Source organism: Cyprinodon tularosa, unplaced genomic scaffold, assembly GCF_016077235.1.
Source record: "Cyprinodon tularosa strain WSP-4 unplaced genomic scaffold, ASM1607723v1 ctg12, whole genome shotgun sequence".
Classification (NCBI taxonomy): Eukaryota; Metazoa; Chordata; class Actinopteri; order Cyprinodontiformes; family Cyprinodontidae; genus Cyprinodon; species Cyprinodon tularosa.
Window position 1 is genome coordinate 4,048,182 of NW_024038003.1, and position 72,089 is coordinate 4,120,270.

A 72,089-nucleotide genomic window follows, 5' to 3' on the forward strand; every position below is an offset into this window, starting at 1 on the left:
AATTATCCATGTCCACATGTCAGTTCAGTTAACCATTTGTGTCATCATGCACTGTTGATGACACATGAATTTTAACAAGCCTATAAATCTGTCACCAAATCTCACTACTATTACCTTTGAACATTTCCAAAATAGAAGCTTTCCTATCATGGCTCTTTTTCTAATAGGCTAGATTACTATTATAGGCTTGACTAATCTTTATTAGAATTAATCAGGTATTTATCATAGAGTTGACCATGAACCTTGACCTTCCTATCAATGGCTATTGCTTAGATTAAACATCAAATCTCTCTTCTTCTCTAAAGAAGAAGCTGGTGTCCATGTTGTAGCTGTCTAAAAGAACAAGCTTTACATATAGATTAATAATAGAAATTATGATTTCCTCCTAAACACCATAATTCCATGTAAAGTTCCATAAACAAATCAAAGAATCCACCTTTGGTAAGGGGAAGACTCAAAAACATTGTATAATGCTTTTCTTAAAGAGGTCAGAAAATTGATGTTTCTAACAGCACTTATATTTATTAAATATTATCCAGAAATAGTACTGTTGGAAAACTACAGTAAAGGCTTTTAACTAAAGACACGAAACCTTTTGAAATATAATGCTTAGCCACCCTATAGTACTTCTAAGTTATATACTTTTTAACTAGTAGGTTTCAGATATTGGCTTTTTAAAAGAAAGAAGCTATTTTTATTCTAATATTTGATGTTATATACGGTACTTTTGTCTTTAAACTCATACGGAGTCAACATCATTCAATCAGCAAGAGTATGAAGGCTGGTCAGACTTGATTGAAAGATAGATGTTAAAAGGAAATCCTGGCAGAAATGCTGTGTGAGATTGCAACATGTTCAGGATTAGGAAAAAGGTTTAATTTGTAACAGCACAGAGAACCTGAACATAAATCACAGTAAAACTAATGGAATGGTTTAAAAAAACAACAACAACAACAAAAAAACAACTCTTATACTACAGACATACCTTAACAAATCCAGAGATTTGAAAGCAAAGATTGTTTTCTATATCTAAAAAGATATGTTTGGATTTTTTTTTTTTTTTATATAACCTGGTGGGTGAATTCAAATGCACACCACACTTTTCAGATTTTTTATCCGTGATAAAGAACTAAAGCCTATCACATGTGTATGATTGACTACAGCAATGTATACCAGTAAATTACAATGATATTTGTGGTTTGCAATGTCAAAAACAGTGAAACATTTTAAATTTGTGAACAAACATTAAAGGCTATCATCCTGTCTAAAATTTAAGCGAGTGCTGAATATTTATCACAGCAGGATGTTTATGTAAAAAATAATAACTGGTCTGCTACAGTGAATGCAGTTTCTGTTAACTGTCCCTAACATCAGGGCATTCTAAAAATATATTTAAATTTTTCTATAATATAATTTTACATGCCAAATGCAGGAAAGGGAATTTTTCTGCAGCATTTTATTTTGTTGTTTAAGTTCAGAACTTGCAGACTGCAGCAGCCTAAAATGTTTTATTGTTTATTCATTCCATTCCTTGTCAGCTCTAGATTTTTTTTTTTATGCAAAATATTATACATTTTAAATTCTTGTAGAAATTTTAGTTTGTAACAACATACACATGGTCTACATTGGACATGGGACTTGATAAGTTTTGATGTGCTAATATGTTCAGCTTAGTTTAGAAGGTATTTGTTATGCTTTTTCTGTTTGAGGTCAAAAACACACTGTGCCCCTCAGCCAAACTCCTACATTTCATCTCAAAGGGCAAGTTTTAGAGGCGCTGAGGTGTTGGGTTTCATAAAAGCACAGATAAGATCCAATGGATTCTCGACCTTGCCTCTTGCCAGTCCATGCATGAGATGATCTTAAAGAATGTTTTATTTCTTATATTTTTAAATCAGTTTCCTTAGTTGGTAATCATCTTTGCTTCTTAAAAAAAAGTAGTCATCAATGAAAGAGGAAAATGTTGTCATGCAATTATTTAAAGTTTTCTTAAGCTTTGGGAAATGCAGCAATGCAGGTCACTAAAAGTAAATCTGATTATTTTCAAAACAACTTTCTGTTCTATACAAAGTTTCTTGCTTATTTATTGTTTAACCTAATTTATTTACAGACTATAATCCCTCTCAATTTATTTAAGAGTTTTATATAAGGAATGCTTAAAGTTTAAAAGGATATGTCTGATTTATCTGTGCTTTAAATCACACAATAACTACGGTAAGTATAAATGTTCAGGTTGTTTTCTGATGAGATTCAGATGGTGTGGATGTCTAAATAAATAGAATCGAGCTGCAAAAATGAGACCTGTGCAGTTTTATGAGGTCCCTGATGGCTGCAGAGGAAAAGATGAAACATGCTGATAAAAGTTAAACTGAGCACATGAAGTTATACGTCTCTCATAGGAGAAGATTTTAAAGATTAACTACATTTTAGTGTGTTTTGAGGCGCTGGGAGTATTTTACTTAAAAGGAAACAAAGAAGCAACTAAAAACATTATGTGCATTTAACATTTCCTCAATTATTGAAACAAAAAATTCTCTTTCAGACCTGACTAGTGGGCACCAAACTGCCATTCTGGGACAGTCATAAGGTTTAAATTTTTATTACATAAAGATATAATTTGAATAACTGAAGAATATCTTTAAGTATCACAGAAATACATAAACTTGATCCCCCAACTGTTTTTTCTGCTATTTTTTTTATTAGAAAATGGGAAGTAACTATGCTTCCTGAAAAATAAAACATATGTGATCAATGTAAATAATGCTTCAGTAGACAGCAGGAAATAAGTGGCGTTTAACGGCAAACCAAAAATATTAATCACTCTATAATGGTTTGTAGCCTAAATGCAAATTAGGTACAAATTAATCTGAGTTTTTCCATTTCTCATTTAGATAGTAGAAGAGGTTTTACACAGGATACTTTGCATTTGTTTCTTTCTGGAAAATCCCCCATAAACTTAAACATGTCTCAATCTACACCTGAAGTAAACCCAAACATTACTGTAAGTAAAGCATGAGGTGTTTCAACACATTCTGTTTAAAAAACTAGATCAAACTTCTGCATTCAGTGTGTTTGGAGGTTAGATTGGAGGCTATGGCACAAACACAAACTGATATTGGCTGGTTATAACAAAAGATAAAATCATGGATAAAAAAATACATACATAAATGTTTATTTTTTTTTTTCCATTAGGCTCTCAGGTCCTTGAACCCATTCCTAAATCTAGGAAACCAACCCCTTATTAAATTCTGCTTAGCTTTCTATTTTAAGTAACATTTAAACTACTATTGCAAAAAAAAAAAGAAAAAAAAAATAGAATATCAATTTATAGAAAACCTAGATTTCTATTAGGATGATGGACCAAGCATCACGTTTAGCCATGCAGACTGTTAATGTGTAACTGATGGTCCAGGGAGGGCCCTGGCCCCCACAGTGGGAGGTGCACTGAGGGAATTTAATGCCAAGGCAAAACAAAGCTTTGCTCTTGCTGAAACGTAGGTAGAAGCTTTTAGAGGTGGGAATCTGGTGGCAATACTTTAACAACCATCATTTTGGGCAGATAAACTTCTGTCAAGGTCTGGAGAACACCGGCTGTGTGACGGCTGTCTCTGCCAGCCAGGTAGGTACATGGGACAATTATGGAGGGAATTTATATAATTGTATTAAGTGTCAATTGTCTGAAATTTATATATATATATATATATATATATATATATATATATATATATATATATATAGATATATATATATATCTTAAAGGGATAGCTATTGTGCGCAAAATAAGAATGTTTTATTTTCACGTGAATCGGGCGTCCAAATATTTATCCTAAAAAATAATTATTAATATGACCTAAAGTACTCGCTATGCAGGCATGTCGGTAATGAATTCAAAATATATGAACGTAAAAACAAAGTAATTATCAAACATAAAGGCTATTCAATAACTTAAAAATATTTTGGTATTGAAAATGACGGGACAGACCTTGTGAAATTTAGGGGCCACAGTTCATTTAAATGTCTCAATGCCATTTGTATCGAGTTGTGAGATTTAGGAAAAACATTTTTATGCGTTTTAAATGTAAAAAAAATTTGTAAAATTGTAATATTGATAATGATACGAACAAACAAGCATATAAGAAAGAGGAGAGTCAGAAACGACAGGCCGTCTTTGAGGTGAAATCTCACCAGGTGATGAACACACCTGATAAAGACTTTAATCTCAGGCACGTGCAGGGTTGAGCGCAATCAGTGACGATGACACTCAGCTGCGCGTGAAGCGGTGGTTTGCAAATCCGTTTTTTTTATTTTTATTTTTTTATTCACCCGTTCTTTATAAATTATAATCTCTAGCAATTAAAAAAATATATATTTTTCATATTTTACAGTGACCTCCAATGTGAGCGACCAGGCCGTGAAGGAAATATAAGGAGGACATAGGCTAATCTCCTTCCATTCTTATCGAGGCTGGGACGTCGCTGAGGCGGACACCATGTCAGAGGGGAAAACGCTCACTGCGGAGGCAATTTTCTCTCAGCTGCAGCAGGAGCAAGCCTTTTACGACACAGTAGGTGTTTTCAATATCAAATTAACTTTTCCTCCACTATATATTAGGAGAGAGCGAGACAGGCCGATAGTTGTAAAAACAAGGACGAACTCTCACAAGCAGGACTAGTGCTCCTGAAAAAATATTTATTTGGCTGTTTGCATAACAAAAAAAATTTTTTTTAAAGGAGGAAACGAAAAACTAACAAATACATGTTGAGTTTACATGCTGAAAGTAATTTTGGCTCTTAAACATTTCAAAACCTGTAACAAATCATTGGAAAATGAAAACCATTTCCACAAATAAAAGCAATAATCTATTAATTTGATTTTTGTTTATGAATGACTAAATTAAACCACAAAAAAACACCTAGCCATATACTAAATTTCCCAAACAGTTCTTATTTAAAAACTTAACTTGTTCAGTTAGCCATGTTTACTCTCAACTCCTTTGTTACTGAAAATAATACATTAACATTAACTGACCTGATTTCTCCATCTTTGGAAATATTTGGTATATTGCTTTGTAATACACAAGAAAACAAACCAACTTATTAACAACATATTGTCATGCACTGGGCCTTTCAGTTTTTTTTTTTTATTAATTTAATTAGTCAAACTTAGATTAATTTTATCTTTAAAACAATGATTTATCCCAATCGGTTATATGCTACAAAGCTCACCACACAAACATTTTCAGCTAATATCTTAATAATCCAGCAGACATGTACAATATCTGCACTTTTACCTAAATGAGATAACATGAATTCTTAAATGACTTAATTCTAAATATTTTTTTTATGGAAATTCAAAGCCTACAAAGTCAAATGGATTAATATTTCAACAAATTTTTTTATGATAATAATGATAACTGAACTTTATTGATCTCACATTGGCGAAATTTTCCTCTGCATTTAACCCATCCCCTTGGGGAGCAGTGGGCTGTCCTTGTGCGGCGCTCAGGGAGCAGTGTGTGGTTAAGGGTCTTTGCTCAGAGACATAAGAGTGCTGGCTGTGGGGATCAAACAGAGTACTTGTAACCTTCTCAGGGCACAAGCGGACTGCTCTTAACATTCTGTGCCTTCAAGTGTGTATTTAGTTTAGTGTTGTTTTTAATTATCTTATTGTAAACAGTTTTTAAAAAGTATTATTTATCAAGAAAGCCAGTAAATCTATATGCCAATTGCTTATTTACTATGGTTTCATTTCCTAAGAGTCTTGTTTTTTATTTTTCTAAACTATATGTATAAAAAAAGGAGTGCAATACGAGTAATACATTGCATTTAGTAAGGGTACAGAAACTGAAACAACCACAAAATAAAGTAAACATGGCAAATTCAGCTTCTTTTCTGAAATTCAAATTTTCTAATCACTGGGTAAAAATGGCTTGAATAAGTTGCTTATCTGTACTTTGACTATTAAAGATATTATGAAGTATGTTTACTTGTCACCAACAGGGTTCTTCAGGAGCTGATGATATCTTTGAAGAAGACTCCTACTCTCCATCCTCCCTCTCCTCATCCTCCTTGTCCTCTGTCCCTCCAGTTTCCTCCCAGCAGGTGAAGATCCTGTGCACCTCCTGTGGTCAGGAAATTGTGGACAGATACCTTCTCAAGGTCCGAATCATTCCTCTACTGCTGTAGATAATGATGATGCTGGTAATTGTGGCAGTCTTACAAAAAAAAAGTGTTTAACTACAGTGTTAAGGAATATAAACAAATTCTAATACTTTTAAATGTAGTCTCTTATCTTTTAGAAGTGAATTGCATTGCTTCTTTTTAATCCAAAATGCCTCCAATGTCCCCTCTGTACAGGTGAACAACTTGTGCTGGCATGTGCGCTGTCTAGCATGCAGTGTATGTCAGACATCACTGGGTCGACATGTGAGCTGTTATGTGAAAGATAAACAAGTCTTTTGCAAGCTTGATTACTTCAGGTATGTTAATATTGTTTGAATATTAAGAAAAAGAAGTTTAAACTTATTTGGTTGATCTATAGGGAGCAATCAAACAAACACAGGAAATGGTCTATTTAGATTAAATATTTTATAGCCTTCTAAAAAATGTCCATTGAATAAAATGTTGGGATCTAATTGTGTTCTTCTATTATTCTATAGCTAAAAGCAATATTATATTTTTTGTTTTCTCTTATTTAGGAGGTATGGCACTCGATGTGCACGTTGTGGCCGCAACATCCATTCTACTGACTGGGTGCGCCGTGCAAAGGGAAGCACCTTCCACTTGCCATGTTTCTCCTGCTCCTCTTGCAAAAGGCAGCTATCTACTGGAGAGGAATGTGGACTGCTTGAAAACAGGGTCTATTGTCGAGCTCACTATGACATGATGATGGAGAATCTGAAACGTGCTAAGGAGAATGGTGAGCATGATGGGCTAATGCTTGATTGCAAAGTTAAACACTTTTAGGGCCTAAACCGTCTGCTAAGTATTTTATAATAAGTCATTAAGAGCAACACAGCCTACAAATGAGCATCCATAAACCAGCAAGCATCCTAAGCATTACTAAGGGTTTCTGGAGTTACCTGCTATTTATCATTTGTGCAATGTCTTGATTTGAAGAGCAACCAAGCCAAGATGACCAAGCCAACCAAGATGATCCAAGCATTACTCCCCGACCTGCCAAGAGAGCCAGGACCAGCTTTACTGCTGACCAGTTGCAGGTACTTGGACTTGGTGGTTGTATTTCACTAAGCCCTTTTCTCCATCACCAATCCGACGACAAAGCTTTACTCATCATTAAAGATAAAATATTTATCTTGCACATCTAAAAAAACATAATATATACATATCAAAATATTTTACATTGAGTGGATGGGGTGGCGTGGTAGTGCCCTCTATTAACCAGGCACCACTGCAGAGACCCTTATTTCATTACTGCAGAAATTAAAGGCTCCAGAGAAGCACTTATCTTGTTCATAGCTGACACTGAAGATCATTTTAAAGAAAGACTGATGAAAAGTTTAATAGGTTCTACGAACTACGACAGACTGGCGACCTGTCCAGGGTTTTCTCTGCCTCTCGTTCTTAGACTGCAAGAGATGGTGACCACTATGGAATAAACGGGAGAAGATGGTTGATTCTAACAAGTGTTTACCACTGTAAAACTCTGTCTCTCCATATCTGTAGGTGATGCAAACTCAGTTTGCTAAAGATAATAACCCAGATGCCCAGACACTGCAGAAGCTGGCAGAGAGAACTGGTCTCAGCCGCAGGGTCATTCAGGTAATTTTTATAAAACGTGATTAGAAGTAATGTGATAAGACTTTTATTTTTTTCCCCTTTGTACACACTCATTCTGGGTATATAAGCAGTCATTCCTTTCATTAAACAAGGCAATAAAGATAAAGCAATGGTAAAGTACAATGAGTCATGCTGCTTTATATTAAATACACTTGCAACAAAATTAGTATCATATAAACGTTACACATGTTTTCAAAATACATCGCACTTAGAAGTCATGAAGGTTATGTATGCCTTTTAGTTGGTCCTCATTTTCTTTTGGCCATCAGGCTGACTGTACCACTGGAAGAGAGGAATTCACTAACTTCTGAGTAATTTAAGCTGCTGTTACCGAAAGTGAAATAAGAGATAAATATTGAAATAAACGATTACCCCTCGGGACATGATATGATTGGAAGTGAATTACTGAAAGCTATTTACCTGGAAATCTTTAAGTCTTTATATTTTTAAGCTCTCCCTAGACCAAGGGGTTGTGCCCATAGAGTTGAAAATGGCAAAAATTAACTGTCTATAAAAAAGATTTCTCTACCACTACTTTTAACAATTAAAGATCAATTTCTGTGTTAGCAGCCCTGTCCAAGGTTCTTTTAAAAACTTCTTTGGCAAGTGGAATTCAATATTTAGATAAATTATATTTTATAAGCACATCAGTATGGTTTTAGGAAACCTCTCTACTTATTGATTACGCAGTCATTATAGAATCTCTCCTGAGTCACTTTAGGGCAAAAACAAATCAGATTTGGTCCACATTTCTCTGCAGTGTGGATGTAACCAATGAAATTAATTGTGGCTTCTTAGCTTTTCCATATGGATTTATACTCTACATGCAATAACATTTTTTTTTTTAAAGAAATGCATTTCTTTTATATATTAATACATGCATGCTTTTAAATTAATCTAATTGTGTCTATGGGTGTTGCCACTTACCAAGCGCCTTTTTGCAACTGTCCATCAAATTGGTTTTGTGTGAAATGTGTAACAGTTTTTATGATGCTTATTTGTTGTGAAAATGATTAAAATAAAAACAGGTAACAGGTGTATAATGTATGTTTGTAGGCAGATGATCTTAACCTATTATCTTCACAATCACTGTTTTCAGGTTGTTAATGAGACTGATGTGACCTGGATGATTGCCTCTTTTGTTAAATAACTTTTTTTAATGTATGCAAGAAAAAAAAACATTTAAAAAAATGTTAATCTCCTTGTTTGGGGAGTCACGCTACCTTACAGGTATATGAATCAGATATGCATGTTTCAAAACAAAAATAGAATATTTATACCAACCAAACTCCCTATCAGTATTGAGACGTCATACATGTAATCTACCCATTCTCAGGTCTGGTTTCAGAACTGCCGAGCTCGTCAAAAGAAACACATCAGTCCAATGCAAGGCTCCTCTAACATGGTGACATCATTTGGTCCTGGTCAGCTGACTCCACCCTTGATTGAGGATCTACAGTATACTACCTATCTTTCTCCTGACACGCCCCTTCTCACTACTCTGACTTATATGGATGGTAAGCTATACAAACCCGCATCACTGTACTTAACTCCTGCTGCTAGAATCAGCCAAACAGATATTTCACCCAAATCTCATGATGTATTCATTTGGCTTTAGGAATCCATTTCTGAAATTGACAATATTGTTTCTAAAATTCACATCAGATAATTTTCAAGACCAAAAACAATGAAATTATTTTGTTCACCAATTCCTAAGTTAATCCTGATTAATTCAGATTTCTTTGTTTCATGTTTATCTTTCTCTTAGTTCCACTCCAAGCTCCTGATCAACTTTTGCTTCAGCCGGTCATATCAACTTCCATGATGCAGCTTCCAATCAGCCATGCTTGAGTTCTAGCACATCTCTTGGAAAAAAAAAAAAAAGCTTAAAATGTTTATATAGAACCTGAAATGGAAATGATCTGCTTATTAGTCTTGTCGAATGTATAGGAGGCTATGGATTACTATCCTGTAGGATAAGAGCACTGATCTGCCCGTATTAACTGAGGTGTTGGCATAATAGAAGATAAACTTGTAAAATTGATTAATTTAACTATATGGATCCACATAAGATGTTAAAATATAAATGTTTTCAAGATGAAACTTCTTTCTATATTTATGTTATGAACTTATATTTATTTGTCCAAATGAATGAGATGAGGCACTTTGTTTATGAATATAAAGTTATGTGATTTTCTTTTTGTTAAACACGTAAAAGAGACTGTTCACATTTACATAGGGGAAATTAAGATGTTTTTTTTCTAATGAATTTTTGTGGTAAGTTACTGGACTAGGTCACATAAATTAATAAAACCACCAGAGATTCACATGAATAGAAAAATGTCGTTTTCTCTGTTCACCTCAACAGTAGAGTGTGCAATTCAGTAAAAATACAGACTGCCTTCCTGCTGGTAGGCACAGATAACAGATTTGATATTTCTATGGAATGAAAGGACAATATGAGGACCAATATTTTTGCTTGATTCTATTTCTTTGCTATTAGTGTTGACATCGTTTCAAAAAAGGAAGTATTCTTGGTCTATCCAAGATCATTTACTATTTATTTTATGATATATGGTAAGCTGTTTAGCATCCTTTTTTATCTAGTTTATTTTTTATTTTTTTACGATTAACGTTAAGATTTAAGTAAGATTTGTTCCAAAACTACATTTTTTCCAACAAAAAGCTACTTTTTAAACTTGAGTAGGCCTACTCATAATAAAATTGCTCTTGTATCAGCCTTATTAGGTTTTGAAAAAGAAAGCTATAGGTCTTTAAATACAAGTTTAGAATTATGTCTAGAATAAAGTGTTAGTTTGAACTAGAAATAACTTGATATACTACTAATATTCCAAGATAACATCCTTAAACTTTTAGTGAGGTTATGTAAAATGACAGACTGCCGTTGTGAATGAACATCAACATTGAAACCCGAGAGTCTGAAATTTTTTTTAACATGATCCTACACTGCAGAATGCAGAAGTTTCACAGTAGTAAGTGGTAGTATAGTAGTAAGTTCTTACAGTAGTAACGGGTCACATCATTCAAATGTCATAACTACAAGTATGGGATTTTTAAAAAATATGATTCCATCAGTTAATGCGTACAATTTTTATGCCCAAAAGAAACTGTTTTAAAAAGAAGTTGTCTGCTGCCTGTTTCAAATTTATTCTTACTTTCAAACATGAGCACCTAATAGTCTTGGATTTATTTATTTATTTTTTTTAGATAAAGTCTCATTAAATCACTTCACTGACCTGATTACTACTAGCAAGGTAGCAAAAAGCTCATGGCACAGATATGCAATTGCAAGACAAAAAAATAAAAAATTAAATTATGGAAGTTTTTTTTTTTTTTTTTTTTTTTATCTGTTTGACTTTATGTTACATCAGTATTTTTAATCACCATAAATAGAAATAAAGTAGACTCTTGGGCAGTAAGAGCCTTGGATGTTTTTATTCATGTAATTGCTTGACACAAGTTTCGCATATTTGTTAAATGGGGTTATTCCCTTTTAATCATTTACCTCTAATAGAATCCCTAGTTGCACAGTTGCTCCTAGAAATGACCTAATTAAATTTATTAATTAATTTATATATACAGATATAATCTGTATATCACTGTATCCAAAGTGATATATATTCATAAAATAGGTACTAGACGAGAAAATCCTTAAGCCATCATCCAAAAACAAAATGAGACTACTCACTCACAGTCCTACCATAACACGGCCGTCCAGCTACACTGACGAGCAAGGAATAGGTTCAATATGACCACGGTGTTGGAGGAGCTTGAGAGACAAGCTCAGGAGAAAGAATCTGTTTAAAGTTAAACTATTAGTTGTGCAATTAGAGAGATGAAAGTGCTTTAGGAACGATACCAAAACAGAGGACAGTTTAAAATGTGCTCCAACCCATGCATAGGATATAAAATAAATAAATTAGAAGAGAATGCTTTGCTCTGATATAAAAATAAACTTCTGTCCTACATGCAAAACTGTAAAAACAGTAAGGAAGGAAACAAGCACTGCCCATCATGAGGCTTGAACACATCATCCTCATGATGAAGCATGCTGATATAGTGCTGCGTTCCGATGCTTTCTGTTAATAGACATCTGTAAGAGTTAGGAGATGGTGCCAAGTTCAGGGCAAAACAAAGAAAATCTAGCTGCTGTTAGGAATATCATTATTAATGATGTATGAGTCTTTTTATCCCTAATATTACCTGCCTGTTACATGTCAGAACTAATGTTTTCCCAAGTAGTTTATCTAATTAGGACAGCTCCTCTGTCCAGATATACAATTAGCTACAACTTATGTATATAACAGAGATTTGAGAATGAAATGGGGCATGGACAGAGTGGATCATTCTTAACAGTGAGTACTCTGTTTTATCTGCATCACTGTAATATTTTGATAATGCTGGAGCCTTAAAGGTCTCCTTAAGCTGCAAACTTTCTTTGGCTCTGTGGTGGCATCAGCCATCCTCTATGGAGCTGCATGTTGGAGCAGTGGCTTATCTGTAGCTGAGAAAAAGTGGCTGGATAAGTCGATCAAGAGGACCAGCTCTATGATTGGATGCCCTCTGGACTCAGTGCAGGAGGTGGGAAACAAAAAAGAGCATAATTAAAATAACACCTCTGTTGGATAATGTCTCCAACTCTATGCATGAAGCTGTTGCAGAACTGGAGAGCTCCTTCAGTGACCGACTGCTGCACCCTAAATGCACCAGGGAGCGTTATCACAGATCCTTCCTCCCAGCAGCAGTAAGACTTTATAATCATCACTGTTCCCAACAACCACAATAAGCAGTTTCTATCTTGTGCAAAATGATGGCAGCATGTCATTTAACTGACCATCTCTGGTGTTGCTGCCATTTTTACATATCCACTACTGTAAAAAAGATCTGCAGCTGTACATTGATTATTTATTCTTCAGATTACTGCACAGTATTTGATTGATTTATCTCACAGTGGAGAAATTTACTTTTATATTTTCTTTTATATTAGTAAAAAAAACTACACATTACATTATTTTATTTGTTTATTTTTATTTTTGCAACTTTCGCTTATTCTGTAATTTGTATACCCATTTCAATGTTTACATTTGTGTGACCACTTGAACACTGAAAAAATAAAAATAAAAATCTGCAACCCTTTTTTGCATTTATTTGATCCTATTTAGTTACTTTAACATAATTGTTTTATGTCCTATCCTGCTAACATGAAACAATTGTGTTAAAGTAACTACAAATGATAAAGTAAATACCACTAACGGCTGCATTGTGTTTTCATTGTAGGTTTTGGACAAAAAAAATAAAAAATACTCCAAGTTGTTTAAAAAAAGGAAATCAGCACCCTCTAGTGGATAATGAGTAAAAAAACCATGTAAGGAATTCACATCATGAACAAACAAATGCTCTCGAATAACTTTTTCTTAGGCAGATTATCTTTGCTTCATAAATATGTATACTATCGTTTACTATGCTTCTATTTTTTTTTCTCGGTTAAATGAATTTTCTTTATACTGATAAAGAAATTACGTAATCTTATACCTTTATTTTGAAAACGGTCGAGACGTTTAACCGGAAGTGGGGTTTAGCATTTTGGCACGCGCAGCTCACTAAGGAAAAGCTTCGGCGTTTATCAGCGGCAGGGAACTGTAAACACTAGCCTCCCAGGCTACTTCTCTATCAGTCTTATATGGACGGAAATATAAGGTAAACCTCGTTTTAAATATTCCTGCCTCTGTTGCTGTGGATTTTCTGCACTGTAAACCAATAAACAAACGTTATTTTTGCAAAGGTTAGCTAACATTTTACCCAGTCTGTGGTTTGTGTCCTAATCTACACCTAAAGCGCTAACAGCTACATATGTGTGAGAACTTTGAAGCTCGTAAAGGTCTTATTCACATCACACTAACCCATGTTTCTGTAATAAGTTATATTTTGTTCAAAGACGGTATGTACCTGGGGAGTGCTCACAGTGCTAGCTCTCTAGCCTCTCCCAGATACTCACTGGGGAAGTTAACGTCGCTTATTATAGTCTTTAAAATGGATATTTTCTTAGTCTACTAATGGGTTTCTATCTTTTACTGAATATATTCAATATTTTAATACACTAAAATGTTTATTTTATTATTAGCCTCCTTCTTGGCCATTTAAAAAGCCACCAGTTGGCCTTTGTTAGCTTAGCTACTTGTTTATCAGTAAAAAAATGTAGAATAACTTATTATTGAGTATTGTAGAAGTAAATGGCTTTTGTTGGCTTATTTGTCTGGAGCCATAAAGTTTGTGTCATGTGTTTCAAATGGGATATAGTCACTACCAAACTTCGTTTAATAGACCTAGGAGAGGTAATATTACAACAATCATAAGTATTAAACATACATAAAGGGTGCAGTTTATACATTAGTTACGCTTAAAAGTAGAGAAACAAGTTTGCACTTATACACAATTTTAGAAATGTTCCCCAAAAAGTTCACATGCACTGTAATACAGAACTGTAATAATTACTGACTTATGTCTATCCATTCATTAATTCAGAAGGATATGTTTTCTTTAGGTTTTATGGAAAAACAGTATGAAACTAGTCAAATGTTTTGAAAATTACCAAGTTTACTGGAAAGAGAGCAAACTAGCCAATATCAGATTGAAAAGCTTTACATGCTACCAAGTGTTAGAAGTGACCAGAGCGTCTTTTAGAGCACCCCATTAATTGATACCAGAGGTTTTTTTGTATTATATTGCATAAAATGATGTTTACAATACAATATTAGATCCACACTTTAATACCAAAAGTATTTACTCACCTCGCCTTGAATCTGAACATATGCAACACCCTGTCGTCAATCCATTGGGGGAGCTATGACTTGGTCCACCCTTTGCAGTTGCATGGCTTCAACTCCTCTGGGAATGCTGTTTACAATTTTTATCAGTGTCTTTATTGAAGCTTTCTGAAAATTCTTCCAGAAGGATATTTGGGAGGTTATATACTGAAGCTGAATGAGAAGGCCTGGATCTATTGGGCTCTGCAGGACGATCAAGCTCTTCCACACCAAATGTTTTCATCCATGTCTTAATGGATCTTGCTTTGGTTTACTCTTGTGTTGGAAGACAAACAATCTCCAAACTATTCGGAAAAAAAGTTGTTAGCGTGGAATTGTCAAAAATATCCGGGTATGCTGAAGGATTCAGGGTTCCTTCACTAGAACTAAGGGGCCAGACCTGGTTTATGTGAAACAATCCAAAAACACATTTCCCTTTCCACTTTGCACAGGAAGTACTGTTTGCCTGCACTGTAAACACAATCTAGAAACTAGTAAAACATTTCTTAAATTAAGTGTATTTACCCTTAATTTGAGTAGGTAAATGCTATGATTTGCCAATGGAATGAGTATTTTTACTCTTAAAATAAGAAAATTAGATAATATGCACTTGAAATAAGACCGTGCAATTGTGTTTTCTTATTTTAAATGTAAATTGGCTTGTTCTATTGGCAAAGTGTCTCACTTACCTCCTTAATTCAAGAAAAATATACACTTATGTTAAGAAAAAAATTACTTATCTAGATTTAGACTTTTTCCAGTGTGGCATTTACCAAACCCAGGCTCATCCATCAGATTTCCTGACAGAGAAGCACAATTCCTCACTCCAGAGTCCATATAGGCAGCATGCACCACAGCAGTGCACCCTGCATTGCGCCCAGTGATTTTTAGAAACTAATTTGAAGGTCACACATTGTCTTAATGACTGCAGGGATTGACTGCAGAACGTTTGTGGCCTCTGGGCCACAGCACCCCCACCCACCCCGCACGTTCGTTTACAATTTCATGTCTTACCTTCAGTTTTCGCAATTGCTTCTACTTTGTGTGATACCACTGACAGCTGAATATTAAGGATAAAGTAAATTTCACGACTGGGTTTGTTAAACAGGGGGCATCGTATTGCAGTAGCAAGCTAGAATTCACTGCACATTCCTGAAAGAGACTGTCAAATGTTTGCAGAAATAGTCTGCATGGTTAGGTACTTGATTTTTAAACACCTGCAGCCATGGAAGTTTTTGAAACACCTGATTCCAATTATTTGGATGGGTGAGCAAATATTTTGATGATAAATTCTACTTGATAGCTTATTTGTTGCCGATGTTTGATCTTAGTCATAAAACAAAGTTAAAAAATAACATATTACTTTAAAGAAAATTTGTGCAGAAAGTTTAAGATTGATCTAAACAAGGTTTAAAAATGTAAAAAATTGAGATTTGTTGTGATTTGTTATATTGTCTTCACAGGGTGACCTGAACCAGATATTGTTCTTCAGTGCATGGACACAAAGCCAATGCGAAGGTAGGTATAACATCACAGTAGTACTTTGCTCTTTCTGAAAACACTCAGAGCTCTGAGGGCCGTTCAACCATAGTAGTGGAAAACGGTGAAGTGCCACAATCTCCTATATGGTTCCAATGTCGTCCCAACAACAATCTTAACAGCTCTTTCAGACATGAATTCAACATATCAATGATCTATGGGATAACTGGATGAAAATACTGTGTGATGAGAGGAAAAACAAAAATGTCTCCACGTTGATTCAGCTACAAGATGGATAAACAGCAAGGCTTAGTTTTTCATGACAAAACTCTAATTGAATTTAGTTAAAATTGAGATTCTCCACTGAAAGTCTGCAGCTTAGCTATTAGTGGTTTGTGTTGATCTGACCTCTTCTCTGTTTCTCTATCCTTGTCATTTAAACCTCTGGTCATTTTCTCCCTCCTTGGGTTAATGACTGTTAAGGTTTAACAATACTGAAATAAATTATTGCTGAAATTAGGTGCCATGCATCAAGGATCTGTCCATGTGATATATTTAATGTGACTAGTTGTTTGTTTTAGCATCAAAAGATTTTTAAAGTGATAAGCTGAGAAAGATATTCAGAAACTATGAGTGCCTATTTTCCTCCAGCAGCTGTTTGGCAACTCAATTCAGGACTATTTATCTAGGTCAGAGGTCTACAACCTGTGGCTCTTTGGACCTTTTACAATGGCTATTAATAGTGGCTAAAAACGATAATGAGTTGAATAATTGTTTGTTGTTTTTTATGGTAGATTTTCACTACAGAATGACATTAAAGAATCAAAAATATGGATTTTAGATCTATATTTCTTGTCAGTGTGGAAACTTTTACTTTTTTTTTTTATAAAATTTTTTACATAATCCAAGCCACTTTATGAAACTTTTATGTTTTGTCCTTATTTTAAAAACAGCAAATAAACAGTTTGATTTTCAAATGGCCAATATATTATTTTTGTAGATATTTAACAAAAATATAAAGTTTTAGTTAAAGGCCATCTAACATTCGTTGCTCAGTCTGAGTGACCTTTATATAGCTGGGATCGGGGTAAAATGGCTCTTCAGCTTAGACAGGTTGCAGACCCCTGAGCTAGGTCTATCTTTACTATGAACCCAGTGAAAAAGAACACTCTGTTTATTAATTTTGTTTCACACCATATAGTTAAGTCATCAATCACCAAAATAATGCTCAGCTCATGTTAATGTTTTGCGGCCCTAATGACTTGACTGAAGAATAAAGAAGAAACGGAATGTGGCCACACACACCCACATTCTATAAATAAAACTGCTGCCTTCACAATGGCTGAAAGCACCAAACCCTCTGTCTAAAACTAAAGAAAAGGAACATGTTGCATTAGCATGTATACATCGGTTCATGGGGTTGATGAATGAATGAGAGGGGGAGCTGATGTTGAATATCAGTATCATCTGATTAAAGTTGTTTCTGAACATTGATAAGTTGTTGCTGCAGATAAATTTTATTCAGGACAAATAGGTCAAAAGTACAGGTCTTAAGCTATTAATTTCTACTTGTGAAATATTTAGCAAGAAGGTGGAAACATGGTGATGTTAAGCCAACTCGACCCATACCATTGCCTAAACTATGTGTTTTCAAGTGAAGGTGTTGTAATATTTTACTGAATCCTAAATGTGTGAATACTAAATAACTTGGGCTATGTTCACACCGCAGCCTGAAGTGACCCAAATCTGATTTTTTTTTGGCCCATATGTGACCTGTAGCTGATCTTTTCATGGCAGTCTGAACAAAACAGATTCGATTTTTTTTCCAGTGCGACCTAGGCCACTTGGCTATGGGGTCCTGAATCCGATACGAATCTGATCTTTTCAAATGCGACCTCTGTCTGAATGGCCAGGTGGCATTCATCTGACCTGAACGCCATTAATACCCGGCAAAGGTCACTATTCTGAGTCCTGCGGCAAGAAATACAACAATCATGGCAGACGATGACGCGGAGAGCAGTATTTATGTTTAACCATCTTGAAAAGATTGTGTTATTATGGTTGGGAAAGATCGCTAGATGCGCTCCGGCACTACCGCCCATGTTTACTTCCGTAAACACGGAGCACGCTGGCCGCTACTGCACATGCCGGACAGTTGCGTTGTATGACTGCAGTTCACACAGGAGATCATATAGAAGTTGCATATATTTGGAAATGAGAATGGCAACTAAAAGAAAAATCGGATTTCACAAAAAAATCAGAATTGAGCATCAAGGCCTGCAATGTGAACATAGCCTTAGAGGCGCACGTCAATGATGTGACCCATAATGTTCCAACACTTGTAACATGCAAACTCAAACCCTTATACTCGTATACTCAGAACACTTATAATTATCAGTACAGAATAAAAAGAAGTCCTGAAAAGGCCGAAGTAGCCAAACCATTAAAGGTGTTTAGGCATCACTAGGTGGACAGCTGTTTTATAAAGCTAGTCATGGCAGCAAGTGGTTCCCTTATAGCACAGGTGTCAAAGTCGTTCCAGAAAGGGCCATGTGGCTACTGGTTTTCTTTCCACCCAAGCAATAGCACACCAATCATCTCATCAAGGTGAGTCTAGTCTTAACCTGATGACTTGATGGGATGAATGGAGTCTGGTGTGCTACTGATTGGGTGGAAAGAAAACCAGCAGCCACACAGCCCTTTCTGGAACGACTTTGACACCCCTGCCTTATAGCGATATGGGTGCAGTGTTGTGTCGGCCTGCTCAGAGGTGTGGCTGCAAGTTAGCAGGTGAATGCAATCTTAACTGATCAGCAGCACACCTTGACAACCCAAATATTATAAATGAACCTGCCAGTCATTCACTGCTGTCCAAAAGAGCTTTGGGCTGTATAGGTTGTCCAAAAATAAGGGAATTATTCCAAAAATAATGGTAAAAGGGACTTGGAAGAAAATAAGCTACCGGTAAGTTTGCTAGTTGCTCCAGGTGAATTGGGTTCCAAAACCAAATAATGATGGTCGAGTATGATATTTGCTGAAATGGATGTTTAAATGATTTTTGGTTGGTGCTGTGAAAATCTGTCAAGCTCTTCTTCAAAGGGACTGTGTTCTCTGTTTTAAAACGACTGGGGGGGCGGGAACTGGCATCATTTGGTGTGGATACGTTTACACTGACTGCAGCATCTACAGGTCAGCAGCACTACTATATTTGGTTCAGCTGACTTAGAACTAGCTCAGGTCCATGCAGAGGCAATGGACTAGTATCATATGAGTACAGAGGGAGGTTTGTAGTATGAAATGTCCTACTGGTTAGTGTTGTGTTAAAATCTTGATGCATTAAAAGTTTTTCCATTAGTATATAAAGGCTCAGTGTTGTAAAGCTTTGGTTTTGATAAATATGGAAGTTATGTCCCCCTGATTATCATGAAGACCTGCATATTCCATGCAATATGCTAAGCTAAAATGCTACACTACCAAGGCCAGCTATCATCGCTCTTATCCCCTTTCACATGTCCCGGTCATTATCACTTCAGTAGGTTCTTTAACAGTGGTCTAGTTTCTTGTCAGCCCAAAAGCCTTTAAATTTTCATCTAATTAAGGTTTAATTCATGTTGTTTTATTTGTGTTTTTTGTCATCTTCCAAGCTTCCAATCTCTGGGAAAAGATAACTGACTTTTTATATGAGGGTATTTCCCAGCTTTGGATTTTCTTTTGATTTGAATAAGGAACACATTTAAAAAACATAACTTTAATATATAAAGTTGACCATTTATTTGATTCATAGTGCATTTAGTTCAGTGGCTTCTTTTTTTATAAGATAAAATCTAACCTGTTAAAGTCTGTAATTGTGTATAAGCGGTTTGTTTTCTTTCTTGTAAATTTTCCACACACGTTACTTCTGTTACATAATCATGTTCACTTCAATTCTTAAGCTTTGTTACCACAAAGATAAGGAATAAAAGCCTATACTTTCCCTTTAGTTACAAACAAAAATATTTTGGATGCCAAGCTGCATTTTTGTCACGTTTTCCATACTCAAAGTTTTTCTTTTTTTTTTTTTTGCTCTCCTTTTCTAACACAAGGGCCACCAGCGCACGTCAGGACGCCACTGGAATGGACATCACCAGCCGCTGTACCCTGGGGGACCCCAACAAGCTCCCTGAAGGGGTCCCCCAGCCAGCACGCATGCCTTATGTATCAGACAAACACCCACGGCAAACGCTGGAGGTGATTAATCTGTTGAGAAAACACCGGGAGCTGTGCGACGTGGTGCTCGTCGTGGGTGCCAAAAAGATTTATGCCCACCGTGTGATCCTCTCTGCCTGCAGCCCGTATTTTAGGTATGAAAGGACACACTGGCATGTTTTTGTCACATTTAATGTCATTATCTGGGGTGGGTCCTAAGAATCACTCTCAGCAATATTAGAGCTGTGCTTTGATGGTCTCCTCAGGGCGATGTTTACCGGGGAGCTGGCAGAGAGCAGGCAGACCGAAGTGGTTATCCGGGACATTGATGAGAGAGCCATGGAGCTGCTCATTGACTTTGCCTACACCTCACAGGTAATGAGGGGGACGTTTAAGGTACAAAAACAGTTTCAGCAACATTTACACAGTTAGACGCCTAAGACAAAGCTTCAGTTAATGGCAAAGAGGTTAACCTACTTTTGTATTGATCAATTTTAATGGTATACCACCTCTTTGCCAAAATCCTCTGTTTACGCAGGGAGACTTCAAAATGTTTTATTAAAACTCATAACAATCTGGCTTCTTAAGGGTCAGTTTCTTTTGTTTATTATAAATTGATGTTTAAAAAAGCCCCACTTATTAGTAAAACCTGCTTCCTAAGTATTAAGATCTTAAAAATGAGGGTGTTATGGCTCTACAGGCACAATATGTGTGCCTGGGAAAACCCTACCCAGTGTTGGCTTGATTGGAAAGGGGAAAAGCAATCTAGGTGTATCAGAAGTGTCATTTTCTGTGGCCTTCTAGGTGACGGTGGAGGAAGGGAACGTTCAGACGCTGCTTCCTGCTGCCTGCCTTCTCCAGCTGGCTGAGATCCAGGAGGCCTGCTGTGAGTTCCTGAAGAGGCAGCTGGATCCATCCAACTGTCTGGGCATCAGGGCCTTCGCCGACACTCACTCCTGTCGAGAACTGCTGCGAATCGCAGACAAGTTCACACAGCACAATTTTCAAGAGGTGAAAAACAGAATACCGCAGTCTGGGGAAAAAAAGGATTTTTAACTTTTGGATGTTTCACTCCTTCAATTGCATTTATAGGGCACAGGGTGTTACTTTAGTGATTTAGAGTTTTCCATCATGCCATAAAGGCATCACTCCTTGTACTTTAGGACTAGCTCAGGGGTGCTTTAAAGGTTAGGCTTTTAATATCTAATGAATCTCAAAGATAAGAATGTGCAGAAATATGTTCTCTCCTTTTAAATTTTACCATTTCAAGATGGAATCTGTGATATCTAGCTGATCTGTGAAATAAGTTTAACCAGATTTCCTAGCATTATTTAGTGAAGAACATCTCCCTAAAAATAAGCTTTGAAACTTGAGCAACATTCCAGCATTCTTCAAGAATGCAGGATTTCTAACCCCAATGTTAAATGGTGATTTAGTTTTCAGCCAACGTAAATGCAGTGATTCTTTGTGAGACCAGTTTTATTTATTTTTTTTAGGTTAAAAATAAGTGATAGTACAAACGAATAGTGTTTGATTAGTGTGTAGAAAAGAAAAAAATAGAGAAAACTGTTTACTCAAGTATCTGTGTTCTGGTAATTTAGTAACGATACCTAAACAGTTTTATGTCCTTTAAAATCTGACATACAGCTGCCAATATTGTTTGGAGTTGCACAGTAACTGGGTAATGTTGGTCTGACATGGTGACATTAAGTATATTTCAACTCCTAAAAGATTTTAGTAATTTCAGACCTTCCTACTAAAGATCACTAATAACTGAGGCTTGAATTCTCCTCTGTGTAATCGTAGGTAATGGAAAGTGAGGAGTTCATGTTGCTTCCTGCCAACCAGCTGATTGACATCATCTCCAGTGATGAGCTTAATGTGCGGAGTGAGGAGCAGGTGTTTAACGCTGTAATGGCGTGGGTGAAATACAGCATCCAGGAACGCAGACCTCAGCTACCACAGGTTTGTTAGAGGGCAGGAAGTATTGTTACTATTGCAAGGTGTACAATTCCTTAGTCCTTCTGATTGTAAAGTACATTTGTGGATCTTCTGGATCCACAAATGTACTTTGAGATATGAAACTTGTTTTATTGAAATGCTTTTACTTTTATCTGGTTTGTTGTTTTTGAGTTAAGCAATTTTTTTTTTTTTTTTTTTTTTTAGTCCTAATAAGTTTCATAATCTCCTTATCAAAGTTCCTGAGATTCTTGCTGCTCTGACCCTTGTTCTCTGCAGGTCCTGCAGCATGTACGTCTGCCATTACTAAGCCCAAAGTTTTTGGTGGGAACCGTGGGATCAGATCCTCTCATCAAAAGTGACGAAGAGTGCAGGTGAGTGGTTGCTTAGCGGTAGCTTTTTTGTAAAATCTTTCTAAAGCCCTTTATTTCTCCACCCTCTTTCATGAAGCAGTTCCAGAACTGCTTTAGTGACAGACTGCAGCCCCCTAAGTTGATAGAGGAGCAATATCACAGATCCTTCATATAAGCTGCTAATCTTTGTAATCTCCTCTACACCCAACAGGCTCAATGTTTCTATGCCTGTACACTGGAAAAATTATCTAGAAATAAGTAAAAATGCCTTATATTAAGTGTATTTAGCCTTAATTTGAGTAGGTATATGCGATAGTTTGCCAATTGGATGAGTATTTTCACTCCTACAATAAGACAATTGGATAATATGTACTTTAAATAAGACAATGCAATTGTTACTTATTTTAAATGTAAATTGTCTTGTTCCAATGGCAAAATGTCAAATTTTCCTCCTCAATTCAGGAAAAAATGCACTTGTGTAGATTTACATCTTTTGCAGTGTGATATGCAGTTTTTTTTAATTTTTTTTTGTACAAATAAATTGGCTGAAACATTTGGTCTGAGTATGGTATTTTTAGTAACTGGAAAGGGTTTCTCAAATGTATTTCGTTTGCCTTTGAGGTGCAATTTACAAACCTTTAGGTTTGTGTATTTATATATATATGCTTGTGCAGCTCACGCAACAGAAATTCCTCACTGTAAAACAAAAAGAATGTTTCTATTGTAAAATATACAGAAAGATAACAGAAGTTCTCCACCCTTGCAGGGACCTGGTTGATGAGGCCAAAAATTACCTTTTGCTCCCACAAGAGAGGCCGCTAATGCAAGGCCCCAGAACACGCCCTAGAAAACCTATTCGGTGTGGAGAGGTTCTTTTTGCAGGTCAGTGACTTCAGCCACTCGGCTAAATATAGTTTACCTCTGGCAGTATGTCATATGTTATTGTTTTCGTCTCATCTTGTTTTGCAGTTGGTGGCTGGTGCAGTGGAGATGCAATTTCCAGCGTGGAGCGCTACGATCCACAGACTAACGAGTGGCGCATGGTGGCGTCGATGAGTAAACGGCGATGTGGAGTCGGGGTCAGTGTACTCGATGACTTGTTGTATGCTGTGGGTGGTCATGATGGCTCTTCATATCTCAACTCTGTAGAAAGGTGACTGCAACCAGCTTATCTTTTTACAAATTGACGAAAAAGAAAAAATCCCACATTTGCAAAGTGATCAAATTGTCTTCAAAACAAATTTCTATCTACACACATTTCCTGCAGATATGATCCTAAAACCAACCAATGGAGCAGCGACGTGGCTCCAACCAGCACTTGTCGAACCAGTGTGGGTGTTGCCGTGCTCGGTGGATTTTTGTATGCAGTAGGAGGACAAGATGGAGTGTCATGTCTCAACATTGTTGAAAGGTAGCATTTGGTTTCTTTGTTTGTTTTTTTTCCACACTTACCCCAAAAGCCCACATCCTCCATGACTGACCCGCTGCACTTTAGACCTGTGCAAAGCAAAGCCTACAGCCTCCCCTGTTCCTCCTGTCCTGCTCCGCTCAGACTTCCTCGGGGCTCGAGCAGAGCATGCACGATATTATTAAATTCATAGGAGTAAAACATGCGGTAATGAACCTAATATGAAATATAAAAAAGATTCCCATCAGCTTCCAGCATATTTCTTTTTGTTGTGGATTATTGTAACAGGGATAACACAGATCATTCATGGTTTGTATGAACTATGTTTGTTCTCTACTTCCAAACTCGGCGTCTCTTCATACATCCCTGCGATAAGAAGTTTCTTTTAAAGTTGTGAGATGCGCTCAGTTTTTTTGACTCTATTTGATAAAACTTTTAAACCTCTCTGTATGAAATATTTTGATTGAGATGAGGAATCTGCTTCCTGGTGTGTTGAAGTACCAATAAATTTAATCCAATCATTTAATTAAAAAGCCTTCGTTTTTGGGAATATATGAGAATTATGGTGTAATTTGTAGTTACCGATCTATCTTTACTATATCTTTATTTGACAAATTGGATCTTCTCGTCGTTTTTTTTTCCTGTTTGGTGCGATAGCAGTGGGGATCATGACCTGGCCTGAGCGGAGCAAATATAGCTCTGCTCCGTATTTTGACGGTGGAAGATGGGGAAGACATATTGGGGATGTAATGGTGGATGTGGAACAGTTCTCATTTATTAAAATGACAGACAAGTACTCCATACAACATATGTGAGCGGGGCAGTGTATGTGGAATCTGGGGGTTACACTTTATAAAATATGTAATCTTGCCCAGGTGTCCAATTTCCGGCCTGTAAGGAAATGTATATGTGTAATGAAAACTTAAAAGAAAAGGAGATTTTTGCTGTTACTGAAACTTATTTTATCTGTAATTAACTGTTTTCTTACATAACTTTTTTGAGGTATGATCCAAAGGAAAATAAGTGGACTCGTGTTGCCTCAATGAGCACCAGGCGACTTGGTGTAGCTGTTGCTGTGCTGGGAGGATTTCTTTATGCCGTCGGAGGATCTGATGGGACTTCTCCTCTAAATACAGGTGCTTTATCTTGTAGGGGCAATAAGTTGATTGACAGTTTATTGAATGTAACTTTTAATTTGTCATGTTAATCAATAATTTTCTTTTTTTGTCAATCTTTTATCAGTGGAGCGCTATAACCCCCAAGAAAACCGCTGGCACACGGTTTCTCCAATGGGAACCAGAAGAAAACACCTTGGATGCGCGGTCTACCAAGACATGATTTACTCTGTCGGAGGGAGAGACGACACTACGGAGCTGAGCAGTGCAGAGCGATACAACCCCAGGACCAACCAGTGGTCACCTGTTGTAGCCATGACGTCCAGACGTAGTGGGGTGTGAATCTGAACATTTGTTCGTTTAGTCAAAATGCCTTTGTTTGGTCTTTTTGTTTTTTGCCGCCACACTAATCTGTTGTGTCTCTGTAGGTGGGCTTGGCTGTAGTGAACGGTCAGCTGATGGCAGTAGGTGGCTTTGATGGGACAACATATTTAAAAACGATAGAAGTATATGACCCAGATGCTAACACATGGAGGTAAAGCATTTTATGACTTTTTGATTGCGTTTTTTAATTACTAAGCAAATCATAAATCCGTATTTAAAAAAACAAAAACAAATCACTCTTTATCTAGGTATTCAGTTTGCATCTCATCAAAATTATGTTTTAGTTGGGTTCTAAGTGAATCAGCAACTGGTAATGAGTTTATGTGGGATTATTTTGTAGACAGAATGACCCTGTTGGGTTTGTGTTATATCAAAGGAAGACATGGATGTTCTGTAAAACAGATCAACATTTGAAGTGTAGCTTTTTGCCCTACCAAGTATCCGACTAAAGTTAGAGTTTGGCCTCAGGTGTTTTACACCATAAAGAACATGGTGGCTGTACTATGCATTAAAATCATTAAGCAATGTTCTTAAGCTGGAAGTCAGTTGATGTTTCACAAATTGACCCATAGCATTGTATTTTTTAAACTAGTCCACTTTCCAAGCTCTGAACAGCATCTTCACAGCAAGGCACTGCCACCATGTACCACTTTAGGGATGTGTTTATAACATTACTAATTATGTTTAAAGTTACTTCTGCAAAGCATAGCATTTTTTTTTATTTACCTGTCTTCATTTAAATATCACCCATTTTCTCCAACGTATTTAACATGTTTGTTTTGTTGCTTTCTGTCCTCTCCACTTGTCTGTTTACTTTTCTCCAGGTTGTACGGTGGAATGAACTACCGCCGGTTAGGTGGAGGTGTAGGCGTGATTAAAATGACTCACTGTGAATCTCACATATGGTAGTGGCACCTCCCGTCCACGCCTCCTGTCGCACTCCTTCACTTCTCCTGATGTCTTGATGGATATTTGACTCTTGTGCCTCTGAGAGAATGTTACACAGACGGATGAGGACAATAGAGAACAATGGGAGTGGGAGCAAGGAGGAAAAAAATGGGGACAGATTGTGAACTGAAGTTCATCCCTAAACTATACTGAGAAGTCATGACGTTTATACTTGCTGTATTTTCTCTGATCGACCATTCTCATCACTAAGGAGATGCAGCAGGAGAGAAGTTTACAGAACATCATTAGGCTTCCAGTTTAAACGGAGGTGCACTGTGTTTTCATCACCACACCTGACGGTCTGGGATTGAGTTAGCATGTGTGACAGATGGAGCACACAATGAATAATACTGCTACTACTCGGAGGAACACTAGGAGTTGGAGAAAAAAACTTGGCCACCTCAACTCATATTTTTTTTTTTTTTTTTTTACTGAGGAGCCACGAGTCTTCTGAAAACAACAGTTCACACTGACGGCAGTCTTTGCTTCATCTTTCTTTCCTGTGGCTTTGTCCACGTGTCTCAGCTGTGGCTGTTTACCCATTTGGATTTTAAATACAAAATGTCATTTGACTCTACGGTTGGATCTAATTGGCTAGATAGTTTAAATGGGGCCGACTGTTACGTAGAATGTTTTTAGAATTAAGTTAAAACTATATTGAGTGTAATTTTTTGGATGAAAAGAAATCAAAATTGTCAGAATTTCACTGTTATAACTCCACTGTTGAATCTTACAGACAACTGATTAAAACATAGATGTTTTGGCCAACATTGAGTTTGCATCAGTATCTCCTCCACAACTCCTCTGTATCCCAGTTTGGGCTCTAGATGCAAATGTTGGACCAGTTTGAGCTGAACTGTAATAATGAGTAGCCAGCCTTACTGTCAGTCTAAAATGGCTATACCATTCAGTGCTAGGGTCTGTTTTCTAATTTTAAAAAAGTGGATCTTTTTGCCACTGATTAATTTATATTTGATGTAGGACTGAATGAAAACTTTGTTTATGAAGGATTATATCACCTGGTTTATCCATGTGCCAGTTTCTTTTAATTGTTCTGGGTTTTTTTGTGTTGTTTTTTTGGCAAATATGGTTGAACTTAAGTCTAGTTTCAAACCTCACTGAGTTTAGCAATAAGGTAAAATGCACACAGCATAAGAATTCAGCTTAAAATAGAAAATCAATACATCTCATGTAAATTTGGCCCTTTTTCCAGCCTATGTGATCTAGGTGCTATCATAGATGCAGTTTTTACTTTCATGTTCACCATCTTCACTCTTCATTGACATCTGTAATGTTCCCAATCCTATGTCATCTGGCAGTTATCTGCATCAAATTACTTTTAGGTCTGTGCTTGAAACTTCTACTGTAAATGCAGTCTAAAACAGTTTTTTTTCCTGCTGCAAAAGTGACGGATAAAGTAGCACTAATGGTCAGTAATCTGACTACAAGATTTTATGACACAGGCCCATGTTCTGTCCCTTGTTTTCAGGAGAAGGTAGCAGTAGCACACCTTACTGGAGGAATGGTATATTACAGCACAAAGTCGAACCATTACTCGGACCTAAACACTAATCTCAGCTCAGTGTACAGCCAGCATAGATGGTGAAATCAGCTTGGATGTATTTGTTGCTCTAAGATTGTATTTCTGTTTCAGTATTTGTTTCTTAAACTTGATTTATAAAACTTTCTATGGCAACGAGGAGCTATAATAAGTAAAGGTTTAAATAAAACTTGACATTTCAAGCCTTACAGCATTCATTCTATGCCCAGGTGTACTCACCTCTTATTAACCGTATCTAGGATACCCTTTGTGTTAAACTCTCATCTGTTAAATAGAAGACTGAAACTGATACTGGCTTAATTATTTGAAATCATTTTGCAACAAGGACCTAATCTGAATGTATGCATGTGACTATTCAGCATTTTGACTTGTTCAGGGCTTGCCTTTCAATAAGGTGTTCCCTTAACAACAAAAAGAAAAAGTCATTTATGCCTTTTGAATGCCCACTTACATTTTAACTTCTGTATGCTTCCTGGCGACATTGAAAGTGGGCTGTGCAGCATGCAATACGTGTGTATTTGTAGTGATATGCATACTGTGCTGCCAGTTTCTTACACCAAAATGCTGTCTGGATAACAGGTTGGCTCACAAGAAGCTACTGTTAAAAACAACTTAACTGTTTCTGCTTTTGTCCCTGGCAATTAATTTACTGTTCACTTGCTTTATTCTATGATAAATGTTTAACACAGGCTAATAAACTGCTCCATTCTCTCTGTCTGAATTCTTCTCTCACAACTTTTACATTTCTTTAACTTAGAGATATTTTCTTTAACCAATTGCAAACTAATTATTAGTGCAATTGCTTTTCCTTTAGTTAATACTATATCCATGAGTTATTCTGCAAAATCTTAGTCGATGTGAGATACTACAAAGCAGGAGAAATAATTTTATTGGTGTATGTCATATTGATTTGAAAGGTTTTTGGTAACTGGAAACTGTGGCTTACCTGGGTCTGATTATTGAAACTAAAAACCTAACTTGTTCTGGTCTTTTTAGAGAGATTTCAGGAGAGTCAACACCTATAAACCTGGAACAGTAATCATTTTTTTTCCCTGTTGTATTTATTAAAATGCTTACCTATGGAAAAACATTTCTATGTAGTCTAAACCCCCCAAAAACACTGCTAGCCTTGAATCAGACTGAACTCAGAACTAAGGCACGTCTTTTTTACTCTCCTGGTTTTTAATAGAAGAGAATCAATGGAAGTTGAAGCTTTGTGTTAAATGTCTGCTCCTCACAGAAATGTTCTCTCCTGCAAGACATTTGAGTTATTAGTTTTTTTAGAAAACATACTGCAAGTGAAAAAAGATATTTTGATCTTGGAATTTCAACATGGAGATGATCAAAAATCAGTTAAATTTATATCTTGTCCACTTTTACTGGTGAGTGGAGTCATCATGCTATTCTTTGAGGTTTTCCCTTAAAGGTATAGGGGAAGATTCTCCCTAAATTTGGAAAATAACCATCTCTTAAAAAAAAGAATGCACATGCACAACCCTGTACCTGCTCCTGAGAGCGAACACCTATTAAAAGTTGCTGTTTGCATCGCACATTCGAGCTTACTTCCCCAAAGAAGATTTGCAATTATTTTTTTTTTGGCTAGTGCATCCTAAAGACAAAACCCCCAGACCTAAGATGAGTGGGGTGGTGTATGCAGTTAAATGCAGTGAGGAATGCTCTGATCTTTACATTGGAGAAACCAAACATCCTCCCCACAGATGCATTGCTCGTCACAGAAGAGCTACCTCCTACGGACAGGACTCTGCTGTCCACTTGCAGCTTAAGGACAAGGGACACTCATTTGAGGACCATAATAGTTACAGAATGTTTGTTTTTGGAGACAGGTGGTTTGAAGGAAGCCATTTATGTTGAGAAAGAAAAAAAAGAACAGCCTTAAAAACAGAGGGGGTGGACTCAGGTTTCATTTCTCGAAAACCTACAATAGACTTGATTCCTTCCCACTATAATTTCAACCCCCAACTCCCATGCAAGGGACAATACATCTTGCCTGGGCAGCCAAGCCAACAATTGCCCCTAACGACCCCCCTTTCAGAGGCATAGCCCAGTATCAGGTATAGCAGGCCAACAAAGAACCCTAAACGACTCCCCATTTCTAAGGGGCGGACCCTTTCTTCTGGCTCAATTTGCATGTCTTCTTTGCCAAAACAAGTTTTTGGGTTACTATATAAAGCTTCGAACTCAACACTAATTCTGACAATATGAATTGAAAAAGCTTCCTGGATGGGAAGCGAAACGCCTTCAAACTTGGAAACCAATTCCAGTTAAGTTTTTTTAACTGTTTTTAAAATTTTCAACTATTTTCTTTTATGACCCTCAGCCATTTTCAAAGAACCGCGATGAGAAAGGCTAGCTTCAATGACTCGCTGAAACAGTAGCTCACCACCCATATAGGCCCAATCCCAAACTGGCCCCTAAACACTAACCTGAGCACTAACCCTCAGTTTGCCTGTTCCTGCGGAGGGTCCGGCACATTAAGTGACATCCCAAACCACACAGTGGGTAGGGCCAGTGGAACGTTCAGCCCTTAAATAGTGAGTCTGCATCAGCTATATGCTCTCTGGAATTAGGCAGCAGGTGTAACAGCGGCCTGGTGGTGGATGAAACACATTCAAATGTAAATACCGCAAGTTTGCTGCATCTTCGTCACACTGGATACACATATGGAAAAATGTAATTGATTCCAAAATTGAAGGTCCTCTTTCAAATAGTTTTATTTGACCATATACATTTGCTTTAAGAAAGGGGCAAATGTTTAATGTTACGTTAACCTGCGCCACAGACCTACAGCCATGCACATAGGGTGTCACTATGTTGTCATAGCAATGACTGCTTTTTTTTCCAGTGGAGCGAAGAAGCCATCCTTTTCTCATTTATATTTATATAGTATGTTATTATTATTCAGTATTTTGAAGGATTACTGTTTAAAAATGAGTATTATGATCTATAGAGGAAAATATGCTGTAATGTGAATTACAAAGGAGAGTAAAGTTATTATTTGTTTTTGGTTTTTTTGTTAATTTTTATACATTGTCAAAACTTCTTTGTCAAATTGTAGTGAGTGGTTAATTTATGGTGTGTTTAAATAAAGGCTATTTCTACCTTGCTACAAACAAGCTGTGTGTAAAGGAACTGCCTGATTTTAAAAAGAGAGATCATAGAACATTTCTTAGAATGCCCAATGCAGTTTAAAATTGTATCGGCTTAATTCCTTCTTTTTTTTTAATCAAGGCTCACTTTGACCATTTATCAGCAGTCTGGCTCCAAATCTTAAGAAGTGGCCCCTCCATAATTATCATTTCATGATAATCACCACTACTGTCACAGTGAACTTAGTGTTTTTGAACAATACAAAACTGATCTTAAATTATGTAAGATTTGGTTAAAGAATACTTTCAATAAACAATTTCTATTCTTACCCCTATATTTTTGTGTGTGGCAAAGAAAAAAAGCCCACTTGAAAGAATAGAAAAAAATACTAATTAAAAGTCTATCTTGATTGTAAAATCATGTATGGAGGAAGTGATCAATATTTGAGATGAGAAGCTTTGAGCCAAAGTAACCCACATAATTCAAAGGGGGGATTTAAAAGCCCTCTGTAGGTAGCCAAGTCTGCCTGTATTATTCCAAAAATGATTAGATAACTATTTGTGACAAAGGCTGAAATAAAAAGCATAACATTCTGATGTGCTTTAGGTAGATATCCTGCATCCTCTGGTTCTGCACCAGCGTTGTTATTCTAACACCTTGATGTGCATCAGCACTCCTTTTAAAAGCTGTCTAACTAGCCTGTGTAAAATGAGTGTGCTGGATGTTTAAAACATCATGGCAGGGAACAAGGGCGTAGGAATATGTTTACAATTGGGGGGACACATGTCGGAAATCTGAGATTCGTAAATATTCAACAGAAACATATCTTAAGTACGCTACTTTAAAAAAAGGCTATTTAATCTTTTACTTTATTCCTTTATAAATGTGTCTTGCAAAAATAATGCATTTAAAATTTACATAATGTATTTGTTCATAAGATGTGAGCATATCACCAAACAAAATGACTGGAGTCTTTTATTAAGCAAAGGGAGATGTCTTTCAAGGGCTTCAGCCCTTGGCATGTTTAGTGTCCGCATACGCACTAGAAAATCAAATATTTCAGTTGGATTAAAAACAAGTCAGTAGGCCACAGAAGTGCAAAGTTTGATATGTTTTATTTTGTCAAACTTGCAATAATGGTCAAAAATGAATTTATATAGATTGACTGACAGAGGGAGCTGACAGTGTGGTGAAGAATTATGGACAGGGCGCTTTGAAGCATCTGGTTCAAAAACGCATTCTAAATCTTTGGTAGAAATCCATCTATCCTTCCATTTTCTGTACACCCTGTCCCTTAGTGGGGTCAGGAGGTGCTGGTGCGCCAGTCTGTCCCGACCTTTGGTAGAAATGGCGTCTTTAATTCCAATTTGCAGTACAGAACAGAGAAAACTACAGAGTTTTCAATGTTGTGTTAATCTGTTTATAGTCTAAAAAGAGGAGCCAGCAGTTTATTTGAGGAAATAAAGATGCAGAAGTTAATTAGTTGGTTAATTAGTGGTTGTGCAGCAGTTCGCTGCTAAGAATTAAAATTAATTCTCCCTGTGGTTTTAACTAACGATCAGGAGCGCGGCAGGTATAACATCTGTCCATTTCGGCGAATCAAAACCATACAAAAAATAAAAAATCCCAGACCGGGCTAATTTCAACACAAGTTGTGTAAGGTGACTGTTACTCACACTGACGTTTCTCTTTTTTAAAAATCTGAGTAAGTCCTACTGCTGTTTAAGCCTTTTAGTTGGTGGTGGCATTGTACTGAAATGAGATATATAAAAAAAAATAACATTTTGGCTAGCGTGGCAAACATCTAGAGAAAGTTAGCAGTTAAATATTGGATGAGTGATCAGCCCAAGACTACGGAAGAGGATTAGGGCCACTGAAAAAAGTTAAGTGATTTTTAAATTTTATTTCAGTTTAATACAGGAAAAAAGTCAGAATTCTGACTTTTTTCTCAGAATTCTGACTTTTTTTCCACAGAATTCTGACTTTAATCTCATAATTCTGACTTCTTTCTCAGAATTCTGACTTTAATCTCAGAATTTTGGATCTTAATGTAGATGGGCACCATGAAGGTAGAGATGTGGAGCATTCAGCTTCACTGATAAAGATGTGAGTTGTTTGAGATGGCCAGTGACATATTGGTGAAAAATTACAGAATTAGGCAACTTTTGATGTGCCCGAGGGGTCCCCCTTATAAATGGAGGAGCAGAAGGTCATTAAAACAAGAGAGCTAGTCTCTAAAACAGACATGGCTATGGCTTGATGCTAACATGTTTGTTGTTAAACATACTTTTGTTATATTACATTTGTGTTGTGTTTTCCAAATAGTGTAGAAAATTAATGGTGGGTTTATAATGTTTACCTTTTATGAGCAGGACAGGAAGCAGAGAAGTGTAGCATTACCTCCAACTAGTTAAACTCATAATTATGAAGTTATTCAACAAATTCCTCAAGTAAAAAAGTGCAACTTTTATTTTTTATTTATTTATTTTTTACCAGATTTGTTGATTAATTTCAAAATTATGTATTCCTTCCAAATTTCCAAATCTGAAGATTTTTTTAAACCAATATCTACATTATTTAACATTTAGTTTGTTTTAGCAGTACTTCCTGTTATATTTCTTTATACGTATATTTTACATTTTCTTGCACAGCAAGCTCAGCAGATTTGAAATTGTGTGCTTGTGTACAAGTAGTAAATCTTTACTCTAAACATATATTCTGGTTATTTTTTTAGTTAGACATTCTTGTTTTTATATATCTGTATAGTACCCCCCCCCCCCCCCCCCCCCAAAAAAAAAAAAAAAACACTGTAAATTGATTAGAAATATTAATCATCTGTCAGATTTCTGAGAAAAAAGTCAGAATTCTGAGATTAAAGTCAGAATTTTGAGGAAAAAAGTCAGAATTCTGAGATTAAAGTCAGAATTCTGAGATTAAAGTCAGAATTCTGAGAAAAAAGTCAGAAGAAAAAAGTCAGAATTCTGAGATTAAAGTCAGAATTCTTACTTTTTCCCCCATGTCAAACAAAAAAAAAATTTAAAAATCAGTTAACTTTTTTTTTTTCCAGTGGCCCTAATCCTCTTTCGTACAAGACTAAGATGACTAAACCAAAAAGATTCAGTTTCTATATATGAAAGTGAACTGACAACAAAGACGTTTTAAATAGGCAGCATCCCGACAGACCATTTTACCTCTTTCACAAGTTTCTGACTTCTGTATCGCTGTTTCCCTCCCTTCACTCTCACTCAGCAGTTCAGAGAGGGGAGGGGGAGTACAGTGACGTAACGCTATGCTGCGCCTTCAAAATAAAAGCACGCTAGTAAAAAAATGTCAAAATCTAATATTTTGCGGTACAATTTTTGGGGGGGACATATCCACCTGGCTTTTATATTGGGGGGGACATGTCCCCCCCGTCCCCCCCGCTTCCTACGCCGCTGGCAGGGAATACAAGGAGCACAAATTATGAGATTAAATTAGTTAAATAGATCTATTTTGTATATCAGAAGGGATATTTTTTTGCATATGATATCAGTCTTGTGCAAAAACATCTGCATCAAAAACCCTGAAGTAAAAATTGGGGTTTTAAGGGGAAACTGCTTCAGGTGGGCGAGATTTCCATCTCTAAAGATGCTCTTATTGTCAAAAATATGGGTTTTGAAATTGCTTATCTGCTTTGAAAAATGAGTCGGATTGTGATTAATTCATGGCTCATACTTTGAAGAATTTCTAACTCCAGTAAATAATGACATTTTCTGTTTAAACCTGCTGCATTTTAAAAAATCTTATCTGCACACTGTTTTGCAATGAAAAGGTATAAAAGTGAGCAGAGATGTGGTGAGAGAGTAATTCTGCATTTAGATACCCACCCTACATAACAAAACAGGAGGAATAAACATAACCTTTTTCCTTCATATCAGTTCATCTTCTGTTCATGTATTCTCTGAGGGGTTGCTGGTCAGGAACAGGACAGAGTGGGCAGCAGATTATAATTCTGAATCACTGTTTAGGTTAGAACTGCCTGCTAGATGGCGAGAAAGCCCCAGTGACACAACCATATATCTGGAGTTTACACACAGGACCAGCGTCAGGCTCCAGCCGAGGCACAAACCAATATAAAAAGATGTGCCCTGGGCAAAGGTTTCATAACTTGGTGTATATTTTAGAGGGTGGGTGATTCTTCTGAGACGGACACAGTGAGCAGGAGATTGTTCAGTGAAGAATAGCCTGCAGCCTCTGTGTACATTTATGAGACAGTTAAGAGAGAAGGATGGAATGGAGAAATAAGCAGCAGTGAAACAGAAAGAGCCAAGAAGCATGAATGTGGGAGTGTTTGCTTTCCATCAGATGAGTGGGAGCTTGTAGGTGTGCTGGGAGTCTGTTCGCTCAGCCTTCAGGGCATAACATATATATAGATGCCTATTATATTACACTCATCTCTGCTTACTTTTTAACCCATCATATTGGAAATGTAAGGAGTCTGTAAATATATATCTAGTGGAAACAACAAGCTTCAGTGACAATAAAAGTTTAGAGTGAAAATCTAAAAATTACAATCTAGGCATTTACTTTGTGGATTGACAAATTCTTAATTAGTTTGCAGTCAGGAGCAGGTGTTTTGCTGAAATAAAAGCTTCTCATAAAACCATATGTCAAAATCATCCAATCATTTTTTTTTACTTCACTCAGTAGCTTCAAAAAGCCACATCTCATCAGTTTTTGCCTATTACAGTTTACATTTTTCTTTTGATATGGAAAATAGATCTCTTTTTTCAGTTCACCATACTATAAAATAAGTTACAACATGCTTTAATGCACCTTGGAGGTGAACTTGCTCTACCGTTGGTCAGAGATTATGAGATAACCCTGGCTGGATCAACACTCCTAGGAGAGTTGATCCAGTCAGAGTATTAAGACATCAAAGACGCCTCAAAATCTCACAGAACAAGTTTAAATATTTTAACAGTCTTACCTAAGACCACAGCTGTAGAGTAAGAGGGGAAGAAAAGAGCTCTACAGATCTTTGTAGTAAGAATCTATGGGATTGATGAACTGAACGCTGTGTTTGCAGTTACCCAAATAACAGTCAGAGCAAGGCCGCTAATAGATAAGAAGGAATATAGCATGCAGGATCTGCTTCTGCTGCATTTATCTACATCTGTCAGCTAAACTGTCAATCATCAGACCAACTGTGTATCAATGCAGCACCAGTGGAGAAAAATGTTTTTCCCTCTTTTTTTTTTTTGGTCTATCAAGCAACTTTTATACCAGGTATGTGATGCTGGTAAACATCTAAAACAGTTTATTTTTAATGATCAATTTAAGTTTGACAAACAGTTAAGTTGCTGTAATGCAGTTTGTTAATTTGCCACACACGACGGTGTAAAAACAATGTCACACAGTTCTAACTTTGGGAAACATGCTAGATTTTATAGTGTGTCAAGTTCTGTCACATCTTTGAGGTATGCATGTTCACCCAAAATTACTTTAAAATCACCGACAATCGCTGAAAACAACCCAGAAGCATTGCCGGCGCCATTTTTTTTTTTTTTTTTACACATTCTCGCGTGATTTCAAAAAGCTGCGTGATTTTCCGCCAGATGGCGTGATTTTTGTCCGGCGCGAATCAGACAAATTTTTTTCGACTTGGCAGGCTAAAAAACAGTTACACACCCACCACCTATTTTACCCTCCACCCATTTCGCCCACCACCCAGATAACCCTAGATTAAAAATTATTTGTCAGGGATTAGGAAAATTGGCATAATTCTATGCCATGCCCACAGTGTAAATATGGCTATCATATGGCAGTCTTCTGTGCAGTGATGCAGGTCATACATTAAAAAATGTTCTTTTAATTTTTTTCTCTTAGACATTGGAGAGGTGCATTTACGGTAGCTAAACATGTTAAGTTGGTAACCTGTTATGTTATTATTATTGTGTTGTTGCTGCATTTATTTTGTCAGGGAAAACTAATCCTGAGTCAGTTAAAAGTCAGGGAAATCTGAAATTATGTAAGACTGTGGAAACCCTGTATAAAATAACTGTCTAATGTTTCCCTAGAAAAGTCACATTATATTAATAGTATTATCTTGTATAAACATACCGTGACTCTAAAATAAAAGTGATTCATTTGTGACATTGAAATAAAAATCCGTAACGTCAATCCCTGAATATGAATATAACTTTCAGATAAAGGGTTCATTAATACTGGTTCCAGGAAAACTATTCTCTCTTCTGCAACTTTTCACCTTCATTCACTCTTTAATCACAAACCTACAAGTTTTAAGAGAACTGATGTCTAAGTTGCACATCAGGATATATGAAATAACTGTGAGGTAAATAAAAATTGATGCATGGTTTTCAAAATTTGATATAAATCTACAAGGAGATGAATTTATTCATGTTAGACATAAAGCAATAATTCATAAAAACACCTTATGTCTTTCAGTAAACTTCTTTACCAGTTTACTCACCACATACCATGATGTCCATTCTGATTTACCAAACACCTCAAGCTCAGTCAATCAAGTGGAAATCAGTGAGTGAAATCTGAAAAAAAATATTTAAAACTTTTTAAACAGTTTGTGTTTTTAATTTTGCAATATCTTGTATTTCATAATTTTGTTTTCTAATTTAAGTTTGTTGAATTTTTTTCTTTACTTTCTCATTTTCAAACTTGGTTTTATACATTTGATCAATTGCTTTATATGCAAATTGTGCTTCATGGATGAAATTTTCTATATTTCTGGGGGCGGAGCAATGAGGCATTTCTATTGGTCTGCTGGACGTTAGCGACAACACCTTATTGATCAATGTGTGCATTAAGAGCGAGCATTTGTATTCGGCTGAGAGAATGAAATGTTTAAAAACTCAGTCTAAGAAAGACTGAGAAAGTCTAAGAAAGTCTAAGAATTTAAAAATATAAAATATGTAAAAATGATGAAAGATAAAGGTTGAAATTATAAAATTTGTAAAAAAAAAAAAAAAATCTTGTTCTTTTCTTTGCAACAAAAATGGAGCTAAATTCCCTCCATAGCTCTAGGAGTGGATGTTCTGTCAGCGAATGTGTTCTGTAAGTTTTCCTCCCCATATCATTTTTAAGCTGTAGACCAACACACCTGCTCTTTTCTCTGGAAAACAAGGTGATGTTCAAAGTATATAAAAAAGAAACAGGAATGCAAATTCAGAGTTAAATTATAGGGAACCAAATGTTGCAGAGATGTTATCTTATATTAAAGGTATAGTGGAGGATTTTCTTTCTCAAGGTGGATCATCAAAGTTAGTGGTCCTCCTAATTGTTGATCATTCTGGTGATATGTTTAAGTTGGGCCGTCCTGTGTGCTCGACCCCGTTTCCAATTATTTTCAGTGTAACATAGTGGAAAAATTGCAAATCTTTTTTTGGAAAGTCAGCTTGTATGAGGGATGCAAACTTTTAAACACAGCGTGCACGAGGAGAAATGGGCTCGTGCACGCTCTCGCACGCGTTTAATAGTTGTTCCCCCTTGGGTTCAGGGTTGTGCATGTGCATTTTTTTCTTTTAAGTGCAGAGGGCAGGTCTTTTCAAAAATATGCAAAAATCCTCCACTATACCTTTAATGTACTAACATTAGATGTGTTTGAGAAACACAATCAGCTAATTTCCTCTTGTGATTTGATGAATGTTCATTAAATTATAAAATCCAATAAAATGTTATGCTACATTTACTGGAAAAACATGATATGGTTTGACAATAAAATGTTTGCAGTTACCTTGTATGTAAAAAATATGATAATTATGCATTTTTCCTCCAGAAATGGCAAAAACCTAATTCCTTGCTACCAAGTTTTTATTCTATCGAATCTTTGGTGATGCAGGATCAGTGGATCCATGGGAAAGTGTCATTTTTTCTTGTCAAAGTATTTGGTGGTTCATGTTTTATAACGAAAAAGAGGGGTTTTAGATTTCTCTCAGTCTGCACCCTCTTTTAGTGCTTCCTAAATAGATCTGCTATAGAGTGTAAACATTTGTCCAATGAACTCGTTCATAAATGGAAATGCTAAACAAATATCAAAAAGAAATGAAAAGCTAATTTAGAAAAAGTTTTGAGAGTAACTTTGCTGTTTTCAATGATTTTTTATGATTTTTTTTTTCAAAATGTATATTTTCACCCATTTTTTCGAAAAATTTTTTAAACAGATTTCAAATTTTAAAATTTCTCCTTTTCAGCTATAATTTAATCAATTGCATTCTTCTCTAATCACATGTCACAGACCCCATTCATTTCACTTGAAGCCCAATACTACAGCTTTGAGAATTTGGCAGCTACCTGGAATCACAGCTGGGATAACTACCAAATTCTCAAATGTAAACATTTTTAGGATGAACAGCTGGGCACCATGACGATGTTTTTTTTTAAACAGAAATATTTTGTGATTTGACTGCCAGAACTTCATTGTACCTGAGAGCAGATCGCATCTGGATCGATATCTTTGCTATAAATCTTCAGAAAATCTCACCGTGATTGGAGTTTTTTTTGACAGCTGAGGACTTTAAACTCGTTCAGCAACATGGAGACCCCTGCTCTTGTCTCTGGAAAACAAGGTGATGTTCAAAGTATATAAAAAAGAACCAGGAATGCAAATTCAGAGTTAAATTTTAATGAACCAAATGTTGCAGAAATGTTATCTTATATTAAAGGTATAGTGGAGGATTTTCTTTCTCAAGGTGGATCATCAAAGTTAGTGGTCCTCCTAATTGTTGATCATTCTGGTGATATGTTTAAGTTGGGCCGTTCTGCGTGCTCGAACCCATTTCCAATTATTTTTAGTCTAACATAGTGGAAAATTTGCAAATCTTTTTTTGGAAAGTGAGCTTGTATGAGGGATGCAAACTTTTAAACACAGCGTGCACGAGGAGAAATGGGCTCGTGCACGCTCTCGCTTGCATTTAATAGTTGTTCCCCCTTGGCTTCACGGTTGTGCATGTGCATTTTTTTCTTTTAAGTGCAGAGGGCAGGTCTTTTCAAAAATATGCAAAAATCCTCCACTATACCTTTAATGTACTAACATTAGATGTGTTTGAGAAACACAATCAGCTAATTTCCTCTTGTGATTTGATGAATGTTCATTAAATTATAAAATCCAATAAAATGTTATGCTACATTTACTGGAAAAACATGACATGGTTTGACAATAAAATGTTTGCAGTTACCTTGTATGTAAAAAATATGATAATTATGCATTTTTCCTCCAGAAATGGCAAAAACCTAATTCCTTGCTACCAAGTTTTTATTCTATCGAATCTTTGGTGATGCAGGATCAGTGGATCCATGGGAAAGTGTCATTTTTTCTTGTCAAAGTATTTGGTGGTTCATGTTTTATAACGAAAAAGAGGGGTTTTAGATTTCTCTCAGTCTGCACCCTCTTTTAGTGCTTCCTAAATAGATCTGCTATAGAGTGTAAACATTTGTCCAATGAACTCGTTCATAAATGGAAATGCTAAACAAATATCAAAAAGAAATGAAAAGCTAATTTAGAAAAAGTTTTGAGAGTAACTTTGCTGTTTTCAATGATTTTTTATGATTTTTTTTTTCAAAATGTATATTTTCACCCATTTTGTCGAATAATTTTTTAAACAGATTTCAAATTTTAAAATTTCTCCTTTTCAGCTATAATTTAATCAATTGCATTCTTCTCTAATCACATGTCACAGACCCCATTCATTTCACTTCAAGCCCAATACTACAGCTTTGAGAATTTGGCAGCTACCTGGAATCACAGCTGGGATAACTACCAAATTCTCAAATGTAAACATTTTTAGGATGAACAGCTGGGCACCATGACGATGTTTTTTTTTAAACAGAAATATTTTGTGATTTGACTGCCAGAACTTCATTGTACCTGAGAGCAGATCGCATCTGGATCGATATCTTTGCTATAAATCTTCAGAAAATCTCACCGTGATTGGAGTTTTTTTTGACAGCTGAGGACTTTAAACTCGTTCAGCAACATGGAGACCCCTGCTCTTGTCTCTGGAAAACAAGGTGATGTTCAAAGTATATAAAAAAGAACCAGGAATGCAAATTCAGAGTTAAATTTTAATGAACCAAATGTTGCAGAAATGTTATCTTATATTAAAGGTATAGTGGAGGATTTTCTTTCTCAAGGTGGATCATCAAAGTTAGTGGTCCTCCTAATTGTTGATCATTCTGGTGATATGTTTAAGTTGGGCCGTTCTGCGTGCTCGAACCCATTTCCAATTATTTTTAGTCTAACATAGTGGAAAATTTGCAAATCTTTTTTTGGAAAGTGAGCTTGTATGAGGGATGCAAACTTTTAAACACAGCGTGCACGAGGAGAAATGGGCTCGTGCACGCTCTCGCTTGCATTTAATAGTTGTTCCCCCTTGGCTTCACGGTTGTGCATGTGCATTTTTTTCTTTTAAGTGCAGAGGGCAGGTCTTTTCAAAAATTTGCAAAAATCCACCGCTATACCTTTAATGTACTAACATTAGATGTGTTTGAGAAACACAATCAGCTAATTTCCTCTTGTGATTTGATGAATGTTCATTAAATGATAAAATCCAATAAAATGTTATGCTCCATTTAGTGGAAAAACATGATATGGTTTGACAATAAAAGGTTTTCAGTTACCTTGTATGTAAAAAATATAATTATGCATTTTTCCTCCAGAAATTGCAAAAATCTAATTCCTTGCTGCCAAGTTTTTATTTTATCGAATCTTTGGTGATGCAGGATCAGCGGATTCATGGGAAAGTGTCATTTTTTTCTTGTCAAAGTATTTGGTGGTTCATGTTTTATAACTAAAAAGAGGGGTTTTAGATTTCTCTCAGTCTGCACCCTCGTTTAGTGCTTCCTAAATAGATCTGCTATAGAGTGTAAACATTTGTCCAATGAACTCGTTTATAAATGGAAATGCTTAACAAATATCAAAAAGAAATGCAAACCAAGAATAAAACTTTGAAAAGCTAATTTAGAAAAAGTTTTGAGAGTAACTTTGCTGTTTTGTCCGATTTTTTATGATCTATTTTTTCACAGCTGGGATAACTACCACATTCTCAAATGTAAACATTTTTAGGATGAACAGCTGGGCACCATGACGATGGTTTTTTTAAACAGAAATATTTTGTGGTTTGACTGCCAGAACTTCATTGTACCTGAGAGCAGATCGCATCCAGATCGATATTGTTGGTATAAATCTTCAGAAAATCTCACCGTGATTGGTGTTTTTTTTGACAGCTGAGGCCTTTAAACTCGTTCAGCAACATGGAGACCCCTGCTCTTGTCTCTGGAAAACAAGGTGATGTTCAAAGTATATAAAAAAGAAACGAATGCAAATTCAGAGTTGAATTTTATTGAACCAAATGTTGCAGAAATGTTATCTTATATTAAAGGTATAGAGGAGGATTTTATTTTCTCCTGATGCAGGATCAGCGGATTCATGGGAAAGTGTCATTTTTGTCTTGTCAAAGTATTTGGTGGTTCATGTTTTATAACTAAAAAGAGGGATTTTAGATTTCTCTCAGTCTGCACCCTCGTTTAGTGCTTCCTAAATAGATCTGCTATAGAGTGTAAACATTTGTCCAATGAACTCTTTCATAAATGGAAATGCTAAACAAATATCAAAAAGAAGAGCAAACCAAGAATAAAACTTTGAAAAGCTAATTTAGAAAAAGTTTTGAGAGTAACTTTGCTGTTTTCTCCGATTTTTTATGATTTATTTTTTTACAGCTGGGATAACTACCAATTTCTCAAATGCAAACATTTTTAGGATGAACAGCTGGGCACCATGATGATGGTTTTTTAAAACACAAATATTCTGTGGTTTTACTGCAAGAACTTAATTGTACCTGAGTGCAAATCGTTTCTAGATCGACATTGTTGGTATAAATCCCCAGAAAGTCTCACCGTGATTTGAGTTTTTTTGAGAACTGAGGCCTTTAAACTCGGTCAGCAACATGGAGACCCCTGCTCTTGTCTCTGGAAAACAAGGTGATGTTCAAGGTATATGAAAAAGTTAAATTTTAGGGAACCAAACATTGCAGCAGAGTTATCTTATATTAAAGGTATAGTGGAGGATTTTATTTTCCGAGTGGATCATAAGGTAAGTGGTCCTCCTAATTGTTGATCATTCTGGTAAAAAGGTTTAAGTTGGGCCATCCTGCGTGCTCGACCCCGTTTCTAATTATATTCAGTCTAACATTGTGGAAAAATTGCACACCTTCTTTTGGAAAGTGAGCTTGTACATTTAATGGAAAAACATTAAATTTGTTGACAATTAAAGGTTTGTAGTTACCTTTATGTAAAAATTTTATTATTTATTTTGATTATTTTTCCTCCAAAAATTGCAAAATCTAATTCCTTGGTGCCATGCTTTTATTCTATCAAATCTTTGGTGATGCAGGATCAGCGGATTCATGGGAAAGTGTCATTTTTTCTTGTCAAAGTATTTGGTGGGTCATGTTTTATAACTAAAAAGAGGGGTTTTAGAATTCTCTCAGCACCCTCTTCCATTGCTTCCTAAATAGATCTGCTATAGAGTGTAAACATTTGTCCAATGAACTCTTTCAGATAACCAGAGCGTCACTGTTGGACCCAGCAGCCGTCTGGATCAAGATCCCTCTGTGTCCGTAGAGTTTGTGAGAGAGTACCAAAAGGTACCAAAATACAAAATATCAAAATACATATGTGTATATATTTTATCTCTTTTTTATTTTTATCTTTATTATCTTTTGTTGTTGTATGTGTGTATGTATATATATATATATATATATATATATATATATATATATATATATATATATATATATATATATATATATATATATATATATATATATAAAACTGTAACTGGAGCGTGTCACAAAAGTAATTTCCCTCTGGGATTATTAAACTATTTCTGATTCTGAAAAGGGAAAGAGCAATTCTACCGGACGGGCACCAGCCAGCATAACAGTGATAAGCAGCCCCAGTATCAGCCTCAGGGAGCCAGAGGAAGAGCTGGAACCCATTAGGGAGAGAAAGAGAAAGGCCGATGTTCCAGAAGAGTCCTCTAAGAAGAGGCAGAGAGTCTCTGAGCCAGAGCAAGGCACCAGCAGCTCGGTTTCTGACTTGCAAAGAAGCAAATGTGAGCCCAACACTGAAATAAATGCACCTCAGCAACTCCTGAAGTGGGAACACAAACATTCTTCCATTTTCTGCTTAGGCTAAAGACAAATTATTTTACTCCTTCTCAGTTTTAGTGTTAAGAGAGGAAATGTTATAACTTCTATGTTTAAAGGTTTAATTCAAAGCCAGACAGCTTTTAATAGTAAAGCTACAGCTAACAGTAATAACCCCCTTAATCAACCATTTGCAGTGTAAAGCAGGATGGTGGCAGTGTCATGCTGTGGGACTGTTCCTCTTTAGCCGTCACAGGGAAGCTGGTCAGAGGGCGTAGATTTATATCAAATTCTGAAAACCATGCATCAATTTTAATTTACCTGACAGTTACTTGATGTGCAACTCTGACATCAGTTCCCATAAAACTCATTGGTTTGTGATCAGAGAGAGAGTGAAGGTGAAAAGTTACTGAAGAGGGATTAGTTTTCCTTTATCCAGTATTATTGAACCATATATCGGAAAATTATCTTCATATTAATGAAGAACTTCATTCTGAATCATTGACAGCTTCTGGACATTTCTAATGCTCACTATCAGAGAATAATTGCTGCTATAATCAGGTTAAAATAACAGTTCCTGCACAATTGGTTCAAATGGTCAAAGTTAAATTCATCTCAGTTTAAGAACTTGAAAAGTTTTCAATATTTATTAAAGTATTTATAATTTATTCAGGTCCTCAGCATCGATATTAGACCTAATTTTTTCAGAAAATTTAGCTTATTAAAATTTGAAGAAATCATGAGAATAATTTTATTCTGAAGTATAAAAGAAAAATAATTTAACCCCTGACAGGAATGTAAACAGAAGGAACTGCAGACATTTTCTGATCGTGGAAAAACCCAAACAGAAACCAAGAGTTTGGAGGTTCATTCAAAGCAACAGACACAATGTCTGCATCTCTGATTGCTGTTGTTCATCATTAACATCAATAATCTGACAGTATTCACAGCTTTATTATAATCAGGTGATTTCTCTGTTCACTCTTAGCTGAGTTTGAAAGGAAATACAAGCAGCTTGGACTGATTGGCAGAGGGGGCTTCGGGTCTGTCTACGCCGGCCTTCGCCTGGAGGATTCATTACCGGTTGGTATTATATTGTGTTCTTGGCCTTCTGTCTGTCTTTGACTCAAATCTAAGCAGGCACCCTGAAAGCATCACTGCTGATGTCTGCAGAAAGGATAAACACTTGTGCTTGTGTCCAACAGGTGGCCATCAAGCACGTCAAGATCAGGAAAGGTCAAAACGGGCCGAGTAAAGTGAGTGAACTGGTTTAGAAGTAGCCGGCCTCTCAGTCATGTTAGTAGACAGTATTTGTCCTTTGCTGTTAGTTACACAATCAGGTCATTGTGGTTTCTAAGGTGGGCCGTGTTCCCCTGGAGGTGGCCCTTATGCAGAAGGCTGGAGGTGGGCCAGATTCAGTGGGGATGTTTGCTGCCGTCACCCTCCTGGACTGGTACCATGTGGATCAGAAGCTGGTCATCGTGATGGAAAAGCCGCCAGCATCCATGGATCTTGCAGAATACGTGTTCAGCAAAGGAGATCTTCTAAAGGAAGATGAGGCCAGGGTAGGGAGGATGGAGGTTTGGTGTTTTTGCTACGTCTGCATTCGCTGGCAGACTAAGAGCTTTTCTGCTTTTTCCCTTTAACGGCTGCAGCAACAACTTTTAGCTTTGATAAACCATCATTTCTTAAATAACCGTGTAATATAATTAAAAGGACCCACTAATAATAACTAAATAAGATCTTAACAGTTAAGAAATGTGATGGAAAATTATTTCCTAGTTTGACGTGAAGGATCATTTTTTATTCTATTCTAAAAACCTTTTGGATTAGGAAATAAATAATACAATCAGACAAAAGAAACTTGATTAAATACAAAAGGCATTTTCCAAACGACATTAATTGTATTAGAAACAAATAAACAATTCCCACTGGTTTCTGAGTGAAAACATCTATTGTTATTATCTTAATTAGAACCTGTCTGACAACATGAAGCTGACAAAGGCTGGTCTCACGTTTGACCAAAAAGCAAATCGATGATCCCCAAGACTTTTAGCAAAACTATTTATAGGCTGACGAGTTAAAAAAGGGAACTTTTAGGAAGATGTCTGTCAGGACAAAAATGTGCAGCGTTTCTACAGCGTTTTGGAAAAAAACTTCGAGTGAGGAAAATCTGACCGTTTGAGCAAAAAAAGGATGAGCAAAAGCTTATGGAGTTTATGGAGTGAATTTTGTTACATTGTTGCAAGCAAGGAACCTTTTTAGTTAAAGGAAGTGTAAAAAAGGAAGGAAGGAAACAGTTTGAATCAAAAAGTAGTTTTGAGATCAGCTTTGCTGTTTTCTCAAATATATTTATTTAATTTTGTTTTTTTAGCATACTTTTTTTTTTTTTTTTTTAATAGGTCCCTCCTTCAAAGGAAACCCGCCCCCAAATGTGAGCAGAATATGATCTGGGAAATTCAAAATGAAAAGGATGCAATTAAAAAAACTCCATCTGAAAAAAACAAAAAAGTTAATAAATATTTGAAAATACTAAATCTTTTAATAATTAAATAAAACATTTGAAAAAAAATTACATCTGAAATATATAAAAAAAAAAAAACTTAAAACAAGAGTATAAGAAAACAGCTTAGTTTTTTCTCAAAACCTTTTCTTAAAGTTTTTCTGTTTCATCCCTGCATTGCTTTTTTTCTCCCAATTTCATTTAGCAAAAGTACGTTTTTCTACAACAATAATTGAACAACATCCCCTCCATAAAGTTCCTGCCACTGATATAAAAGATTTACGGCCTCTTATCATGAAGGCTTGATGTCAGCCGTCGCCACCAACAGAGACTCAACCAGTCTTTAGGTTTAGGGAAAAATAATCCATCTTGGTTTAATTACCTTCTCTATCTGTCTCTGATCAATGGAAAATGCATTTTGTTTAGAACTCATTTTATCTTTTTCTAATAATACATTTTTCTTAATGATCATTAATGTGTAAAAATAAAAATAGAATAAATTAGTTACAGTTTTATTTAATCTCAACAACTGAAGATGAGATCTTTAATGATAAAGACATTTTTCATTGTTTTATTCCAGATTCTTATGAAACAGATGGTGGACGCTGTCATAGACCTCCAAAACAAGGGGATTTTCCACCGAGACTTAAAGTTCGAAAACACTCTGGTGGAAATGGGATCCCGGGGGCCTCGCATCCGAATTGTTGACTTCGGCTGTGGAAGGTTCCAGAGGAAGAGGGCCTTAAGAAATTTTCATGGTGAGTTTCCACTTTATTAAACATTTAACTGAGATCCTCTTTGAGTCATTTCCTTTAAAAAGCAAATGGAAGAACAAAGCATAAAAGTCTGCTCTGACTATGCCTGTATTCCAGGTACTCTTGCTTACGCCCCCCCAGAATGGTTCAGCTGTGAAAAATACAGACCTTCTCCAACCACGGTTTGGCAGCTGGGAATCATTCTTTTTCACATGCTGCACAAGTATTCATTTGACACCAGACTTTTTACACGGGGCCTCATTAAATTCGACAGCAACCTTTCTCAAGGTGGGAACATAACCAGCTAGCGTCTTACTAGTTACCGCCCGCCTGTGCTTCTGACCATTATCCCCTTGGCTTCTCTTTCCAGAGTGCCTGAATTTTCTTAACTGGTGTTTGGAGGAGAACAGTAAGAGACGTGCCACCCTGGAGGATCTCCATTCTCATTCATGGCTAATGTGACTGAGCCCCGTCCCTCAGGGATCCACTGGGCCTTTGTTTGTTGTAAATATGATAAAACAATATTGAAATTTCTCTCTGACTGTTGTGTGCGTGTTTGTAGACTAGAAGAAAAGCTCAGTCTAGCACCCTGACTACAACATCCTTCAATATTTTCTGGAGCTATAAGTCGACTTTATTGTGTCTGAGGAAATCCCACTTTCATCTTTGACCAAGCTGGATGCATTTTGTTGATCTTTTAACACCAATAAGATTTTGTAAACAAGTTAAGATAAAGCTGGGTATGCAGTTCAAAACCAGGATATTGTTGAGGATCTCAACCTTCCACCAGCCTTCCTGTACATAACCATCATATTATAATCCTAAACTATTTAATGGGAACCATCAAGTTTGATTTCTCTGGATATATTATTGATGATAAACTCAACTGGAAACCTCACATCAGTTTTGTTCAAAGTAAATTGTCTAACAGTATTTCTATACTGCAGAAAACTAAATGTTTTGATTGGATAAAAATGATCTATATGATGGTTAAAGCTATAAGCTGCACCAGCCCTAATGAGAAAACTCTGCCCCCGCATTTCAATAGAACAACATAAGATAATATGTTTTCAAAAAGTCCTGAAAAAAGAAGTGGTTAAGAAGTAAAACTTGTTGGGATCCTGAGGCTTGCCCACCAGAGGGCGCCGAGGATCCTCTTCTGTTTTTATTTGTTTTCTGTTGGGACTGGGGTTACTGTTGAGATCTGGAGATCTATCATCTGTCTCCAGCAGAGAGTGCTGTGGGTCTCCTGGGCTGGAGCTTCCAGCACACCTGAAGCTCATCAGCCCATCAGGAGACCTTCCTTCATAAGCAGCAGTCAGACCTTCCTTCGACGCCGGAGTGTTTGACCAAGTTTGGTTAGCAAACCCAAGCCCCTGTTTATCTGGTGAATTTCAGTAGGCTCTAGAGAGAAACTGAATTCTAACCTGCCTCTGTTTTCTTTGCTCACAGAAAGCCTGACTGAAGTCTGAAGCTCTGGATGATAGTGATGGGTTGATGAGGCGTCATGAAACGTTTCGACACATTACCAAACTGTATTGATACTGTGTCGATACTGTGTCACTGAATACTGACACCTGGTGGACATTAAAAATCCCTACAGGCAACCTAGTTGACAGAGTTACCTGACACTGATTTGATGACCTAATATATACAATAATATGATGCAATTCATTGTATGATGCATTGTATTATTATTAAAACATATTTGATATTTTAGACACAGTCAATGAATAATGAGAACCTGCATCATAATGTAATAATCTCTAAGTAAACATGTAGTAAATGAAGATGCTTGTTCACTGGTATTTTTTTTTTTACAATTTTTTATTCAAAAAAATAAGTTGTTGCAACGTTTTGAAATTCAGTCTGTTGCGCTTTTTTGATATTAGTTCTCCAGCTGTGGAAAACACCCGCTCACACGGCACAGATGAAGCTGGAGTGCACAAAAATTTTAAGGCCAGGCGGAAGAGGTTTGGATAAACCGTCCTTTGGTTTTTCCAATATACAAGAGGATCCTGGGACCTCGCAATATTGCCCTCTGCCATGTATCTCTGCACCTCAAGGATGGCATCAGCTGTGGCACTTTTGGTCTGCCTCCCCACTTCGAGATCAAAATGTTCCCAAAGGTCATCTTAAAAAAAAAAAAAAAGTATTTTAGTACATGATTTACAAACAACAAAGAAATGATGCTCAATATCATGCCTGAAGTGGGGGCAGACAGCTGTTGTGAAGATGTTCCCGGCTGGGGCTCATTTGAGCTTCCAACTATTGAGGCACATTCTGCTGTCCGCAGCCTGCTGTACTTCCATTTTCACCCGTTCCCGTTCCTCCTCGTACTTTTTGGCCAACAGTTGTTTGATGGTCTGAAAACCACACCAAGTCAAACCAGAAGAAAATCAATATATTTAAAATAAATTTGATGAATAAACTACCACTTTAGATAATTTCCACACAAACCTTTCTGGTTGGCAAAACATATGAGGGCTCAAGGAGCTGAACCAGCTCCCTGAACCCTTCATTCTCCACAACAGAGAGGGGCTGGCAGTCCTTTACAATGAAATTAAGCACAGCCTCATCAAGCATCTGCTTCCTGGAAGCTTGATGGTTAAAAATGAGAAAGTGTAAATTATTCAGAATTATCAATAAAACAAAGTCAGTAAGTTGTATACCTGAGTTCATCATGGGTGTATCATGGATTTCACTCTCATGCTTGGCCCTATAATGCCTCAGCATTGAGGAGGTGCTGTTATTTAAATATGCAAGCTCTGTTGAGCAACTGCGACATTTAACCTGTAGAAAATAACACGAACAGTAAACTAAAGTCACTTTGAAATGAATTTCTACTCAGAAAATCAAGTGGAAACTCTGAGAGGAACAGGATGAAACAAGGAAATTAAAACAAATACCTTATTTTCCGAAATGACATCAAAGTGGTCCCACACGGCAGAAACCTTTCTTTTTGCTTGAGGAAGCTCCATAATTTTTTATTAATTTTATATTCGCAAAACACGCAAGATTGTTTTGGCAGATGCGTTTCCTTATAAAGGCTTGTCAATCAGTGCGAAACGTCGGTCACGTGACCGATACAGGAACTGTTTCGGTCACGTGACTTTTCCGTAGCGATACACACGTCGACACAGGTTTCGCTCTATGAGACCGACACATGCGCCGACGCATCGGTGTTGCCCGACCCATCACTACTGGATGAGCTTTACCTGGAAACCTGCCTGCCTGCCCAAGGAAGCCAAACCTGAAGGTCTTAGTCTGGATTCCTCCTTCAGCTCTCAGGGGAGAGTTAGGAAGTTAAACCTGAAGATCTCAGTCTGGATTCCTCCATCAGCTCTCAGGGAAGAGCTAGGAACAAGACCCACGTCTGAGGCTCACCAGCCAGAAGCTAGACGCTGCCGCTGCTGAGCTCTCTGCTACTTCCACAATCTCTGGACTCAACCGGTTCCCCACCTCTAGGATCTGTCAGAACCTCTTCAAGGTACATTTAGAAATTACCCACTCATCATCCCATCTAACTGCCTGGCTAACCAAACTCTCATCCCCTCAGATATCTGTGAAACCTGTCCTGGACCTGTACCAGAACCTGTCCATATTACTCTGTGTGTTTCCCCTAAAATAAACATTGTTAACTTTTCTCAGTCTCCAGTCTGGTGTTCTGCATGTGGGTTAACTCCATTAGCCAATCATGACAAAACTATCCTAAATTTTTATCTGTAAAGCGCCTTGAAATGACTTGTGTTTTGAATTAGCCAATAAAAAAAATAATAAAAAAATTTACAGAATAAAAAAGGAAAAGATCTTGAAATAAATTCATGAACAAACACATAAAAATATCAAAATAAATGAGAGATAAAGATTTCCATAAATTAATTACAAAGTAGGTGGAAAAAAATAGCACCCCCCCCATGTTTGGTGAAAGAAAAAATAAATAAATGTTCAAAGAAGAATAACTTCAATCTCTATGAAAAATGAATAAAAAAAAATCAGATATAGATTTCCAACCATGTTTCAACAGAATGATTAAAAATATGCCTGGTCTAAAACGATGGTTTCCTGGACTATTTTGCTGCCCAATCTTTTCAGTCAATTACTGTTTTTCAATTGTTTATATGTTTGAATTTTGTAAATAAAGTGTTTTTAAAAGTAAAAAAAAAGTGTTCTTCAAAACCAAATCTTTTCTTAGGAGTTTCTGCTGTTGGATAATAACTATAATTTTATGTTTTACTTCTTTTACTTTTGGATACTTTTTTTTTCTTTTATTATTATTAGGTCATAAACATTTACATGAAAAAAAATACTCTCAGAGAGGATAGCAAAGGTGTACATGAACAGATAAAGATCAATAACAATAAAAGAAAAACAAAAAAGTAAGACAACTATCAGGGGATTTATCTAAGCAAACATTTAAATCAAACATAGACAGAGCCATAGAAATAATAAAAACAAAAAGGTGAACGCACCTAGAACAGCAGATGTTTGGAGAAATCAAGTCTCAATTTTTTGGCATATTTGTCATTTATCAAAATCTTTTTAAGGGAATAAAAAAAGGTTTTAAAATCATTAATAAACCAATGAAAGGAAGCTTTAGCAATTCTCCATTTAGCACAGTGGATATGATATTTACCCAACAGCAGGAGGTTATTAATAGTATAAGAAACAGGCTGGGGAAGATGGTCCATTTAAAAAATGACATAATTTAGTGCAAAAGGGGGGACAGGGCTCGATGTTAACCATTGCTCGATCGCCCGGGGCAAGTAGTCGGGAGAGTGCAAATTTCATTGCAAATGACATTCGCTTAAAAAAAGGACCCACATGCGTTGCCGGCGCCATTTTTGTTGTTTTGTACACATTCTCGCGTGATTTGAAAAAGCCGCGAGATTTTCCGCCAGATGCCGTGATTTTTGTCCGGGAATTGGCGTGAATCAGACACACCCACCACACAGATAACCCTAGATTAAAAATTATCAGGTATTAGGAACATTGGCATAATTGTATGCCATAAATATGGCTATCTTAAGGCAGTCTAGAAAAGTCACAATATATTAATAGTATCATCTTGTATAAACATACCGTGACTCTAAAATAAAAGTTATTCATTTGTGACATTGTCTTCTGTCTTGTGATTTATCTTAAGTTTTTAACCTGTCAAGTTAGTTTTAGATTTTTAACATTACAATTTATATTTTTCCAAGCACAAAACAGTTTAAAGCAAAGTTTAGTTTGCAAAGAATGTGCAGGAAGGATTGAAAAGCATGTTTACACAGTAATGTAGGCTTGAGTTCATTATCTGACGCATGCATATACACACTAGGAACCTGTAAACTTAAAAAATACTGAATTACAAAAAACTTTTAAAAAACAAACATGTTTCATTGATATATATACAAAAATGAATATTAGGAACGGTATTTATCAAACATTATACTGGGCAAGTAAAAATTGTTTCTGTGCAAATGAAATGTGAAAGTCACTTGCCCAAAGGGCAAGTGGTAAAAATCCTTAACATCAACCCCTGATATATATACACACACACATATATATACACATACAACACATTCAAGGTTGGATTATTTTTATTTGTAATTAATTCATTTGCAGTTCCCCTTGAATTTTCTTAATTAGGGAGGTACTTGAATATACATTTTTTCAAGCTTAAAATTTATTTTATTTTAAATTCATTTAAAATAAATTCATTTTAAATAGTCATAGTAAATGAGTACTGTTTTGTATACTGTTTTGCGTCTTGTTGGCAGCCCACCTGCCCAGCCAACGTTGGGGTCGAGGACATATTTGGGATTCAGAACCAGGAGATCAGAAGTCCACAGAGGTTCCAGGGGGAAATTTAGGGAGGTCACAGGAAACAGCTCCAAGTTAATTATATAGACAGAATCCAGCAGGGGTCAAGGAACAGGTCAGGCAAACAGATCAGACTGAAACAGGCAGGCTCAGTGGCTGAGAGGCAGAAAAGGTCTGGATCAGGTAATCAGAAACACTAAGGTAATGCTGGAATGCTCTCACCACAGGCTTGAGAATTATCTGGTGCTGATGGCTGGTTAAGTAGAAGCAGGAGCAGGTGGATCAGATGAAAGGTAATGTTGACATCTGTGTCCCTAATTGATCCTGTTATCCACTTATGGATGTGGGCGTGGTTTCCACACCGGTGTGCAATCAATAAATGGCAGCAGCTCATTCACAAAAATGATCGCATGCAGGCCAAACGAAATCTCATGTCTCTGTGTCGTATATTGCCTCTGTCTTATACCGGCTGATCAGCTCTTGTGACGATGGCTGCGCCAACAGGTTATGGGCCCAGTAAAGAGTTTGGGAGCCGATGGAATCGCTTATATTTTGACGGAGATGAAAAGAATTATGAACTGTGGGAAACCAAGTTTTTGCCGCACTTACGTCTGCTTGACCTCAAAAGCAAAATCCTAAGTGAAGCCCCTGATTAGGATGCTCAAGGTGCCGAAGAAGACGCCAGTAAGAATGAAGAGGCCTACGCAGTTCTAATTCAAGTGCTGGATGACAAAAGTTTGTCCCTTGTCATGAGAGACGCTGCTGATGACGGCAGGAAGGCGCTGCAGATCCTCCGTGACCATTACGCAGGGAAGGGGAAGCCGCGCGTAATAAGTTTATACATGGAGCTCACATCTCTGCAAAAAGGTGTGAATGAAAGCGTCACGGACTATATAATTCGTGCAGAGACTGCTATTACAGCGCTGCGTAATGCAGGAGAGACTTTGAGTGACGGCTTGCTGACTGCAATGATTTTAAAAGGCCTGCCTGACGCATATAAACCATTCTCTGTACATATCACGCAGAGTGATGAAAAGTTGACCTTTGCTGAGTTTAAAACCAAACTGAGGAGCTATGAGAGCACAGAAAAGTTTGGCGCTTCTGGCTCCGCAGAGGACAGTGTAATGAAAGTAAGAGGGAGAGACACCTGGAGCAAGCTTACCTGTTTCGCCTGTGGTCAGAAGGGCCACAAAGCCGCTGACTGTGCGTCAGCTGCTGGAGAGCGCAGAGTCCAAGCAATGGTGCAGTTTCTGTAAGAGCGCAACGCACAAGGACGCACACTGTCGGCGCAGAAAGCGGGACAAAGTGAAGCAAGCGGTGGATGAGGAGGACCACACGTTCGCTTTCAAGGTTCACCTGGAGGATGTCCCGGTCCAAGGACTCAAGGCGAAGGCTCTGATGGTCGACTCGGGTGCTACAAAGCACATCATCACTGACATCAACAGGTTTGAACAGTTTGATCCAACTTTCAAGCCTCAGAGTCACACATTGGAGTTGGCTGATGGAGAGCGCGCCACTGGTGTTGCGCAAAGGAAAGGCACTGCAAAAGTGCGTCTAAGAGACAGTAAAGGCCGCATCGTGGATGTATCGCTGATGGAGGCGCTCTATGTGCCATCATTCTCCCAAGACATCTTTTCTGTTAAAGCGGCTACAGCGCAGGGAGCGACAGTCATCTTCAAAGAAGGACAGAATCGACTCATCCATAAGAACGGTACAAGTTTTGATATTCACACACATGACAGACTGTTCTATTTGAGTACTATGGATGATGCTGATAAATGCAATGCGTGTTATGATATTCAGACATGGCATGAAATTTTGGGACACTGTAATTATGATGATGTCTTAAAGTTGGAAAATGTAACAGAGGGGATGAAAATTAAAACGAGAAGTGAAAAGCCCAAAATGACATGTGAAGTGTGCATCAAAGGCAAATTTGCTCAGAGCCGAAATAGAGATCCAGATGAGAAGGCAAAGGGCATTCTAGAGCTTGTGCATGCAGACCTGGCTGGCCCTATAGAACCAGCAGGAAAAGATGGTTTCAAATTTGCTCTAGCATTCACTGACGATTATTCTGGAGCGGTGTTCACTTATTTTCTAAAAGCTAAGAGTGACACTGTTACAGCTACAGAGAAGTTCATTGCTGATGTGGCCCCTTATGGCAAAATTAAATGTATAAGGTCAGACAACGGAACTGAATTTACCTCTAATGTCTTTCAGTCTTTGCTCTGTAAAAATGGCATTAGACATGAAACTTCAGCTCCTTATTCACCACATCAGAATGGGACAATTGAGAGGGCGTGGAGAACTTTATTTGAGATGGCTAGATGCATGCTTATTGAGAGTAACTTGCCAAAATACATGTGGACTTATGCAGTACAAGCAGCTGGCATTATCAGAAATAGATGCTACAATAAACGTCTTGGACAAACCCCATATTTTGTGTTGACTGGAAAGAAGCCGGACTTATCCAAAATGAGAGTGTTTGGGTCAGAGTGTTATGCTTACAAATATGACAAGAAAAAGTTGGAAACACGCTGTGAAAAAGGAATATTTGTTGGATATGATAAATACAGTCCAGCTTATTTGGTTTTCAATCCGGAGACAAGAAAAGTAACAAAAAATAGACTTGTGAAGTTTGTTATAAAAAATTCTATTAATTGTGACACTCAGAGAGATGATGACATTTATGAACACTATGAAACCAAAAAGGAAGGGGATATTCCACAACCAGAACTGGATAAGACAAAAGCAATCCCACCTGAAGTGAAAGTGGAGGTGAGTGAGTCTCTTCGTTATCCGAAGAGAGAGAGGAGAGCCCCTCGCTATTATACAGATTGCGACTACAAAGTGAAATGTGACAAAGATCTGGAAGTGACAAATATTGATTATTGTTATCGTGTGACTTGCGATGTTCAACAGACTTTAAAAGAAGCTTTGAGCTCTTCTGAGTCAGAACAGTGGGCCAAAGCCATGAGAGAGGAAATGGACTCTTTAATAGAGAATGATACATTTACATTGACAACTTTACCAGAGGGTAAACATGCAGTGGGGGGTAGATGGGTTTATGCTGTTAATGAAAATCCAGTGGAAAATATTTACAAAGCCAGATATGTAGCAAAAGGTTTTAGTCAACTGGCTGGTTTAGACTATAACGAAACCTTTTCACCTACTGCTGATATGACCTCTGTTCGCGTTCTGATGCAGCTTGCAGTACAGTACAGTTTGGAGCTACATCAGATGGATGTTAAAACAGCATATCTCCATGCCCCTATAGACTGTGAGATTTACATGGAGCAGCCTGAAGGGTTTGAGGTAAAATCTGAAAGAGGAGAAAAACTGGTGTGTAAACTGAATAAGTCACTATACGGTTTGAAGCAGTCAGGACAAAACTGGAATAAGATGCTACATGACTTCCTTATTGAAAATGGTTTTGTTCAGAATACTGCAGACTATTGTGTTTATTGTAAGACGGTCGGAAATGAAAGAATCATGCTGATTATTTGGGTTGACGATCTTCTTCTTGCAACGAGTGATGTTGAAATGCTCAGTGAAGTGAAGGAAATGTTGGGGACCAAATTCAAAATTAAAGATCTTGGAAGATTAAAACATTTTCTTGGCATTGATTTTGCCCAGACAAAAGGGGAAGTCAAAATGAATCAAAAGAAATACATCACAAAAATTCTTGACAGATTTGACATGACTCACTGCAAACCACGGACAACACCGTGTGAAATGAAAATTACATTTGACAATGAGGGTGAACCTGCTGATCCTAAGAAATACCGTGAAGTAATTGGAAGTTTGATTTATCTAATGACATCTACTAGACCAGATATAAGTTTTGTTGTTAGTAAATTATCTCAGTACCTGTCTGAACCTAAAAAACAACACTGGGTGGCAGCTAAACATGTTTTGAGGTATTTGAAATGCACTGTGGATCAGGAGTTGTGTTTTAGAAAGCAAGATGTGGATTTGAAGCTTGTGGCCTATAGTGATGCTGACTGGGCAGCTGACCAGAATGATAGGCGCAGTGTTACTGGTTACTGCTTTAGTTTGTCTGAGACTGGGCCTGTTGTTTCATGGAAATCTAAGAAACAACCCACAGTTGCTTTATCAACATGTGAAGCTGAATACATGGCTCTATCTGCTACAACTCAGGAGAGCATGTATCTTGTAAATCTATTGAAAGGAATGGACACTTTGAACTTTACACCTGTGAATGTTTTTGAGGACAACCAGGGTGCTATTGCCCTATCCAAAAACCCTGTGACTCGTCAGAGATGTAAGCACATTGACATAAGGTACCATTTTGTCCGCTCTGTTGTATCTGATGGAAACATTGTTCTTCATTATTGTCCCACGTATGATATGGTGGCGGATGTTTTTACTAAACCTGTAGCAAAAGTCAGGATGGACAAATTAAGATGTTTTCTTTTTGGCGGGTGAACAATGGACTGTACTTTTGTGAAATGAAGTTGAATGTACACTGTATGTAATATTTGTGTCAATTAAGGAACAAGTGGGGGTGTTGACATTTGTGTCCCTAATTGATCCTGTTATCCACTTATGGATGTGGGCGTGGTTTCCACACCAGTGTGCAATCAATAAATGGCAGCAGCTCATTCACAAAAATGATCGCATGCAGGCCAAACGAAATCTCATGTCTCTGTGTCGTATATTGCCTCTGTCTTATACCGGCTGATCAGCTCTTGTGACGATGGCTGCGCCAACAGGTAATGAGCACTGTTGCAGAGCTAGGCAGGTGAATGAAATGAGTAATCAAGCCAGTCATCAGATAATGACAGTGTAGGCTTTTGCAAAGGCACGTTTGTAGTATGCATAGTATGTTGTAGCTCTGCTGGTAATATCGCGAGACATTTTTTAAATAAGCAAAAGGAAAAAATCCTCCTTCTATGCTAGAAAAACTTTACATATAAAATGACAGCTTATAAGGTTAATAATAATAAGTAATAATTTGCACAAGGTAATTACAAGATCAAGATACTGAAATATTGTTGACTCATTTTATGTTTTCTAACATCAAATGGATAGGTTAGCGGCTTTAAAAAAAACATCTTAAAAGGGGAGATAGCACTTTTGTGAAGAGCAGATGACATTTGTGACATTACACATCAACTTCCATTGATTCTCTGCTATCTAAAAGCCAGAAAAAAAGTAAACAGGACGTGCTTTAGCTTTGTGTTCAATCTGATTCAAGGCTTACAGAGAGTTATCAGTCTGGGCTGTGCATGGAAATCCATCAAAATGCTGCTTAATCATCTTTCTCAAAAGAATTGACTCCTAATACCATGCCACTTATCCATTATGGCTGAGGAAGATGGAGCACATTCATTATTTGGACTCCAATCACATTCTCTGTCCTTGGTAAACAGATAATAAAGTCTTTAAACTGGTTTGACGCACACAGAGGCGGAAGACATCTTCAATCAGCCAACTCATCCCAGGGGTCCTACGAGGCACATTATAAAACAACATCAGGGGGCAGAAGCATAGATGGTTATGCAGAAAGTCCATTAAAACAGCATTTTTTTTTTTTTTTTTGCATAACCAGCTGTAAGCAGGCATGTTTTGTAAACTTTTGGACCTCAAGTATTCTTCAGACCACACATGTTCAGAGTGTTTCATTACAAAATAAGAGGTTCACAACACCCTAAAGGAATGAGGATTTTAATCTAAGCAGTTAATCATGCAGCAACATTCATCATCATGTATTATCTAATGATAACAGGTCTAACCTCAAGTAAAGCTCTGTTGAAATTTTATGAGCAATGTTTTTATTTTTAAATCTGTTGGAAATATCTTCAACTTTTAATTTATGTTTTGCAATCAGAGGTCAGATTGTTTTTTATTATATAATTGGAAAAACAGACAACTTAACAAGCAAGAGCTCTAAATGCCAAAGGTGTGTGCTGTTCTCAGTTTGCATTGCAAGCCTGGCTTAATTTTTCTGAAATAGTATCTTCATAATATCAGATTTTCAGTTTGAAGATGGCAGTTTGTTTGGCTTTGGTCATCCTAACAGACCAGCTTTAACCTGCACGAATAACTTATATTGGTTCATACTCTACTGTTAAAAACATAAAGAGAATGCAGATAAAATGCAAAAAGTGGCTTTTTAACATAACCTCACTTCAAAACTCATTAACTATCCCTTTAACCCCAAACTATGTTTTTATCGGAGTGCATGCCTGGCAGCTAGGTTGTTCAATCAAATGTATTCCCCGGATGCCAGAATATGCAAAGATACTTCGTCTGCCTTTCCAAATGTAAGTGAAATATTGAGATGAGAGTAAAAGGATGAGGTAATGGGGTATATAAGTTAATTTGCATTTATCTATAGAGAAAAAAAGTTGATTATTTGGAACACAAGCCAAAAAGAGAGATCTGTGGCTTCCGTAACAACTAGAAACACTAAACATTGAACATTGGATGTGCATTAATTAAATACAGTGCAGAACCTGAGTGAAAATGAAGGATTCATTGATTTATTACTACAACAGTTTATATTGTCGGAATTAATTATATTTCTCAGGGAAACCTACTTTATTTGGAACTTCATCTTTGGAAAATTATCATGTACTTAAGGTTTTGGACCAAAATTCAACATTAATGAGAATTTAATGTAGTTTGGGGATTACATGAAAGTTTTTTCAGTCTGCAATTTAGGATTTCATACTGTCTGAGAATGATAAGAAGAAAAAAACTTTAATGGTCTAGAGGTTTTAAGAAAAATTTCAAGTGTGTGCGGTCACTTTTCCTGTTTTTAACAACTAGCTGAGCACTTATGTTACTTTTTGACTTGGCTAAAAAAAAAAACATGTCTTCCAATATGTCTCTGTTTTGTTTCAACATTATTTCTACATTACTGCTGTGGAAATTTTGTGTGGAAATAATTAAGCCAGTGTCACAATGTGCAACTGAATCATTAAAAATTCCATCTCTGTTTTTTTCCTAAACTGTGTTTGCTTGAGGTAAAATAAAAATTATTAGGATGAATTTGTAAGAACCTCCTCCTGGCTCTTCACTCCTGTTAATCATTTCCTCTGTTCTCCAGCAACAGACTTGTTTGTGATCTTTCATTATATTTGATCCTTGGCAGAATACTCTTGTCTTCTGATTATTATTCATGCTGTGTTCTGGGCACTAGGCTTTTAAGCAGCCTGATTTATATTTTTGTATTATTTCTTTTGACCTCTGACGAATTTTATGTCTTGCAGAGCTGTTGGTTAGGCGCTTATGTAAATTATTTTCGATTATTCCAGCCTGCAGTTCCTGTCTTATTAGTTTGGCTTGTCTGTATTAAGTGAAGATTTAAGGGACCTTTTATGGTAATAAAATAAAGATAATATTTTTTTTCTCACATCTCTTATTTGATGAGGGTTATTAGAGTTTTCATTCACCTTGTAATTCAAAACATACTTCTGGTACCTTCTTTCAGATCTGTGTTTGACATCTTGCCACTGACCTCTTCTATTAGGTCAACTTTTGTGTTTCTTGTGTCAGCGCAAATACGGCTAAAGAAATTGCCTGGAGAATCATCCAGTTCTTTCCTCATAAATTTTTCAACACTACAGATTAAAAGCAGGCATTGTCTGTCATTATTTAGCTAAGTGGAAAGTGGCTGTGATTTATGGCTGTTTGCCTCCTGATGGGAGGCAAAGGAGCTTTAGTGAGAGAAGTGTTCCTCTATTAAGAGGTATCTGAGCAGTAATGTATTAGTTTTAAATAAATACTCAGCTGGTTACCATAGCAACCACCACCCTTCTGATATTGCTTTGGTCCCTTAGAGATGAAATTCAATGTAAAGTGAGAAAAAAATTAAAGATTACATTTAACCAAGCGTTGTAAGGACAAAGAACTGGAAACTGATCTTGTTTAACTTCTCTAAAGTTTAGCATTGCATATTAAGTTATAGCACAATCAGCATTTATCATAGGAATATTGATATTTAAATGGAGTCAGCATGGCTGACATAAACTGATGGTTGGACATTAAGGATTTCTGGTACAAAGCATAAAAAAGAGCTCAATTTATTACTGAAAGTTGTTTTAGTCCTGAAGAAGCAAAGCAGCCGAAGACCGTCACATCAAAAATATATATTTCACTTTCAATAGGATTTTTTTCTTTTAAATGCTGTAACTTTTACTACAAACATGGATGCACACCCACCCAAATGTTCTACTCTATCTTTACAGTCCACAGAACGTTTCCTGGAATATAAAAAATTATTTTTGGTAAATGTGAAATTGGATTTTGTGTGTCTCAGATTTATCACTGGAAATCTTCCATTTTTGCTCAGTCTCTTTTTATTTTGTTAAATCGCAAACTCTTGTCTTAAGTGAGTCCAGGCAGTCCTGCAGCGTTTAACACATTTTGCTAGGTTTATTTGTGACCTCTCGGATGTATTGTCGATAAACTCTTGATCTGAATTTTGTAGGTCAGCCACTTGTGGGAAAGTTCACTACTGTTCTTTTTCTGCTTTGTGGATAATGGTTTTTACTTGTTGCCTGGAGTCCTGAAGGATTTTCAAACGGATTTAGTGTTATCCTTGTTTGATGTCAAATTGTGTTTGGCTATTTGACACTTTTTGAACTTGACAAAAAAAGCACAGAAGAAGCAATCAGTAAGCGGAAAAACACTTTCACAGCCATCTTTTGTTGTTGACAATGAAAAGAAATATCAGAAGTAGGTTTGTATTGCTGTCTGTTTGCATTATGAGTAGACATAAGTAATGTTTTCATTAGCAGTCACGCTATTGTGGCTGATACATAACAAAAACTTTTTTCCAAATGTAATTTGAAGGAAATTATATTTTTGGCCACAATAATGAAAAAAGAGTCAAAGTGCTTTTTGCAAACATTTTTACACAAAACAAGCCTCCCAGACATTCAATAAGCAAAGCTTATTTAGCGACCGCATGTGTGAGCACATTTTGGCAAAAGTATTTCTAACACCTCATGTTTATTCAACACTCCCTTTGAGGTGCCGCCACATTGACAGGAAGTTCTATGCATGGCAGAAAACATGTGAAACATAGCCATTAACCACTACCCAGCTGCATATTAAAAACGAAGGAACCATGTGGCTGAATACAACAAACTCACAACTTACAAAAGAGAAGCAAAATGTAATATGCAGGCCAGTTTTAACGGTCCCATTTAGTGAAAATATGCTAAAACATTTTTAGCATGATGGTCTTGGTATTGTGATCACAATATCAAAACCATTTTGTATTTTAATAGGTTGTGATGGGAATCAAAATAAGATGGAGGGACAAAATTCTACAAACTCCGGTGTGACTTAAATAACATATATAACTATATGTTATGCATTAATAAAGCTATAATATAAGCAATCTGTCCTAATTTTCTCAGTTTTTATACATATTTTTTTTTAAATAAACTTAGAATTCAAAGGACAGCCATATATCTGCTTCTTTGCGTTTTTCACTGTGTGAAATTTCAACCTTGTACCAAATATTTGGACTATTCAACAGATTCTGTGCACACAACTTGTTTGTTTGAATGTTTAAGCATTGTTCAAGTCTGTGCTTCTGCTTTTGTTGGTATACAGTAACTATCACAAACTTAAAAGCAAGCTGTGCATTTATGAACAAAATATATCTTTTGGCAGATCTTTGATCTGGTCATGCCAGATCCAGACAACATTTGATTTAAGGTTTTCTGCAATATCTGCATTTTGAGGGAATTTTTGAATTATGGATTAGTGCCACCTTTGCTGTTATAAAGGGCTAGCATTGGTTTCCCTTCTTCTTCCAAACGGATATAATTTTTTAGGAGATATGTTAAATGTAACTAACCAATATCAGAGCAGCTTGAATAGCAGAAGGACCTAAAAGTGGGAAATGATCCCAGTCATTGATAGCCTGACGTAGTCCGACTCAATTCTAGTCAGAATATGAGTCTGATACTGCTCCATAGAGCTGTGATTATGGGGCGTGTTTTGAACGGACCAGGAAAAAAAATGCCTCTGCACTCAATTGGACAGACGTACAACCAATAAGAGCAACGGAGTGCGTGACGTATGTTAAGCAACCAGTGACGTGCGGTCAGGGGAGGCAGGTGAGGCAGTGCCTCACCAGCCATCATGGAAAGAAAGAAAATATATAATCATAAAGTAATTTAAATTGTTATATTCATCCGGTGGTTTGTACTAAAAAATATTCATTTTTCATGTAGCTTCACCAATTTCGATTTTTATTTGTTCAAAATCGCTGAATTTTCTTATTTTCCCATTCAAATGCTTGGAAGCGATGCCGGTGAGGCAGCAGCGAGCTCTGCCTCACCTTGGATTGCGCAACCCCTGGCTCTGCGCTGGCTGCAAAGCGGAGAGAGCATGTTGCTGTACGGCGTCAATAAAATGGTTTAAACAAATGTAATATGTGAACTTATTTCTAATAATTTGGCTTATGTATATAATGTACAGAGCTTTTTGTCACCAACTGTGTTTGTGTAACGTGTTTCGTGTAATGAGCGATTATAAACGGCAGAGAACAAGTTCGAGGTGAGGCAGGCAGTTCTCTTGCCTCATGGCAGGGGGTGCTCAAGAGACTGAAAACATAAGGCAGGAACAGGACGGATCAAGGAAGGCTTTCTTCCCTGGCAGTGATCTCCATTGAGACAGAGAGACTTTTAAAACTGAAGGAAGATAAGGAGGACTTCTATTCATTTATAAGTAAAGGTAAGACAGTAATAACATTTATTTTGTTTTGTTTTTTAAGGAAATGTGTGTTTTGTGAGCTACAGTTTGTATGTGTAAGGATGCAGAAGTGAAACATAACCTGTAAACTGCTGTCAATCTATGCATCTATTTGCAAATCTGATTCTGATGACGTCAGTGCCTCACCAGCTATGAACCTCACCGCACGTCACTGTAAGCAACGCATAGTTGTTGTCAACAAAAATCAAAGCGTGCAGTTTCACGCCTAGAATAAGAAGATGAGCCTTGATCGCGTTTCTCTGTTCCTCTTTTAAAATTAAATTGCTGTCGATATCTTCTAGAACAGACCTTATAGCAGAATCTACTCACCTCAACTCTCAAGCGGCAGCCATTGTTGTTGTCACCCAAGCGCGCTTTGGTCACGTGGTTGATTACGTTACTGCTGATCATCTGTCCATCATAGTATAAAGCCCGCCCTGACAATTTGATTGGATTGCCTGACAGTTGGCGATAATACTCGCGCTACTATGGAGCAGAGCCAGACCGAACTTCCCGACCTCAAACCTTGTGGGCGGGACTAAGTTCGGAATGGCACCCAGGCTAAGTCATTGATGCCTTTTCAAATAACTAATTTTTAAGTCTACAAACAAATGCCTAAAGAAATAGAAATTGTAAAATTAAACAGTATTTTTTATCTATTTTTTCTTGTTCTCAGTTTCTTAAAATTTGTGTTGTACTAAATCCAAGAAGGTTTCTCCATAACTCTGCTGTGTCTGTGCAGCTTAAGTGACTGATGCATGTTTTTCTGGGTCAATGTTGTATCGATCGAGAAGGCACACTTTTTGCAGTACAGACAAGGAAGGCTGTGATCGGGACTTAGAGGACTAGGAGGGCTTTTTGTTTTTAAATCTAGGCTTGATTTGCTGTTTGTGTGCACAGTGTTAAACATCCACCATTTGTATTAATGAATATTGCTTTTGCATCTGAGTCTGATTGATGGCTAGTCTTGCAAAGACACATTAGAAAAAAACCAAGTCTGCAGCGGCAGAGCCGGACCAATTTGACAGGAGAGTCCTCTGAGTGGAAGCAAATGTTCTGCTATATCAAAACAAGTGTGACCTCTGGTCAAGTTACTTCACACATCTTTGGAAGTATTTAGGGATTACATGACATCTACAGCCACTCTGCTTCTGTTTCTGCACTCCAAAGACCAGAGACATTTCTTGAAAAATGCTTTCATGTCAATTTCTGCTTTTTCCTCAAATACCCATTAAATGTTTGTCTCTTGGCTACATGTCATTCTCAGAACGGGCTACTGGCCTGTTGTAATTCTCTTATCTGGTAAAAAAACAATTGGAGGCTAAAGATTTTAACAATTGTTGTCACATGTCAGACACAATACAAAGCATTGACATTCGCTTTGAATATTTTAGCAGAATTTTCCAATGCTTTGCTCTCTGATAGTGCTTTCTCTGCTCTTCCCAGAAGAGAGTATCTTTTTGGGCATGAAGTATGCAGAGGATTGGATGCATTTAAAAAAAATGACAGGTAAAATGTTTTCCGCAGTCCCTGAACAGTTTTTTTTTTTTTTGTAGAAGTGAATGATTTCAAAAGTAAACTTTTTTTCCCCTTTATGATCAGTAACTTTGTTGTAGGAATATATTCATATAAGGTTATTTCTGTCAAAGCGTTTGAAAGAAGCACTCAAACATGCAGTTTCATCTAATGAACAACATTAATTTCCTAAAGCAGCTGGATGCCAAACTATGTATTCTGAATGCATAGTTTGTTCCACAAGTGATAGAGGCACTGTTTCACTGCTAAGCTGCTGCTCATTCACTGTCTGAAAGCTGTACAAAACAAAATGTTGTTTTCTTTACAATCTGTGTACACTATCAACAATAAAAGTTGTCTAAATCTAAGTCTAAAAAAGATGGTCTAAATTTGTTTCAATGAATCTTTGAATGTCCAACAAAATGTCAGCATGAATAGCTTTATTTCCCCAGATTGAACAATAGGAAATAAATTTTTCTTTTTTACAACACCTCTGCTTTTTGTAGCAACCTTGACATTCAGTATATTACATTCTGATTTCATTTAACAGTCCAACACAAATACACACATACAAAAAACCAACAGATAACTTTGAAGGGGAACAAATTTCATTGCTTTTCAAATGTGTCTTAGATTTAACAACATGAAAAGTGTGAGGTGGAGTTAAATTCAGCCCCTGTTACTGTGACAGCCATTTCATAATCCATAGTAAGATACTGCCTTCAAAACGCATCTAATAAGTCCTTTGATTTGAGCACCTCTTGTGTGTGAATACATTTCAGTATACATCCAACTTTTTTTGAAGGTCTTAGAGAGAACATTAAAAAAAATCAAACCAATGTTAGATAATAAAGTATCTCAAACTTTGAACCCCCCCTAGAGCAAAATTCAATCTCTTTTGAAAAAATGAGGAGGTATGCCACAACTGCCGACTCATCCAAAGCTGATGGTTGGATAAGGACTGCATTAATTAGAGCTGCTAAGAGGCTCCAAGTGTCTTTGGAGGAGCTGTAGCATCCACAGATGATGTAAAATAATCTGTTTACCTGATGTCTTGTAGTTTTGTACAAATACAGTCACTTAATAAGAGTGGCAAGAAGAAAGCCCTAGAATTCAAATTTGAAAATGCGGCAATCCATGTAGGGACATAACAAAAATGTGGGAGATAGTGCTTTGCTTAGAGAGCATGAAATAAAACATGCTGTGTGTCGAGGAAAACTTACATTGGTGATAAAATTCCCAAGGGTTTAACTGTGGTGGCAAGAATATATTCCAGGAAGTGGAAGCTTGTGGGAGGTGGTTGGAAATTGTTCCAAGAGAAATCCATGGTGATCCTTAAAAATCCAGTATAATTGTTGAATCCTGCAAAGATTTGAGACTGGCACACCTTTCAGCTGGACAGCTACTCCAAACATACTAAGAAAAAGTAAATCCATAGGTTGTATCCTTTTTATTTCAGTGTTTTCAGTTGGTAGAAGTACAGCCTGGATATGCTCCATGTTTATTGCAGGGCAATAGAAATTCAGCATGAAAAAATACATGCATGCATTTATACAAATTCCTAAAGGTTTTTCTTTTTAACAGGGAGAAAAAACACAAGTACTGAGGCAGAATGCATGCATGCTTGTTTCGAGAAACCTAAACATTTGAGCCAAACATTTGTAATAAACATCTGTACTAACAAGCCCACAGTGACATGTACAAATTAGTTAGTCATCTGAACATAAATTATTAAATGACCTTTTTTTCCTAATTTGACATACACTGCACAGACCTAATTAAACATTAAGGAACGTTGATTCATGGTTTGGGAAGACTGAAGATGCAGTGCAACCATGCAGAAATAAGTAATAGATTTGACATTTGTCCCTCTAAGTTTGATTTGTCAAATCAAATGTAAGAAGGAGAGGCTACAATTTGCCTTTAGTGAGACTGAAGCAAAAAAAACAAAAAAAAAAAAACAACAAAAAACAATTTACCATCACATTGATGTGCCTGACTCCCCACCTGGCTTTCAAAACATCTAATTTATTGCATCCTAAAGTTCCTCTCTGATGTGGCTGCCACTGAAACTAGCATCTTGTCCAGAGCGGCAAAATACATACATATACTACATAAGACCGAATATCTGTTTACTTTCAGCTCTCCCTGGTTAATCCTTTTTTTTTCTAACTACCTTCTTGCAGAAAGGAAATGCAGCAGTTGCAGCTGCAGATCTTTTTTATTTAGGTCTGCACCTGTTTTCTGCATTAAGAGAATAAAAACTTTGCAAACTCTTCCTTGAAAAAAGCTGAAGCATGCTCAGAATGAACCCCCTGTCATTTCCAAATTTGACATTTTGTCACAGATGTTTAGATCTAGACACTGATTGGGTTATTCCTAAAAACAAGAGAATTATTTTTTTTATGAAATCCATCCCTCTATACTGCCGACTGTAGGTACACTTCTGGAAGGTGAATATTTAGTCTGAATTTTTTTTTCAAGGCTTTAACACATCATGGTGCAGTCCACCCTATTCTACTTCATTAGCAATGAGCAGTATTAGTTTTCAACTATATATAATATGATCAAAGTTACATTTTCATTATATTCAAAAATGAAAAAGAAACTGAAGAGATATAAATACTTTTGCAAAGTGCTTTAAATACGGCCTTTTCAGCTATGCTCTTGCAGGGTACATTTATCAAGTAAAATCATACAATATACACCAAGATGTTTAAGACATACAACAATCATATTAAGTGTCAATATTTGCGTTTCCCAGACTTTCTTCCACATTTCAAATTAAGTTTATAATGGAAGAGGATGTTTATGAGAATACTAAACTTTTGTCAAAGGTTTCTCACTTCATTTCCATTGATATTTATATTACCTTATCAGTTTGTAAAATCCTGATATGTGGCATTTTGAACTGGGTCTGGATCCTTTTATACCGTCTGAAGTCAGGGTGTTCTCTAAGACTAAATTGTTCTTAAATTAGACCAAATGCCTTATATTAGCTTGTTAAAATAATAATAATAATAAAAAAATGAAATTAAAAAGTCAATTGCAGCGTGATATTTATCTTTTTAATTCATTGAAACTATTTCCTTCTTTGTTTCTCCATATGGGGGCATCGTTGCTCCACAGTATTTTCTTTTATGTATCTCCCATGTTTTGCTTGTGGCCCTTTGCTGGGACAGGGTGACATTAGAGGAGGCAGTTAAAGGTTAAATACTTTTCTCAAGAGTGCCCCACAACAGTCCCCCACCATACAGTAAAGACCTCATACAGGAAGCCTGCAGACCCACAGATCACCAATTCACAGTGCCATAAGGGTTAGGCTGCTGCAATCTAGCTTCAGGGCTCGCTACTAATCATTTGGCTCACATCCGTGAGTAATTATTTTTGTCTGCCTTGTTCAGTGTAGAAAGATTTTTTTTGTTTTGTTTGTGTGTTCATGCTTGAAATAAAGGAAGATAAAGGAATCTTTAGTCTTTGAGTATAGGTGGATGAATTTTCAGCATTATGTCTGTTCTGAATTGTGATTTGACCATAATTTCATTTCTTATTGTATCACAATCCCCTGTGGTTAACATAGAATGTGAATAAAAGAAAAAAAAAACATTCAAAGTTAAAGATCTAATTGTCTAGATGGATGTTTAAGTACAACATTTTATTGTTTGGGAAGAAAAACTTTAAACGGTTCATTGAATGATTATATAGGGTATTTGGTGCTGGTCTTTAAGGTCCCTGAATAGGGTGTGTAACATTGGTTGGGCTGAAAATGGCATATTTGCTGTTCTATGAGCCCTGGTTATAAGCCCCAGGAAGAAACAACAGGTTTTCTTCCTTTTATGGTATGCTCATGAATATTTAGATGAGCTCTGCGCTGATTGGTTGGTTTACAACGAGCGAAGCTGCTGAGCAAAGACGCATCATAGCAACAAGCACTCACTCAATGAAACATCAGATTGTTGATATGGTAGGGTGACCAGACATTCTCTTTTTAACAGACATGTCCTACTTTTCAAACCATAAAAAAATGTCTGGGTGGAATTTCAAAATCGTCTGGGATTTTGGTCGACGACAGTGCAGCACGTAGTCCAAACAGGGAGCCGGCGGATCACGGAGCGACCGAACCGGACCCAGTGATGGTAGCCCGGACAACGGCGGCCCCAGAAGCATACTGTCACCGGGTCGGGTTTGGTTACTCCGTCCCCCACTGGGGCCCAGTCCGGTCCAGTCCAGTGTGAGATTTGCATAGAAACCACACAATATATAATGTAGAACATTTTGAGCTACAAATGAAGCTCTGTGCAGATATGAAAAATAAAACCGTTACTATATTTCTCATTAGTTACAAAAATATTTAAAGATGTTTCTCATTATAAGAGCCTTAAAGAATGCACCTAAAGCAAAAAAAAAGTTTTCAAGATTCCTTAGCCACTGATTATATCCTCAAAATACCCTACCATCTAAAAGTGTTTTCCGTTCTTGCGTTCTCATATTTAGTCCCAACATAAAAACACAGATTTCAATGGATTTAAAAAAAATATTATGTAACAGATTAACATAAAGAAAGAAAGGTGTGGATTTGTATTCAACCTTACATAAGCAAATATTTTCACTGAACCAATTTAAGTGTTTTTGTAGTCATTTTGTACAATAGTCTTTTTAAATGGGACTCATGACCAGTTTTGCACTTTTGGGCAGTAGCAGTTCTCTCCTCATATTCGTTGTACAATTACTTCAGCTATGTCAGATTGGCAGAAAGGCGCCTCAACATTATGAGGCTGCCACCAGCAAGTTTTATGTTATGGATGGTGTTTTCAGGCCAATCTACAGGATTTTTTTTTTTATCTCTGAACACAAAGTTTTGTGCATTTTGCCAGAGCATTTTTATTTGGATCTCATCTGACCATAGCATCCTCTTCAAAGTGTTTGCTGTGTCCTCCACATGGCTTGAAGGAAATTCCCAGCAAGACTTTTTTTCCCCTTTATTTATTTATTTTTTGCTTTATATAGCCTCTATTGTCATTATTTATTTAATGTAAAACTAATACTTACAACTCGAACTATGGATGTCCAAAACTGCCCAGGAGTTAACATGGACCTCTTGGCTGTTTTGTCTGATTAATGCTCTTTGTGTGGTTTAGGTGCTCATTTTAGCAGAGGTCGCTAAAGTAATCTTATTTTTTTTATTATGAAGAAGTCCTTGAGTAAAAGACACAGGTGCAAGTAAAAATATGATTTAACTCCTTTATTAAAGTAAAAGGAAAAACGTGCGGATTCTGCAATGTACTTGAGGAAAAAAGGAAAAATGGATTTCAACTTTAATGATATCTCTAATCACTGTTTTAATAACAGCTAAATAAATATAGTTCCAGGGACATAAAATAGAATAGTTGAAACGTAAAATTCTGTATGGATTACTCTTGCAGGAGACAACAAAGTAGTTTATATTTTATGTACATTATTATATAACATGGACTGCTTGCTTTTCCATATCTGTTCTGTTGTCCTCTAAAATATGTCCTTGTCACTTCCTAAAGTTCCTTTATCCATGTCATTGTTATGTTATTCTCTGTCCCACCCAGCGCTCCACTTGCATGCCTTCTTTCTGCACATTTTCCCTCCATTTTTTTACAACTTTTACATAGTGTTTTTATTCTTACATGTAAAATTAACAACTCAGGATTCAGAATGTACGGGAAAAAAGTACAGATATTTGTGTTTAAATGTAAGGAGCAAATGTAAGAGGACATATGAAAAATAAACGCTTAAGAAGAGCACAGAAACCTTATAAAAATCAACTGAATTAAATTAATAAAATATTTGTATTTTGTTACTACCTAGCTCTGTAGTTTCAGTGGATGATAGAGAAAGGGTTACTTTGTCATACTCCTCAGTTTTGGAGGAAGGGTTGATCAGTTTTTGGTTTTGTTTTGTTTTTTTATTTAAATGCTTTGCATGCTGTTATCTGACCAAGTCCTGCTTTCTCTGTAACTTTATCCATGCCCTTCCTGTACAGGGAAATGATGTCCATAGGATGTGGTTTTGCATGACGCCTTAGCTGCTTCCTTGATAACACTTTCAGAGCAGGTTTATTCTTACAAGAGACACATGGAGCCGAACAGCATTCCAGTTGCCATTAGGTGGAATGAGGCCGGCCTGGCGGGAGACAAAAACTCTTTATCACACTCAGAGAAACTGAAAAAAGCTTTGGAAGCTCAGCAGAATCGGGCTGACCCTCCCATGGGACACTGTTATAGAAGTACAAAGTGTAAAGCAGACACTGTACAAGAGAAGGCAATAAGTTCCTAAAGTTCATAAGACAATGATTAAAAGTTCTTTACTGGTGATTCTAAATGTAGAAGTAAATTTACACCCTTAATAAAACTGTAGTATGCACGAATCACACTAGATGGAAATTTTACACTTAAAGTGAAAAGGAGTGATTCGCATATTTAAGGGGAAAACAGTAAGATATTAAAAAGGAA

The 72,089-nt window shown here is 36.7% G+C and overlaps 2 protein-coding genes across 2 annotated transcripts; both read left to right on the forward strand.

Annotated features, from left to right (window-relative positions):
* The first annotated feature begins 3,491 nt into the window (after nt 1-3,491).
* LOC119774453 (LIM/homeobox protein Lhx8-like) lies at nt 3,492-9,743 on the forward strand. The gene is made up of 9 exons (XM_038271977.1): nt 3,492-3,619; nt 4,386-4,564; nt 6,000-6,158; nt 6,357-6,478; nt 6,698-6,918; nt 7,119-7,219; nt 7,686-7,781; nt 9,136-9,316; nt 9,568-9,743. The coding sequence occupies exons 2-9, from the start codon at nt 4,490-4,492 to the stop codon at nt 9,648-9,650; spliced, it is 1,038 nt and encodes a 345-aa protein (XP_038127905.1). The 5' UTR covers nt 3,492-3,619; nt 4,386-4,489; the 3' UTR covers nt 9,651-9,743.
* A 3,647-nt stretch (nt 9,744-13,390) lies between these two features.
* On the forward strand, nt 13,391-28,736 carry klhl20 (kelch-like family member 20). Its single transcript, XM_038271762.1, has 14 exons — nt 13,391-13,517; nt 16,087-16,141; nt 20,185-20,442; nt 20,554-20,662; nt 21,092-21,298; nt 22,094-22,252; nt 22,526-22,620; nt 23,366-23,481; nt 23,569-23,752; nt 23,867-24,010; nt 25,010-25,143; nt 25,250-25,458; nt 25,551-25,657; nt 26,331-28,736. Exons 2-14 carry the CDS (start codon nt 16,119-16,121, stop codon nt 26,413-26,415), a joined length of 1,830 nt encoding a protein of 609 aa, XP_038127690.1. The 5' UTR covers nt 13,391-13,517; nt 16,087-16,118; the 3' UTR covers nt 26,416-28,736.
* The last annotated feature ends 43,353 nt before the right edge of the window (nt 28,737-72,089 follow it).

Bases quoted from the DNA above. Each gene is read 5' to 3' on its own strand.
- LOC119774453 (XM_038271977.1), top strand. From the start codon at position 4,490: ATGTCAGAGGGGAAAACGCTCACTGCGGAGGCAATTTTCTCTCAGCTG. The intron at 4,565-5,999 runs GTAGGTGTTTTC...TGTCACCAACAG, and splicing joins AGCAAGCCTTTTACGACACA to GGTTCTTCAGGAGCTGATGA. The intron at 7,782-9,135 runs GTAATTTTTATA...ACCCATTCTCAG, and splicing joins TCAGCCGCAGGGTCATTCAG to GTCTGGTTTCAGAACTGCCG.
- klhl20 (XM_038271762.1), top strand. From the start codon at position 16,119: ATGGACACAAAGCCAATGCGAAG. The intron at 23,482-23,568 runs GTCAGTGACTTC...CTTGTTTTGCAG, and splicing joins TGGAGAGGTTCTTTTTGCAG to TTGGTGGCTGGTGCAGTGGA. The intron at 25,459-25,550 runs GTGTGAATCTGA...GTGTCTCTGTAG, and splicing joins TGACGTCCAGACGTAGTGGG to GTGGGCTTGGCTGTAGTGAA.